The sequence below is a fragment of the Scomber scombrus genome, chromosome 19 (genome assembly GCF_963691925.1).
Source record: "Scomber scombrus chromosome 19, fScoSco1.1, whole genome shotgun sequence".
In the NCBI taxonomy this organism is placed as follows: Eukaryota; Metazoa; Chordata; class Actinopteri; order Scombriformes; family Scombridae; genus Scomber; species Scomber scombrus.
The window spans coordinates 8,559,238-8,615,973 of NC_084988.1; the positions used below are offsets into that span (position 1 = coordinate 8,559,238).

Below are 56,736 nucleotides of genomic sequence, written 5' to 3' on the forward strand. Positions count from 1 at the left end.
GGGGCTCATTCTCGCACCACTGATGGCACATAGTGGAGGCCACAGTAAAGATATTGCAGCATTTTGAAGAAGCAACCCATAATCTCCGTGAGGACGTTACATCTCAGTCATCAGTTATCCCGTGTGTGCAGGCTCTCAAAGCTTCCTTGGGTAACTTTATGGCAAATGAAACCGTACAAGATCTGCCAGAGGCTCGCAGGCTTGCAACATCCTTAGAGACACTGTTGGTTGAACGCTACAGCAAGTCTTTGATGAACCCACTGGCCCCTAGTTCAAGGCTATCCTCTTTGATCCCAGATTCAAGATGATGTCCAAGTCAATCTCAATAAGTCAGACTTTATAGGCTGAGGTCTGACGTTGTTTCTGAGGTGGATCATAAGTTGACTCGAGAACCTGCTGCTACGGCTGCTGCAGTTATTGAGCTATGCAAAGTATGTCAAAGAAATCTGAGACATCTGTGTTAACACTCTTCTCCTCCAGTAGTGTAATACATAACTACCTAGCAGACTGTAACACAGAGAGTCACTGTCCTCAGGTCCACTGGTCACCTTCTGTTCAAGTAAAGTGGTGACACATCCAGTACTGACGTACGTGGCTGTGAGTATTTGACCTGTCCTAGAACAACTGTTTCATCAGAGACACTATTTATCACAGCAGGAGATGTTGTGTCTCTTCATCGCTCCAGGCTGCTTCCTGCCCCTGTGCAGCAGCTGATTTTCACCAAATACAACTCAGCAGAGTTTGAGTAATTGCAAAAAGATCTGTTCTATTTGTACCCATATATTAGATGGGTGATTTTGGAGTTTGTCATTTACTTCATTTATCAAAGGAAGATTGTAATTTAGGAAAAACTCTGAAGGGTCTTTGAAAGAAGGGCGGGGTTGTGGGTGGTGTTTGTACAGTATGATGATGTGGAAATGTATTTCATAATAACTTATATGCCAATAATAAATCAATTTGATGCTTTGAAGGCACAACAATCGCATTGCCAATGAATATTAAGTTAGAAAATACATTTGCCTGATTTAATTTGACTTCTAGTATGAACCACACCCACTTTTATCCAAATACAGACACAGAGACAGATACTTTTGTTAGTTGAACAAATACAGATCATGATACTTCTGTACACCTTTAATATACATGCAGCTTTAAAAATTCAAAATGTTGTCATGGTTTGAGTTTAGTTCATTTGTTTTTCGCAGGCACAATATACCAAGATGTATAATAAATAATTGACAGGGATTGTGCTGGTGAGATCAAATACCTGCATGGGCTTGTGAATGTATTTCATCAAAGACAAAAGAAAATAATAGGACAGAAAAAAACAGGTTACAGGTTGTCATTTGTCATGTTGATTGCTTACTAATGATCAAAGGGGTCGGTCTTACCAGACCCTTTGAAAGACAGAATTGTGGCACTTCTTCTTCTTCTATGTGTACTAAATTTGTTGCTGTGTTTACTCTCTGTTGCATGAAATTCATCACTGCTCATGCTGAAATTGTCACTCAGATTGGCCATGTTAATGAGGGCAATTACACCGCAATTTGATCCTCAGACATAATAAAGTGTCATTCATGTCCAGTATACCATAAATATGACACAACTTGATTGCAGGGTCACCCTTCCCTGTCTCTTCATCACTAGCTCACTTAGACAATTTCCTTACTTCTATCTTCTCTCCTTTTTTTCTCCCCGAATAACACATTCATTCAGTGCACTTACAGCATATTCTTCCTCCTTACCTTCCTTTCTTTTCTCACTTACTCGCTCACATGCTTTGCTCACTCACTCATCCCCTTTACCTCACTCCCTGTTTCCCTCCCCCATTTTCTCCATCTGCTCTCCTTTCACTTGCTTCCCTCATCCATCCTTGTCACTATGTTGCTGGCTTCCTTTTGAACTCCTTTGCCTCAAACACTCTTGCCAGCTCCTGACTCCAGTCCTGCTTTTGTCCCTCTGTGATACTCGTCTACACTCGCTCCTTCTACTGATTCTACACTCTTCTGCTCACTTTGCTGTGTTTTTTCTCTTTCCTCTTCTCTCTTCCTTGCTCCATGCAGCTTTCTGACCCACCTCCTTCCTTTCCCCTGCCTGACATCTATTATCCTCCCTCTACCTCCATCTTTCTGTACACCCCCCTCCTCCCCTCCTTTGTATTTCTCAATGTCTCTCTGTCTCTCTCCTTCTTCCTGTTCACTCTGAGCGATGGCTCTATTGATTCTCACTGTGATGATATTGCCCAAGGACAACCATAGGGTAGAAAACCTCTTTAACTTAACCCGACTGTCTGTATGTGCAGTGTGTGTGTTCATCTGTATGTGTGTGTATGTGTGTGCAATCAGAGGCCAATTTAAGGACTCATCACTAATCACATGTCAGAGGCGAGCCTTTGGCCTGTGTGTGTTTATTTCTGTGTGTATGTTTCAAAGCTAAGCTGAGTCTGTGCAATTATAGCTGTATTAAACTGAAGCCACCAGGTGTTTTTGTGTGTTTTCATATGTTTGAGAAGAAGTTAAAAGAAACAAAAAGTTTTGTCCATTTTTTTTCTAATCTCATGAATCTCCAACTGGCTTCATGGCCAGACATAAGAAGCTATCAGTCTGTGTTTGTGATAATTCCCCCTACTCTCCAAGCTCTTGGAAAGCCTCCTACACCATTGGCTTGCACAACAGGTGGATGACTGCAGTCATAGATGCAGATGCTTCTCTAGTGGCCAGATTGTGAGTGCCAGCTTCCAGCAATCAGAATAACACATCCTAAATCACATGCACACACACACATCTACAGATACTCACAAGTCCTCTGGCATGATAAATATCCAGACACATGTGCTCATATGCACTCTCAGATCAGGAAAAGATACAAGATGGGGAATAAACAATAAAAAAGCAGAGTCTGCAGACTGACTTTTTCGCTCCCTTGGTGTACATTTATTTAAGTTCCCTGACATTTTGAGCTGCACAGCAAATATTTATTCAATTCGCTGAAAATGAACCTGCAGTGGTGGCTTTTGTAGAAATTCCACTCGGCGTGCAGCTATCCTGCATTAGTGCTGCAGGATCACTACAAGGAAGCAATTTGTTTTGGTTACAGTATTCCCTGAAAGTACAGCAGTGGTGCGGAAAGCATCTAAAATATGTCTTCCCTAGTTCATCTGTATTCATCCCCATGGGCTGCATTTAATTCAGTTATGTAATATTGAGCTGTAAAGTAACTGTCCATAAACCTCGAAACTCAATGAAAACATCCAGCAAATGTGCTGAATAAGCTAGAATGATTTTAGAACGTAACATTTAAAAAATGCTTCAGTATTAAATACACAGAAGGGAGTATTCACATAACTTGACCAGTCATGTTCAGTCCCCAAATATCTTGGAAGATCTTGAGCTTCCATCAAAAGTGAACCACTTGTTTATGGAGAGAAAATCATTCTGTCTTTAATCCACCAGCTATAATTTTACCAGGAAATATTGTAGCTGTAGCGAGCACACATGCTGTTTCTTCAGTGCCATTGTGTATTTTTCATTTTCTTTCAAACCTAGAGGGTTTAAATCGCAGACTTGACCACTGAGAGGATCACTGAGCAGCTCAACTGATGTAGCTTCACCTTAGTCGTTGATGTGAAGGAATGTAAGACAGCTGCTACATCACAATTAATTCAGCCACTTTCCCTGTGAGGAACAAAAAGTTTTGGACAAAACATTCATCATTCACTTTCTTTCTTTTTTTTTTTTTTTTAAACTAAATGCCTTAGGAGTTTTGATGTAAGAGACTATTATTCACCCTCTCTACCATTTCCCAGCTGGTTTGGGAACCAGAGGCTACTACAGCCTCTAATACTAATCTCTTGTTTGTATTTAACAGTATCCCTTTTTCATGATGAATCATTATTAAGTATTTGTAACTCCATCAGCGTTGTGTGACCCTCTCATATATTCTATGCCTCAGGTGCTGTCAATATTGTACAACAAATTGAAAAATTCCTGATGTTCAGCCATTTTTATCAAATGCTGTATTATTACATGTAATATAGTAGGATGTTTCAGTATGAACATTTGCTTGTATGTTGTTGCTCAAAGCTAAATGTGCGTGACCCAAGCCATGTTTAATTTGTAACACCTCCAGAGATACGGTGTACAATAATTGCTCTGAACCACAGGCGGTTTGGCTATTTTTCCAGGATAAGATAACATAGTGTAAAGTCTAATGGAGTTCCTGTGGAGACCAGAGAGTGATTGGGCTACAGAAAGAGAGAGAGAAAGAGGAAGAGAGAGCAAAAATGAAAGGGAAGGGCGGAGAATGTGTGTGATGAAGGGAAAACCCTCAATCTTTACCTTATTCACGCTGTGGCTGCCACGAGCCCACACACAGCAAGCATACACACTCCTCTCCTAGGCTATGCAACACAAACACAAAGTCTCACACATACAAAAGCATGCATGCATCAATGTGCACACGTATACACTCTCACTGTACTAAGCCAATAATACAAAGTGAGAGCATGCATAAATTCTTGTCAGTGGTAGCAGCTTGTCCCGTGAAGGTCAGAGCACTGTTTCTCAGTATGCCTGCCGTTTGACAGATCCCTGCTTCCTCCATCTACATCTGTGCACAACCTGCTTCTTTCTCCTGTTCTTCTTCTTCTTGCTGATACGTCTTCCTTCATCTTCTTGTTCTTTGTTATTTCATTTCCTTACTACCATAGCCTTTCATTCATTCATCTTCCCTCACTTAAAGTTTTCTGCCTTGGTTCCTCTTCCATACTGTTCCCCCTACTTTTTTAAGCGCCTTTGAAATGAAACCTATCCATTTTCTTTTTTTTTTCTTCTTCTGGCTCAGTGATTCTCCCTTCTGTCTCTTCTCTTCTTTCTTTATGGGTTGTCTTTGATCCAGACCCAACTTCTACTCACTGTCTTGTCTCCCTCATTGTTGACAGGATCTGTGATTCTCTGTCTTCTTCTGTTACTTTCTCACTCTCTGTCACACTCCTTTTCTTTTTGGCCGACGGGCAGCAAGGCATGTCAGGAAAGCCAGGGCTTATCTCTAATGATGAAACAGATGAAACAGAGAGTACACAAACATGTTTGAGTCGCACATTCAAATGGTCTCCTTCCACTAATCCTATCATCACTACTGTCCCCAATCTCTCCTCCTCCTCTCTCTCTTTACACTATATCTCTGTATTTTGCAAGTGTACGCATGTGTGTGTGATCTGAGAATGCACTGTGTCTGTCTATCAGACGCTGAGCTAATTGAGGTCATTGGTGGCACACATACTGAAGCAGGGAGGGAAAAAAAAGCCCAAAGCCTTGAACCTTCTTTCTGCACACACCCTCCCCTCTCTCTCTCACACACACAGAAAGGCACACTCATATAATTTGTGACCAAAAAGAGGCGTTTAATCCTCGGATTTCAGTGCATATGTGTTTACTGAGCAGTGTGTGGCTGTTTTTGTAAATGTATATAAATGCGATAGCATATTCCTTTGAGGTATGGTCTAGAAATGAAAATAAATCAGAGGATGGTTGCATCACCTTTTAACCTAGGGGTATTTCTGTCCTTCTGCTGGTGTCAATAACCAGTCACACACAGACACACACATAGACACACATATACAGATCCAGCAAGACCTCTCCACCCCTCCCAGTGCTCGAGGCGCAGCTGATGGTGACTGATAACTCACTGAGGTGGAGGACTGTCAGTGTTCATTTGAAAACCTATGCTTCTGTTCAATCCAAAGAAGTTACAGAGATCTCCCTGGACAATCCTAAATGAAGCTTCCTGTTGGAAAACGCACATCAAGAGATGTAGTGTTACTGGAAGCAAGAAAAACAAATGATTTCGGATCCCTTCGCTTGGAGCAACGGAACATATTTTGAGTCTAACATTAAGGCAATAGAATGAGAAGGAAACATGACATATGGTGCCAGTCCCACGTCACCCCATTAACTTGTTTACCTTCTTGTTTACCCAAGCTTGGCTTCCAGATACTTGGCCTAGACAAACATCCTGAGATCAATTTTGAAGGAAATGTTTTTTTTCCCCTTGCACTTGTGGAACTATAAGAAACAGAAATTTGAAAATGAATATTAGATGAATATTAAAGCAATAGTGTCCCTTCTTTGTCCTTTTTTAATTGAATCTCTTTTCTTCTATGGTTCTTTCATTTGTATGCATTCAAATATATCTAATCTTCTAATATTTGTGGTGATGTGATAACCTCAATGGTCCTTAACTGAGAAACATGGCAGTCTCTGGGATAATTAAAAAGTGCTGTATGTTAATATTATGACCATTAGTTTTAAGAATTTCAGTTTAGTTTCTAAGAAATTATATTTTGATCATGGATACATTCATGCTTTAAATACTATGATACTCATGAGCCAAAATACACTGAGAATCCCCAAATAAACTGATTTAAACTGCTGAATGTATTATCAGATTTCTTCAAAGCATACTCTTTAGCTTCAGCTTGCTGTGAAGCAACAGAATTTTAGTCTCTGATGTTTCTCGACGAATTGCCCCTGGGAGTCTTATTTGACCTCTCTCCTTATATATTTCTGTATATCGTGTACTTTTTAAATCAAAGGACCACCAAAATGGACCATCTTACCCAAAAATAACATCTGCTGGCTCATGGTTCAAAGAAGGTGGGGAGCACACACATTGTTGGAGGTCAAAAACTGAAATCATTTATTACCGTAAGTGCAATTATTTATAAAAACAAGTCAATGATGTGTGAGAAATCGGTAATGTAGGTGAGTGCACGGGTGAGTGGAGAGAAGTATGAAGATGTTGGGTGCTAGAAGAAATGAAAACAACAATAAACAAACACAGGAGAGTATGTGGGAGCTGAGTGGGAGAAGCAGACTGTGCTGACCAGCTTGAAAGTCCAACTCAAATCACATTGATTCATCCCTCTATGCAGTCAAAAATAATGGCAACATCTTTTATAAAAAAAATATTGTTAGTACATTTGTATCATTAGATTGAAGAATGGGGAAATATCAGAATGCTTCTTTTAAGCTGGCTGGATGTTAAGTAAAGTGATAAGAGCAGACAGTGTGTTGCTAACAGTGATTTTGAAGAGCAATGACTAAACCAGCATGTAATGTGTCAGAAGTGACATTTTCATGTAGCCTATATGATGATGCATTAGTGATGTTAGTGACATTAGCAGTGCACTTTTCCCTGGTGAATGTTTGTCTGGCAGCTTGTTCAGTAAGGTGCAGGAACACTTAAGAAGGAGACTTTTGCAGGAAAGCTAATGTGGGTGGTACCAGGATGCTATCAGGCTCACTGTGACCGACTGCTCTGCCTATGACCAATTTAATTGCTGTGTTGAGTTAAGGACTCCAGATTTGTAACCGAATGACGGAATGATTTTTCATCAAAATAATGTAAAACTTGAAGGCACCATTACGAAGTCAAAAATGTAAAATATAAATTATAAAGGAGAACACATGACAAATGATTTACAGAGCAGATATGTTTGCTGTAGTAGATAAAAAAGGCAATTTCATTTCAGTTGGACTTTAAAGGCTTTCAAAACAAGCAGCCGAGTTGAACCTCCTCTCGCCAATGACCTCAACCCTGCTGGATATGTTCCAAGCAGAGGAGAGAAGAAAGCACGCAGAGTAGAAAGACAGGAACGGTAATCAGAACCACATGTTATCAAGTGACTGAAATGTCATACATAGGTCATGTGTCAACATTGAACTATCTCCATAACAACTGTGCTAAAACCCATTAACTGAGGCTGTAAGATGTGGCTAAAAGCACCAAAAAAATTCCAGTGAATGGATGATTTGTTTTGTCCTAAAAAAATAATCAAACCTTTTATATTCTCTAACACAGTTTCTATCTTTTTACTGATGACTTCTACCAGGAGAGTTTCATGTGCATCCAAGCCTTAAAAGTGACCCAATACTGCCAGTTACTTAAGACCTGTGTGTGCCAGAATTCACTCCTTCCACTTCACAACTCTGTTATAGTCATGCCAGTAAATACAATCTCACATTTTTTGGAAAAAGATACTTGTGTAGTAGTGATGCATCACCTTAAGGTGCTACCACATCATTTCTTATGTATAAGACAATATAAATCATTGATTAACTGTCAGTCTGCAGAGCACAAAATGCATGGGGGGCACAGGGTCACAGGGTATGAACTTGCCAAGGGCTCAGAGGAGAAATGATATTGTAAACTGCTGTTGCCACCGGTGCATGGCACTACCCCACACAATGATAACCATTCATCATACACGCAGAGCATTAATTATAACCATTCATAATTAACCTCTAAACTGACAAGTAATGAATATTGATCTCACAGGAGGAACAATAGTCAATGCTTTCCATTCATGACCAGAACAAATACATCACGCTTATTTCTGAGATCAATACTCTGACTCATTTTTACTGTGATCTAAAGTGTATCTATACGCACAAATCAAGGTTAGCATTTGGAAAACAGGTGGAAGATTATATTGTCAGTGGCCTAAAATGCCTCATATCATTACCAACTCTATGACATGCTTCTGTGCGCATCAATAAAGCCATAATCAATTTCCAGGCATCAGGCCAGTTGGAAGATGTTTGTGGTGTATTTTAACTATCACAGTGAGGGACAGAATAATGGCCTGCTCTGGGTGTGTTTGTTTCACATAGTAAACAGAGACATTTATTGATCCACTGGTGTGAACTCACTCAGTCACACAGACAGGAAAAAATACTGATCCTAATAGATTAAAGTTGCATCTAATGAGAAACATGATTCCAACCCAGTGAATCCAATTTGGGAATCTCCTTGACTTTGGGAAAGAAAAGTTTGTAATATAAATAGAACAGGCTTAAGATACATGTGTAGAGGTGCATGTTAAAACTGAGGATGAGATTGAGTTGTATGCATCTTAAAGTTCTTCATATTTCATTCATGACTATTCCTCCGTGCCGGACTGATTCACAGCTGGAATTAAAGGGAATCAATAATCCTGCCATGGAAAATCTAACATCAAAGACAGACATTTCTGTAACTGTAAGGAATATAAAGTAGATATCTGGCTGACATGTGCTTTTAACTCTTTTACAGCAATCCAATTAATTTCTGCAGTTCAGAAATAGTTACAACCACTTTGAGACGCGTTTATTAACCACCGGCATAAATTCCAATATTAAACTTTCATATCAGATGATCCTCATTGCTCCATAAAGTTGTGTGTTGCTTATTGCTGCTGTTTTTTGTTCACAGAGGAGCAAGATGTAATTTATGTCGTGTTACCATATGCAGGGAAAGAAAGGTTTAGCCTCAGTTCAGCAAACAGGAAAGTTGGTTCAGACCTCGTTACACCTCAGATAATAATCCTCCCAGAATAATGACACTTTGAGCCTTAGATGGATTTGCACAGTAAATAAGGCGAAAGATTTACAAGTGTCCTGTAAACTACTTTTACACAAGAATCTGATAGTCCTGAAATACTATAAAAGAGAGAACTCTAAATCATCTAAAAGCCACATAATTTCCTTACAGCCATTGCTGCTCTTCTCTGCCGCACTCCATTAGTATATGAGGACCTCTTCTCTCTCTCCTCTCCTCTCCTCTCCTCTCCTATATCATCTCATCTCTATATGTGCATGTAGTACAGCTCATACGCAAATTGTCATGCAAGATCTCTTTCAAGTCATTCAGTCTCTTAAGGGCCTTGAAATGTTCTAAAATCCGCACTGGTATCACTGAGCTACATTATGTGTTCAATAGTGCTTTAAAAATACTATATTTATACAAAATTGTTGAAACTCACTGTGAAGTTAAATATTCTTTTTTGTTTTTGGCTTACTAAAGAAAATGAGAGTGCAATTGAGCAGATCACACCATACTTTAAGCAGAACAGAAAAGACAGTTCTGTGTTCTTACCCCTTTAAAAGAAACATTCACATCACTTACGGCTCCTTTCATAGGCTGGTTATGCAGATTGGTAAACATCTAAGCCCCTTTTCATTTTTTTTCCATTTCAAGTTATTGCTATTCATTAAATATCAGAAAGGGATTGGGAATTGAATACATCACTCCATAGATGAAAAATATGATTTCACTAAATGATTATATTCAGCTGTATATTAGAGTAAGAAAGCAGATGTTCCATAAACAAAGGGAATAATGAGAACTTGGACCCGCTGAGGAAACCATTTGATTGGTTATGAGTTTGAATTCTCCATCACTGAAAACAGCACTAATAGCTTGTTGTTTGTAAGACTGAGTTCAAACAAGTCTGTCCTCACATAATTCTATTGGTGTGAAGCAAACACAGCCAACTAGGTCTCTGCCCTTTTCTAACTAACTTTAGGGTAAACTCTCTTCAGAACTTTCCAAACTAAACAAAACAAAAAAATGTTATGTCTCCTCACAGACAATGGCCTTGATTAGTACAATGTGCACAAGCTGGCCAGTACAGCTTGTTATCATTTTTTCCAAAGTTTTCATCATTTTGTTTGTTCCCTAATTTACTTTTGATGAGCTGAGAAATATTGAAGAAGATGAAAAAAGGAGATGGAGAGCAGACTTAAGTAGAAACAGAAAAATTGTTACCTGTGTAAAAAAATAAAAGTCAAAACCTGTCCTCAAGCACATCGCAGAATACAACCACAGTAATATTGAGGAATGCACACATCAGTACATTTCAACATAGCAAAGCAGGCATAATATTATTTACCTGCATGACCATATATCAGTGCAGGTGCAGGTACTGAATATAGAATTGGCCCCTGAAAATGGTCAGGAAAGGATTTCTTTTACAGCAACGAAGAGCTGAGATAAAGCACACCCCCAACCTCCCTGAACACCTCTGCACATATACAGTCCATATCACCACTGCTGACATATGTGCATATATGCAGGCACATAATGAATGTCAATACACAGAAATACATGCACATGTACGCAACCAAACTTGTATTTATCCTAATGAAATGCAAGGATGCACATGTCCATACAGTATATGGACACACACACACACATACAAACACACACACACACAGGGCTATACAGGGTAAGCAGCTGATGACCCTCGGCTAACTCTTCTTATCAGTCTAAGCCGGTCCTGGCTTAAGGATAAGCAAACCACTGGAACTGACACTTTGGATAGATTTAGGAAAAAATTGTAATATAGAATTTCAACAAGCCATAAATGATGAACTCTGCTATTTCACAATGCATTGTAGTTACCTCTTAAACACACAGTGTTAGAAATTTGTGATTCCAAGTCTGCGGATTGGCTGTGTATGCATGGTTCATGATATACAAATATATTGTGAATTGCACCCGCAGGGCTATGAAGAGTGTTTTCCCTCACAATGACACTTTTTATTACAACATGCTGAAAAGGAAGTAGTCAAGTGCCTCTTTCTCCCCTGAGGTTTTAAATCTCACATTCATGTATTAAATTTGCCAAAGACAGATCAGTCAGTGGATTGAATCAAAGGAGTAAAAACTGTCCTCGAATTTCTCAGCCACTTAAATCCCACATGAGCAGAACTCGCCAAAGCATCGCAGTCATTTCAGCAGTCAGTGGTGAACTCACAAATCCCTTTTCTTCTGACTCTCACAGCTTAGGGCTGCAGAGCGAGCGGAGTGGCGGGCTACGTCACGAGTCTTTGAGGTATTCAAACACACACATACATGACTGGACAGATGAAACAGCCTCTCCACTTGCAGGTAGGGCTGTGTGTATTCACAAGTGTTTGTGTGTGTGTGTCCATACAAGCATATGTGTATGCATGTACATGCAAGCATATGTGCATTTCCTGTGTTTGCATGTGTGTATTTATATGTGTATATACATTCATTGGAGTGTGCTTCTGTGTGAGAGACTCCAGCGCCATTTCCTGGTGCCTGGCTCAGTGCTGATAAGGATGCGATCCTCTCAAGACTTAAATACACTGCAAATTGAAGAGACAATTAGTGCTCTGTTGTTTTACAATCAATAAAGTTGCTGCTGCACAGCTAAAACAGAGGACACTATTGAATTAGTATGATGATAGGTTACTTGTTGTCACTGTGGTCTTATAACACTGTTGTAACAGGTGTGCCAAGTAACAATTGAGCTGTTTATTAACCGAATAGTTTATTTTGCTGCCATTCATTAATTTATGTGGTTCAAACTGGCAGCATGAGGCTTGATTTATCCACTGCTTGCTTGAATATCTAACATTAATCTCCCGTGTTGGACAGTCCCCCCGGTCTCATTAATTGTCAACACTGGCCACCTCTCCACACACTTTTATAACAGAGGAGCACCAAGTATCACCCGAGCTGCTTTCCGTGGTTCTGAAAAAACAACAGGGCCCATTTGTCATCGTAGTTGCACCGTATCAGATACCAATCCATCTCCTCTCCCTAAAATACCAGATTGCTCTCTCAATTTATTCAGCTCCAGTAAGGGCCCCACCCTCCCTTCCTTCCTTCCTTCCTTCCTTCCTTCACTTTCCTCCCCTCTACCTTTCCTCCATTCATTTCACCACTATCCCTCAGGCCAAGAGCAAACTGTGAATTACAAAAGTCCTTGAGAATCCCTTATTCAGACGATTCCATGTCAGCTCGGCAGCCCTTCTGCGTCCTCTCGTGATCCCTGCCCGTCCATCTATTACTCCCCCTCAAGACATCTCTCCCCCTCTGCTCTTTCTCTTCCTCCCCACCAGCTCGTCTGATGCTAAATCATCTCCAACAGTTATCTCAGCCTGCAGGAGGAAGGGAGGGGGAAAAAAAGAGAATAATTTCTACAAAAACAAAAAAATATGTCAGGTGCACACCAGGGACAGTCATGCAAATGTCAAATTCGTCAGCTTTTCTTTTTTTCTTTAAAAAAAAAAAAAATCTTGCTATTGATTTTGCACCAGCTCAGTTTTTATATGAGAGTTACCTGTTGGGTAAGACAGTGATGAGAACTATATAAATCTGAACTCGAAAACAAAATAGTATTGAGTGAGGTCAGTAAAAAGAGTTTTTCTCACAGGTGTAAAAGTGCATGAATAACCTGCATTAGTGAGCAATTGGGGCTCCAAAATTACAGATTTACAATATTTGACAAGGCGGCTAATTGATTAAGACATCAGTGGTGATGAGTTCAAATTCCCAGCCACTACTGTTCATTGAGCTAATTCGTTAAGGGTAATTTTAATATTACATTTCCCAGCACAGGATTATTATTAAATATGAACTCTGATGCCTCATCCTAGAACACATTAAGCATCAACATGTAATAACGTTTGAGCCAACTGTGGAGTGCTTGTGCTCGGTCTGCATAAGCCATTACATCAACAGAATGAGAAGAGAGGAAGGAAGATGGCAGCTGAGTCAAGTACAGAGAAAAAGGGAAAATGAAGAATCAGAGCTAATATTTATTTTAATCCTGTCTTGACCCACTGGGTTTTCACTCATTCCTCATCTCTGCAGTGGTTTGACAGACATGCCTCTGCAATTATATAAAGGTGTAGTGAAATGTGTCATCTGTCTTTCCTGGTGGACCGGTGTCAAACGCACTCTCATATGAGATGCTGTTTGTGTGACAAACGGCCCCGGGGTGTGGTAGAGTGGATGGGGGGCAGAGGGAGGGATGCAGGCCATTTTAATATAAGGATGATGGAGACACTGCTCTGGTTTTCCACTGAAGGGCCCGGAGCCAGATTACTTGCTCAGAGCCCCCCTCTCAAGAGGCAGAAAGTATACAGAACTAAACAGAATGAGAACAAAACAGAAGCAGGTGCAACTGTTCTTACAGAAATGACTGATGAGATGCAAGATCAGGATTTCCTTTGGAAAAATGACTCAGGTCTGTCCCGAAATTACAGTATAGCAACTCCTTTGCTATATTGTTTGGTATTTGCCTTGGGCCCGGTCTATTTCACGTAAGACCTGGCTGGTAACTGTGTGTGTGTGTGTGAGTGTGAGAGAGTGTGTGTGTGTGTGTGTGTGTGTGTGTGTGTGTGTGTGTGTGTGTGTGTGTGTGTGTGTGTGTGTGTGTGTGTGTGTGTGTGTGTGTGTGTGTGTGTGTGTGTGTGTGTGTGTGTGTGTGTGTTTCTAATCTCTATTTATCCAGGGAAGGTTTGCTCAGCACTCAGGCTCTTTTTGAAGTAACACTCTGCTCCACAGTTATATAGCGATTTTAAAACATTAATATGGGGATGTTTTCAAGAACCAATAGAGTTATAAATTGTCACCTGCTGCACAGTTTAAATGAAACAAAGGGGGATTAACTGTTTCAGGACATTTTAATAGTAGTTGTTGTTTTGGGACAAGAAAGCATTTACTTTTTAATTTTTGCTGCCTTGGTACTCCCAGCTTGTCTTCTGATCTCAAGTGGTGATTTTCCGTATTCAAATAAATTCAAAATGTGACATTATGCTATCACTACAGTCACTTCAGGACAGGCCTGAGGGGAGTATGTTTTATTGGCTGGAACTGAGTGACAAAGCCAGTTTGATCTTAAAGCGTGTGGTGGAAAAAGTCATTAGGATTAAAGGCCCAATCAGATGATAATCATCTGATCGTAGGGGACAAAATAGAGTCTTGTTTGCCTGTTACAGTTGAAGCTACTCAAATAAAACAGGAAGGAGGAGGAAAAATCGTTCATACTTACTGTATACTGCACATACTGCACATACTGCAAGCACGCACACACTGAGGCACACACACGGAAACAGCATAAGAGGGCAGGTGTACTAGATGCCATGCTATGGCTGACTGACTAGCTGACTGGCAAGGTCACGCAGATTTTGGATGAGTATACTGGGCATCACTGAACCCAACACTGACAGGGGAATGCACATGCACGCTTGCAAACACATACACATATGCCTGTGGGGATCTCACCCTCTATCGCTTGTGCACACTCATAGACACATGCTGTCACTTCTAGGCACCAATAAGCAAACACACACACAGAAATACACACACACAAATGCACAAGGGCAAAGAAGTCTCCATGATTAAATTGGTTTATTTAAGAGGGGAAAGCAGGGTGTGCAGTCAAGGAGCAAAGGCAGATAGGGGGTAAATACATTTAAATGCATTTCTATGGTTGAGCATACATATGGAATGGGAGGGGACAAGTTAGATAAAAGCCAGTAAATGCAAGTTTTAAAGAATAGAAGCAGGATAACAGAGGCAGAGGAACTTATAGCAAGGCGCCATAAGAAAACCTTGATAAGAAGATGGGTAATGAAATAAATAGTTGCAAGTAAGGGCATAAATAGCTGCATGCATGCACAAAGAAATGCATATATTTCATATACTGTATGAGTGCATGCTACCACACTAAAGCGCATTAGCATCTACACACTACTAGACACACACATGCATGCACACAAACATGCTTACACAGTGACAGTGAGAGACAAGCCGGTGGTTAAGACTGGAGCAGTTCCCAACTGCCTATTTGACAGGCAGCTAAACCGCATTAGCAGAAACAATGGAGCACTCAATCTCTTCTACGTTCCCTGGAGAGTCCCAGAGAGGGGTACAGGGTGAGAGGAAGGAGATTTAGCCTAATATACAGTACGAAGGGAGGCTTGGGCTTTGGCATGACCCTGTTTCTACACAGCTGTCTGTCAGCTGGTAATTGAGGAATAGCAAGGTGCCTGAGTCAGTGGATAAGTAATGATCTTCTTGGGTCATTGACCCCCGTCCATTATAGTTAATCTAATCTGAAAAATAAATAATGAAATTCACCTATAAGGCAATCCTGGAGTGGACCAGCACTTGTGCCAATGTGTCAGCACTCATACTAAGAAGTGTCGATTGCCTCCTTTTAACGCAGCAAAAGCCAGTTGATTCATAAGGACCGGGCACAGCTGTTTTAAGTGCCTGACTGACCAAAGAATCACTGTCTGCCTGCAAGCCAACCTGCCAACTTGTGTGTCCGTCAGTCTTCCTGCCTGTCTTTGAATCAGTATTACAATAATTGATTTTCTTTGGCTACTAAAGGGCTGCAGAATAAACTAAAAACACAACATTGACATATCATTTCACAAACTTGATAAGGTTAACTTGTCAACAAACAGCTGCCTATTTACACATCCAGAAAACTCATAGCAATGTTAACAAGCATATGGAGTCAAGTATCTGGCAACCTGACTAATGTTGTTCAATGTTTACTCTCCTTTTGTGGTCTCCACCAACTACATCACTGAGGGAGGTATCTGGCTTTTTAGATGATAAATGCTCCACTATGTTCACTTTGAGTGTTTATCAGAGCTTATTTGCTGGAAACAGCTGCCTGCTGTGACTGAAAATTAGAGAAGTAAGAGTGAACCAAACAGTAAAGTTGAGGCAATAAAATGAAAACAATCAACTGAAAGAGAGTTAAAGGTGCAATGTGTAGAATTTAGTGGCATCTAGCAGAATGGACTTGGCAGGAATGGAATATAATATTCATAAGTATGTTTTAATTAGTGTATAATCCCATGAAAATAAGTACTAGCTGATATATCGATATTGGATTTTTAAATTTTTTTTTATCTTTTACTATATCGTTATTGGCATTCGCCCCCAAAATCCAGTATTGGCTGGGCTCTATTTTACAGTATGTCTAGGGTTAGGGTTAGTTTATATTTGTTTTTATTAATATAAATAAGAAATCGTTTCAGTTGTTTACTGTAACATTTACAGTAAGATAATGTTAATGTAGTTTGCAATAGCAACATAAAAATACAGTATATCACTGCAGGTCTAGCTGCAGTATCAAAATATAACTATTGCATTATAATAATTTTTCTGTAATTATCTGTTAAAATACTGACGAATACAGCTGCCAGCAGTTTACTGTAATTTTACCGGGAAATTTGTTATAGTGTATGATCCACATATGGCCCAACTTCAACTCAGTCCAGGACTGCAGAGCCTCTCATCAAAATGATGTACGAGTCATGACGTCTCCCCCTCTCTCTATATCTCTCCATCTTTCTCTCTCTCTCTCTCTGTCTCACTGCCCAACACATTCCCATCTCCTATATTAGATAATGCACAGCCCACCATGTAAAGAGCAATAGATTATTCTATTCCTGGTGACAACAGAGGAGAAAGGGGGAGGGGTGGAGGATTATAAAGAGTAGAATGATGAGGAGGCTAATTTAAGCAGTTTGAAGATGCTGGAGCGAGGGGTAAGTGGAAAGGAGGGAGTTAAGGCTTAATGGAAATAAGTGTGTGTGGTAAGGTGCCAACTGTCGAGGAGTTCTGAAATATGTTTATAGATGAGAGTTTCAGAACATGTATTTTGGGAAACAAAATGCCCCTTTTGCTAATCCACTCTGCTACCTATGTAAATCTCTTCTCAGCATTAATGAACTATTATGACAAACACCAAGAGTATATTTACTGTGTTGACAGAGGCTGTGCTCCTCAGTCCCAGAAGGCCAGAGTGAGTTATACATCACTTTCTTTTTCATTCTTCTCCCCCTGCCTCTGTTTCTAGTTGTAACTCTCTTTTTCTCCCGCTTAGCCATATGGGGAATGACACACGTATCTCTCATCCTCTCCCACAGAGTGGCGGGGCTGTGCGGCACTGTTAACGTTCTGTGCAGTATATGGTTAGCAGAGCTTGTGGTGATGTATTGAGTGTAATGGCCAACAGCATTTGTTGAGATTAATTGATACTAATGGCTAACACAGTTAGTGGTGAGTGATGGCTGCTACGCCGCAGACAAACTGGAGGATTAGACACAAATCAAGTTGCGACTCGGCTCCCACTGCAGCAACATGCTCCGTCTGCTCTGTCATCTACAGTGCAGTCGGGAACAAAAAAGATCTGTGTGGGACCATAAAGCAGCACTTTGGCCACTCGGTAGATGTGAGCTTCACTGGAGGGGCTTGTTCCAAACTGTGACGTTCAGTTTGACAACCTAGTGGCTAACAATGACTTAACAATAACTTTCAAGAAAAGTTAGCTGTTGGAAAAAAAAAATAACAGAAATATATGATACCTAAAAACGATTCTTTTTGTAAGATTTGAAAAAGAAATCAGTCCTTTCACCAAAAAGAAGATGTGCAATTGTTGACATCCATAACTGTCCAAAAACCCAACAGGTGGCAGGCAGCTCTGATATCAACATTATGACAAGAAGAGATGTGAGTGATGGATGTCCATATTACAAAAGAAATGAGGATGTAACTGTAATCCATCTTAATCATGTCTATGCAAATTCCAAACAAGAGATGCATGATAACACCACGCATAGAGCTATAGCTGCAAAATAGTTCTCACCAGCTTAATTAAGAAGCCCACCCTTAGGTGGAGGGAACAGGAACTATCAGCGACAGTACATTTGTGGGGAAGGATTTTTCTGAGATGTACTCGCTTAGACTTTGACTTTAATATGTGATAATTCCTTACATTCTCAAATATAGAAATGTCAGCAAAAACCATGGTGAAACTCCCCTAATATACAAGCTTCTCTTTTATTCAACAGAACCTCCACATAATTTGACAACTCAATAATACTTTGTCAACTAAGTGTTGTGTTAAATGACCACCAAACCCACTAAAGCCCAACTGAGACAGGCTTTTGTGGGGAAAAAAGAATCAGAGCCTGCGAGTTGAATTGATTTCCTTGTTTCAAATAATAATGAGAAACACTAAACCAGAGGGCATGTCGAGAATCAGCAGTTGAAGGAACAAAGGTAAATAGGCCGGCTGTTTAAAGAAAGAAATCCGATATTGTACTTGCTTGCATTTGCAGACTGAATGATGTTATGTGTATTTCAGAGTGAAATTATGTTTTTTTCTTAACAAATAAACTATGTGGCATTTTGAGAGAAGCCTCATTAGTTACAGTAACATCACTGCTGCACAGTAGCGTAAACTGATCCTCCTCTCCTCTGCATCTGCCTCCTGTTAATCACAAAATCTGACTTAACAACTATTTGAAAAGTACCCATCATTCCTCTCAGCCACATGACTCATCCAGTGTGACTGCCGCTCCATCACAGTGGGCCGGTCCTAAAAAGGTCCCCTTCTTCCTCCAATCACTCTATCATTGCACCTCTTCACCTTCCTGCTCATAATTCATTCACCCCCCCCCCCCCCCCCCCCCCCCCCCCCCCCCCCTCCCCCTCCGATTCTGAACTGGACCACTAGTCTTGCTTCTCATCTCTTTCAATTTCCTGACTGACAGCTCCGACAGCATGAAGGGTAGAAGAAGAGTTACTCTGCCGTGCTTCCTCTCTCCCTTCTGCTTCGCTGTGCTTTAAACTTCCCCCTGTGTTCAAATGCCCATGCACCCCCACAGACACACACACACACACTTTCCCTCCCCAGGAGAGCTAAAATCCCATCATCCCTCCATGTCAGCATCGCTGTTGCAATCCTCACCCCATTAGCATAATATTCCCATTCCCTTGCCGCCTCACTCCTCCTGTATCAGACAAACTGCTCTGGGAATCAGAGTGGGATATGCCCTGCTCAAAGCGACTTTACTTCTTCTCTGACTCTGTCTCTCTCTCTATTCGTTTTGCTAACCCACTCTCATACTGTACATACATGACATGTCTGTCTAGAGAGATACAGCATATGAAAGAGATACAGAGTAATGGTGGGAGAGATGAAGTGCAACACTGTCTGTCTACATGGCTGACTAACTCAAACCACTTACCCCAATGATCTATAATGTGGTTATATCTTACCACTTTTAGCCTAAATGTGATACTGGCCTGTCAAAATGTTCATTTTCTTTCTTATTTATTCTCATCTATTTTACTGACACTCAACACTCCTTGCATAAATGCATGAATAATCTCAAGACACAAGACACTTAACTTTAATAAAAGCACTGCCAAATTGCCATCTGCAGTGACCAGAAAAAGACAGAAATAATCATCCATGCTGGACTTTCAGCTTGGGTAGGTGTAAGGGCTGGAGGGCAGACAAGTATCCACTGCTTGAAGATTGTGTGTTTGAGCTTTGTATTTGCCTAAACTCGACTAAGTGCCTGCAGCACTTCACCTTAGCAACTAACTTTTTAAAAAAGAGTCAAAAAGAGAATAAGTATTGATTTAGAACAGCTTGTAGTCTTTGTTAAGACATAACAAAGCTACACTGAATGAATGTGGATCCACAGTATAAGCCATAATTGATTATCTTCAGTGCAAGGCATTCACTTTGAAGCAGCGGCATATAGGGCTTGTATTAACAAGATTCCTTAAAAACAGCTGGCTGCAACTTTTTGTTTTCCACAGGTTTTTTTCTATCAGTATTCTCGTTTCTCTCCTTATTCTGTTTCTTCTCAGTGCAGCTGGTTAGAGAAAAAAGGTAGTCAATGTTAGATTGTTAGTTTGATAGGCAGGGTAAGGTAATACTGATACCACTGAAGTGAAAAATTGCAGGTACTTCAAATAAATTGTACTGACCTGAAAATATGGATAGGTGCATTCAGATGAATATTGCCTTACCTGTCTGGATTTTGTTTGTTTGTTTGTTTCTATGTCAATATAAGGAAAGAAAATAGACCTGAACATATCAGATTACATGCTATTGACTGTTTAGGTATTCATAACACATACCTGCCTGAATCACAAGGGAAAAAAAGAGACTTGGTCAGATATATCACCTGTGTCAGTCCCACTGTAAACAATTAATTTGATACGATCAGATGAGCAACCGGACACAACAGCACAGGGCAGAACATGACAGAAGGATGTGGGCCAAACATGATGTTATAGTCTGTGACCTTGTGGAACTGTGTGATGCGTCTCAGTCTGTGTCTGTCTTCCTCTCAGACTGATTGCTATGCTGCTGCCGCCTCACTGGACTAATGTGAGTGATGGAGGACTTACTTAACTCCATCCACGAAGGACAGGAGGAAGGATACAATATGTCCTACAATACCTTGAATGTCAACTGCCGGCTATTGCTGTGCTTTATCGCCCCCAGTTGGTGATATGGGGAAAAGAGAAAAGCAATATAAGTACAACGGGAAATTGTATAATTGTTTTTATAATAGGTTTCTCTCTGTGCTCATCTAGTATGCATTAATGCTTATTCATTACTTTCCTAATGACTGCACCACATACTGTTTGACCATTATAGCGTGTAGCAGTGCTTCATAACCTCTATGGCATGTGACACCTTAAAACAAAGCCATATCTACTTGTTGCAATCTCTTGTTCCTAAATATATATAATGTGCATGGCCAGTTTGTCTGAAAGTGGTTTGCCCCTGTTTTATGTGAATACATTTTCAGAGCTAAAAGGGTCAAACAATCCAGTCATTCAAAAGAAAACGGAAAACTTTTTTTTTTTTTTTATTAAGCCTAAATTTGTGTTTCAGAAATAGCTTTTTTATGCTTCCCCCTCCTGTTAATCATCTTGTGACCCCTCATACTTATCCTGTGACCCCCTAGGAGCAACTGCCATATGGTACAACATCACCAATCACAAGCAGAATGCGGACATACAAGATTATCTATAAAGGTTGAGCAGAGTGCAAAAAGGTCAATAAATTAATTGCCTTGGCTGTGTCTTTATGCAATAGCAGGTTCATTAGTATGTATGTCTGCATGCATGAGAGTGTAATCACTAAGAGGGAGAAGTATAAAGAGCATGACTGATAGGGGCAGGGTGGGTAGCAGTACGTGTATTTACTGTAGGATTGATATTTGTTCTCTCTTGTTTTGTGTTTTTTTTACCAATTGGTAAAAAATAAATTTCTCAGATATGTTCAGACAGTGGTGGGGATTAAATTTACCGCTACACTTGCATTTATGCTACATTATACTTGTACTCTACAGCATTTCAAGGGCAAAATGTGTACTTTTTACTGCACCACATTAATCTAATTGCTACAGTTTATTGTTACTAGATGTAGATTAAGATTGTATCAATTAATTTCATAACAGTATCTAAAGTAGTTCAAATTATTTGTACCATCTCCACTTTGACTCCATGTTTGAACAGCATTTTAATGCAGTTCACCAGAACAATAATGTATGTATGTATAAGCACTCTTACTTTTGATACCACTGTAATGTGAATTTTGACTTGACTTCTTTTGCTTGTTATATAGTTAATTTTACATTATAGTATTCATGCTTTTACTCAAGTTATAAGCCTACTTCTTCCATCACTGCATTCAGAATTGCCTGCAATGCCATTTCAGAGAACCAATAGAGGCAATTCGTTGATGCACATGCATGGCATTTAATTTACGAAAATGTAGTGCGGCCAGTAGATGGCAGCAGATTATCTCAAATAGTTTTCCTCAGCTCCTCACTCAACAATCTACTTAACCAGGCAGGGCACATCGTATCGTTTGATGCAAAAGAAAAAAGGTGGGCAGTGCACACCGACTTTTTGAATAGACAATAAATAGTGGATGTGTGTGTTTTCTCCCGTTAAAGGCAGCTATCTGATTGGCTGAAACGTTTAGGGTATTTTTTCCACTGAACTTCCCTCTATAAAACCTATGATGAAGTGAAAGCTTCAGTCTCATGAAGTGCGCAACAGAGCCCAATTGATGGAATTACTGAACTGGAAGAGTCAACTTTAACACTGGATTAATTTGTGTGCGGGAATATAAATCAGAAAGTCAGAGTTGGTGTTTTATCATTCCACATTTATTTCATTTTTAACATTTTTATACAGCTTTACTTTTGAGTTTATAACGGTCTCTGAACCCGGGACAGATCTGGTCTTTACGCACAGTTTGCGCCATGGCGAACCCATGTCTCCAATTGACCGCCTGTCTCCTCAGCTGCCTCGGCTGGCTGTGCATCGTGATCGCGACAGCCACCAATGACTGGGTGTATATGTGTAAATACGGGGTGAACACCTGCAAAAAGATGGATGAGCTGGAAGCCAAGGGTCCCTGGGCGGACTGTGTCCTTTCCACAGGACAATACCACTGCATAGTGCTAACGCAGATTATGGACCTGCCAGGTAAACATTGTTCTGTGTAGCCTATATCACAATATGACAGTAGTTGGATGTGTTTAGTATTACATTTTGATTAATTTATTGTGTTGTCTTAATTGGTTCTTTGATATGATACCAACTTTATTACACCTTTTCTCTTTTCATATCTTAACCGTTCCTTTACAATGTAAAATTAGACCTTATTCCTCATTAATTAGATATAGATAGATAGATTCATTGTTTGATTTATAAATATACTTATTAGTTCTATGTTGTTATTTATTCCCACTGATTGTGAAGTATTACCCACAAACCTTTTTTTATTGATAGCCTAATCATGTGTGTTTCATATGTTTCTAGCCCACATCCAGGTAACTCGTGCCTTGATGGTCACAGCTTCGATCCTGGGTCTCCCAGCAGTTGGGATACTCCTCATGTCCATGCCCTGCATCAACCTGGGCAGCGAACCACAGAGCTCCAAGAACAAACGCACCATCCTGGGAGGAGTCCTTATACTCATAATTGGTAAGAGACTGTATTTAATTCCCAACAATTTTAGAGGAAAAAGGCTGAATGCCATGGTCAGACAAAATGAAAATCAGAGCAGGTCAAATTGTTTTGCGCTCACATGCACACACCAACCTCCATGACTCTGACCTCTTTTAACCCCACCTCAAATGCTCACGAGGTGCTCAGAGCAGAGGATGTGGAATACGACTGTCTTCCTGCCTGGGGTGGACACATATGCACACACACACACACACACACACACACACACACACACACTTATATGTTTCTGTTCCATTGAACCCTTCCCCCCCAGATCTCATCACATTCCTCTCCTCCACCTACTCTCATCCACACCCTGCCTTTGTCCTGAACCACATGGAAACACACTCCCTGAAATGCCCAATTTATTGTGCTTATAAATATTTGACTGGTGCTGCTGTGTTTCCAGCACATGTGTTCCTCAAATGAAATTTCAGTACCTGTGACCATAAGTTGACTTTTCCATTTACCATGTTTTTCTATATGGAAACTATTTCACGTGCATCAACAAACATCATCCAATGATCATTGCTTTCATACAAAATAGTTAAAGCCCTGTTTTTGTTAGTAGATTTTATATTTTGTTATTGGGGATATTTTACCATCAGGGAGGATTTGTTTGAGTGTTTGCGTGCTTGTTGGACGGCTGAGTAAAATTCCACTTGCCATATTGTCTATCGCTGCGTCCATACTGCCATAGTAAACATCCCAGTAACAAGTAGTTTGAGTCCAACTTTAATGATTTTTGTTCACTGTGTCCTCTGAAGTACCAGTCAGCAAGCTTTCAAGCCACACATTCTGGTTTCAGTTTTTACCTATGGTGTAGTATTTTCAAATTTCATTGGTGCTTAAATGATTTCACACTTATGTTCTGTGTTAGTTTCTGGTGCATTCTGGCAAAAACCCAACATATACTAGATGTGTCCCTGTCAGCTGTACAATATTTGTATAGGTCTTTGAGGAGGTTAAGCTAAGCTGCTCTTCTGTAGTTCAAGGCAGAGCTTATACTGTATAACAACATTAAGTCTCCCTTCTCACTAATATTATTCTACCCATTCTTTTGTCCAGTCTGTCCTTCCCGCGTACCCTGTATGTGAGTGAAATATATAAAGATGACAAACCTGCAACAGTGTTATTTTTTAAATGCTTTTTAGTGCTCCGTTACTATAAATTCTCAAAGATCTTGCAGCATTAATATAAAATAGATGTATTAAAGCACTAGTTAATTAAAGTGCTAAATCTTTTTTTTTTTTACTGCACTAAATGCATTTACTCATAGTTTCAGACCTTGTGGGTCTTTACAGGAAGTGTCTGCAGTGTGTGTTTGTGCTGTAAATTGACGACAGCAAATAGCCATTGGTCTCCCTAATCATGTGTGTGTTCATTCAGAATTTGTGCAGCTGCACAATGTTGCATCCCTGGTTAAATTACATTTTAATGTGTTACTCTCTTTTTGTAACCCCTGAGTGTGATAATTATAAGGTAGGTGTTTTGCACCATTTTGCCACCCCATTTTTGACCTAATGTAATTATGACATTCAAAACCACACAGGAGCACCATTTTGCATCCCATGTTTTATTATGTACTTTGCCACTCTGACTTAGTGTTGTGTGGTGATACAAGATGCACGTGTGTTTATGATAACCAGCAGCACCGCTTTGCCCTCCTAATTTAATTATACTTTGAATTTGTGTGTTTTTTCGATGTAACTTGTTTTTGTATGTGTGTATATGTTGCTTTCAGTGTTGCTTTATATTCCCACTTTAACTGTATTTCTGTCTGTCTTCTCACAGCAATGTGTAGTATGGTGTCTACAGTGTGGTTTCCCACCGGGGCCCACCATCTGTATGGCCTGATGTCGTTTGGCTTCTCCCTCTACATTGGCTGGGTTGGCACCATCTTCACCCTATTGGGTGGGTGTATTCTCACCTGTTGCTCCTCAGAGCCTTCTTCCTCATCCCGCTCCTACCACGACAACAAGCGCTTCTACAGCTCCAAACCGGGAGGTGACAGTCTGGCAGCCACTACTTCTGCCAATCACGCAAAGAGTGCCCATGTCTGACATGGAACAGATTCTGAATCCCAAGTGGATGTGTAGTGGACTGTATGTATATAGGGAGAGATACACACAAGCACACATACTCACAAACATATATGTTCACATACAACTACAGTTACATGAAACCTTTAATGGAAGAGGCAGAGACAGATGTGCGCAATCATCCATGTTGGTTTATGTGCAGGAAAATACACACATTCTTGAATGAGAAAACAAACAGTTCACACATCCAAACACACAAAGGCTGTTTTTGTTGGAGCTCCTTTTTATCCAATGGATTGTTTTTATATCGCAGAGCTCATCTTCCAGCCTACTCATGTTGGGTGTGGTATGGACTCACCCCGTTTTTACATACAGTACAGCTCCTGAGTAACTGCCTGCACTGCAGCCTGAGGTCCTAATCACCACAGGCTTGTGGACTGAGATATTGATCTTTTATATTACTTATATTTTTCTATGCAAATGCTCATAGAGATTACGAGTGCCTTTGTTAAAAAATGTTTTTTTAAAATCATATGAAATAATGATTTGTTATTTTAATAAGAGCAGGGTATGAAAGTGTTACATTTGGAAATGAAAATGGGTTCACTAACATTGTTTGTGTACATTGATTTTTTTCTTTGACTGTATTGTATAACCCTCCAGTGCATTTGCCTCTTGAGTGATAGATTTGATTATAGAACGTAGCCACTGCAGGATGGGGACATACATTTCACAGGAAAGCTCTAGCCAGCAGTGTTATAGACTGTATTAACACCAAATGGTGCACTCTATCATTTGTGGCAGAAAGTTATATCTTGTGGCATGGGTGCGCTCCTCTGGAGTCATGGTATGTGCACTGACTTGGCAAAACGAATGAATTATACAAAAACATTTCTCTGTGACTAATATGCTTCTATCTTAAGTTTGAATTACAAATGAGTGATTAAAGAAAAGCAGTTAATCATGTAACTGTGGAATTATACATTTCCATTTAACATCTTCACATGGAATAATTCTTAAACAGATCTGTAGCTTAGTGTGTACAAAAAAATCAGTGTTATGTAGATTAGCTTGTCTTTAAGGAAAGTGAGGACTTGAATGCTCAATATCTAAAAAAATGCTCTGAACACAGACAATCTGATACAATATTATCCAACCAGATGGAATCTGATATTTTCCACTCAGATCCTTGTGGAAGCAATGTTAGCTATGATTATTTATTGTTTTACTGATTTGCTTTGTTTGATTTTCTATAATAAAGAAAAAATGATTAAAACTGCCCTTTGCCTTGAGTTGTGACTCCTGACCGTCACATTTAGTTGATAAGGCGTTTTCATCCCACTGTACTATATATGACGTGTGTGTCAGTGTATGATTTACGGTACCGTAATCACATATGTCATGCTGGGAAAAACACTTTTCTATTAAAGACTGGTTTATTTGAATGCACCTGTACCTATTCATTTATAAACTCATATGTTTATACTCCAAAACTTCCCCAGTTTACTTTTATTTGAAACATTGCGCTTCAACATCAGTTTGGTATGTAAATACTGAATCATCACAGCAACTAGTGTACCGAAATAATTCTGATCAACACACAATCATTTTCCGTACAACATACAGCATTAACAGGTCATCAATAGTCTATTTTCATCAGCTGCCGAAACAGCGCTGTTTATAGGAGGTTATAGTTCATAAGTATGGATGCTCACGTCATTATGTTTAGAGTTCTAGTTATTGTTTTAGTTATCGTTCTTAGTGTGAATGGCCTTTTACAAACCTATCATCATATGCAGATCCAACCTCTCCGGTGTAAAGGATACCACTTTTAAAAATACTGTGTTAAATGTCTTATGTCTTATCATGTCTTATACACCGTTTTTTTATGGTTATGTGTGAAAACATAAATTGTTACTAGTGTATCATATCTGTCATGTGACTCAGTGACCTTGAGCTAGAAAGTGTTCAGAACAGAAACACATAAACATACACACAGTATCCACCGAGAAAGATAATGATGTTCATTGTGTGTCTGTCTGTGTGCTCCAATGTGTCCATATGAACGTCACCAAGTCATATCATAGATAATACATGATACTTTAGAAACAATTTGTGCTATTTCATTGTCCACAGCTTATCTTCAAACAGGCATGCAGATATACAATCATTTGGCCTAAATTATCTCCACTCAGCTACTGTTTTCCCTTTTACCATTCCGTCACTTTACAGTATGCATATTTCCTGGCACGCCTGTGTGTGCAGGTGTTTGTCTGTGTGTGATCATGTATTTGTGTGTTCCCTGAAATGTGATGCTTTTCCAGGCATGAGGCCATCCCGTCCACAGGAGGCCAGTGGACAACCAAGCTGTCCTCCAATGCTCAAAGAGGAAGTGTTATACTATGCTATGCCAAAATATTACTGTCTTAATAATGATATAAAATAAGAGGAAGTGTGAACAGAGGATGAAACTTTGAATTTCTGTTTTTGGATATTCTCATGAACTTGCTTCATTACTTTGAGATATTCAATCCTTTCCACCAAATAGTTTTATTTCAGTATTTAATTTTCTGTTCTCGTATATCCACTCTCCATTAACCTGACTTGTCTATTTCTATTGTAGTTGAAATTTCCAATTCATTTCCCAGAATATCATTTAGTGACACACCCAGCAGAACAACCATAAACTTCTCCCCTTCCGCTGTGTATTTCTGTGGGGGTGGTGATGTTAATGTTACAGTGCATACAGAGTTTTCCAGTTGAGAGTGAGTCAAAACACAACATATTCCTATGGCTGATTTGTGTTTAGGCTTTTTGAAGCTACATTGCTTGTGCACAAATAGGTATTTCTGTCTTTTATCTGATAGATTTTCCACAGTCTGATTGTTGATGTTGCTGAAGAATGAAACGTGTTCTCTGATTCTTAGTGAGACACTAAAACTACTATTAATAATTAGTATGTATTTTTAAATCACTGAAATAGGTTTAATATTTCCAAATTGCAGTTCCTTTGTAGCCTGTCTGTGCTGCATATATTTCGAAGTGATGTCATACAGTATCATCTACAATATGTTTCATCATCAACAATGTTTTGTCAAGGTTAATAACAATAATGAACAAAAGCAATGCATGGATCTGCAGAGTTTTTTGTTTGAAGGATGGTGACAAAATAGTTTGAGTTAGAAGTGTGGTGGCAGTACTTGCAGGGCTTTTGGCAAATTCTGACTTGGCAAGGTAATGACTGACACATCATAAATGAGCTAATTGAGAGAGCCACTCAGGCTGGCCACTTGCAGTATTGCAGGGAAGAAAACAAATCTTCCCCCTAGACCACCATTGTAAAAGAAACATCTACCTTTTGACAGAGTACCTCAAACTGTAAATAAGGTAAATTATTACTCTTTGTATTGTGATTTTTTTAATGCAGGAAAAGTTTATATTTGTGAAACTTTGCTAGAAGAGTTGTTTTAAAATTTGTGGTGTCATTCCAATGTAAAATCTATGGGCAGTGAAGGAATCCATGGGTGGGGCCAGTGGGAGAAATACCACTCTGTAATACATGGAAGCAAACCCAGAAGCTTGAAAATGTTTTTGGCTCATGTGACAGGCGAGCTATTTCAATAGGCGTCATCTTTGAGACCAGTATCCAGTTCCTATTATACATCCATGGGACACATGCCACACTAGTCAGTAACAATACCTCTCCAGGCTTGTAGGCCTAGCAAGCTAGCTACAGGTTGAGCAACTGAGCAAGGTTGATGCAAGACAGCTAATAGGTCATGGTAACTTCCTGTTATCCTGTTCTCTGCTCTCTCTCTAAGGTCAGCACAATTTAGATGGATGGCTGTGGGTCAATAGCGTAAATTGGCAAATCAAAATTCAGCAGAGGTGAACTCGACATGAAAGATTGACTTTGTCCCTTCAAGCAGCGCTATTGATTCCAAAGAGATGCATTTATTTGGCTCTAACATTTTGCTGGTTGGTGTGACCTTTAAGGAGCTTTAGGAGGCTTCAAGGAGTTTAAGAAAAGATTTTGGATACCAGCTTTAGCTCATCAGCCCAAAATGTACCTGAAATCGTTTTCATTTGGGAAACTAAGCCCCTCATTAGCTGGTAAAATATTGAAAACATCTGGGTCATGTTTCTTCTTGTCCATCATATTACAACGATGAATAATGGCACAGCATAATGTGCATGTCACTCTGTGATTGAATGTAAATTAACTGGTGAATGTCATTGAAGGTAATGTGTAGAAAGTCAGACAGAGAGGGGAACTTCCAAAAAATGAACAAAGCCTCTTTTTGGTATTTGCAATAAATAACTTTCATTGTTGCATGGAAGCAATATCAACAACTCAGCAAAAACAGTGCACCCAGGACCAAAATAACTACACATATGGAAGAAACCATTAAAAAATTAACATAAAAACAACAACATTATACAGCTTTGTGCCAAAATATACAGAAGAGAAAAGGAATATCTAGTTGTTGCGAGAGAAGCCAATCTCAACAAGTCCGACACACACTGACTGGACACTTGGCCACTGCAAACACAGAGCACAGGAAGAACATGGCGCCTTCTCCGAGACAAAATAAACAAATAGTAGCTGATTTTAAAAGTAATAGTGGCAATATTTCATTATGCTTGTAGTTTACCCTTTATAGAATTGTATTAAAATAGTTTCTGCATGTTTTCTGTACTACTCTTACTCCTAAACCTTCTACTGTCCTATTGACGTCTAGAGCAACCATTTCAAAATCCTTCAAAGGAAAGGATTAAGGATTATAAAGGAACTGTATCACTCTAGAGAGACTACGGTCGTTAAAAATATATTTTTAGCAGTTTCTCCCAGGCCTTCTTGTGATTGAACAAAAACACAGAAAGTGAAGGCCGATAACTCCACCCAGCTCTCTTGTGCACACCTACCCGAGGAGGGCCTGTGGATGGGAAACAGCTGTAGAAAAATACTTTTGTTTTCGTTCCCTCCTCCCTTCAGTGTTGTACTTTTTAACTGCGTCGTGTCCACGCTGGATGAACGCGTCTGCTGTAGTCGTCGGAGTCTAGGCTAACAATACTTTCAATTCTTTCATTTAAATACTTGGATTTTAAAAATGATCATTGCACTGTTCACTGTGAAAAACGAAAACAAAATCAAGTCTTCTTGTGATAAACCGAGTAGCTTATTAGCAGACGCCCCCAAGAAAAAAACGTTAGCTCTGTTGTATCTTAAGTGTTCACTTTGAAGAAACTACTGTCTCCTGTACGTGAAAAGTAAACAAACATCGTGGACTTTGGCTTGCAGAGGTTGTGATTGAGAGGAGGGATATACAGAAAGTAGATATACTGTAAGTCGTTGAGGGAGGATCTGAGAGGAATCACCCCCATAACAGTGTGTTGCTACATGTTCTACTCCCCTTTCCAACGGAGCCCTGGTTCCCATACCTGGGTGGGGAGATTACTGATTGAAATATCAGAGAGAATATGTGAAAAATATAATTGAATCCAGCAAATAATCTCCTTTTAGCTCATAAAGTGTATTCCTAATTTAACATAATATTGAGTTATAAAGTATAAGAAAGGTTTAGCTTTGAATCTGAATAGAAATGATAGCGGTTTGCTCAGTTCACTGGTAAGGTTTTTTGTACAATGTTGTTTTTGAAGCTGAGTTTTCTTGTAATACACCTGTTTAATCCACTTGGAGCTCAGAGATTCCCAGATATAAGAGCTAAGTCTGCGTTTGGTTTGGTTTAGTGTTCTATTATGTCTCGTTGCGATCAGTCACCACATGCAAGTACAACATTTACAGTCTGGGCCTCGTGCATGAGAGCATGCTACACATGCACCAGACGTTCACATTGAGGCGAAGGCGTAGACCACAAACACACATCAGTCATACACACATACTGAACATGCACTCAAACACTCTTATGCATACACTCAGAGCAGATAGTATAGTAAGTTGACTGTACAGTCCAGTGTCTGAGGCAGGGCAACGCCTGAATTCGCCTTTGTGTTTTGGTTGATCTATGAACGCAAAGCGGTTGGATTCGTTTGGCTGAGTCGGGAGGTGATTTAGGCGGGTAAGGTATTTTGCCTGAATTTTAGAACAATGGGTTTATATATTAGATGTGTGTGAGATACAGCGTGCAAATGGCTTAGGATGTGCTCTGTTTTTTCTAACCTTTTCCTTAGACAAAGTGCTGGTATTAGACAATTCAGCACATCAGATTACCATCAATGCCAACAATTTTTAAAATAACTTTCTGCAACATCCATGCATATTGTAGCACGTAAGAAAAAGGCAACTTTTATTGTTGGGATCTGGGCCGTAGCCAGGATTTTTAGAAATAGTGAGACTAAGTCCCTTAGACACCAAAGCAATATCCAGATTTCTTCTTCTTTTTTAACCTTTTTTTTCTTTCTCTATATGAAGGTCAAAATGCTGTGACAAAGCCTTCTCCACACCAACAAATACATAATTTGGGTCAGGAAATACTGAATCCTTTGTTGATGTTTTTTTGTTGGCCTAAAGATGGTCAAATTTAGATACATTGAATATAAAAGTACTGGAATCATCTTGTAAAGGACCCAACATGGGTAAGTTTAAACTACCCCAGGTCTAATAAACTGCCAAATTCCCAGAAATCTGTCCTTATCTTTAGCTACAGCCATGGTTGGTCTGTGATGAACACTCCAGTCTATGCATGAAAGTTGGAAATGCTTTTCCGGCACACAGCAGAATCGTCCAATATCAGCATCATTTCTAGAGATACCATGCATTTTTTGGTGGGATGGTATCAGAGGGCCTACTCCTACAGGAAGGAAGCTTTTTTTGTGACTGTGACTGGATGTGACGGGAGCAGAGGTAGGGTGGGGGTTTTAGCGTGGCATCCTTAGATTTAGTGCATTAGACAAATAAGGCTTCCCTGGAAGGGACTGATGCAGCAACAGGGGGCACGAGGAAAAGGTACAAGGAGGACAATCAGGGCATACAGCAGCAGCTATTGTAGAAGTGCCCCCACCCTCAACATAAGGACGCAATAGTATGCTATTTGGTGTATGCCAGAATCCCTTACAGTGCCATGAGTTCGTACATTCTTAATATGCAATCAAACCCTTAACCTAGGCAGCATTAGCTTACATGTCCTACACATTGAGCTATACAGGATCATGATTTGATTTGATTGGTTTTCACAATACCTCTTCAGGCATGCAGTGACAGTGTAGGTAGCATGTAAAGAGTGGGACTTCAACACTAGCTACATGCATTAAAAACAGTGAAGAGGGAAGGACCACAAGGGAGGTTCACTCAGACTGGTTTGGACCTGGGTCGGAGCAGAACCCCAGGGAGAGGAGTAAATGCTTTAGTGACAAATCAAAAGAGCGATAGCAGACACCCTGAGGTGAAACAGGAGTTAATGGATGTTCAGGCCTTGAACAGATTGCTGTCTCAAATCCTGACTGAAAACCAATCCTGGTTCTATCACTTGTGACTTAAAGTGAGAACTCCCTGCTGGCATGGCCCCATGGATATCATGAGGAAAGTGAGGTGGCAAATAGATAAAGGAAGAGTTGGGCTGGAAGAGCAAACAAGTGGTGGAAGTAGAGGATGAAAAAATGTAGAGAGGAGAAAGAAACAACTGAAGGGAGGGGGAAATGAGAGAAATGGAAGAGGAGGGATTTGATTTCAGTTTGCTTAGTTTTCAAACAACCTTACTTCTGAATAAGTTTATATAAGAATAAAGTAATGGGAAAATCTATGCCCTGAACTGAGTGAACTGAAAAATAAATTCCCTCCCATCCTTGGTTAACATGCAAGAGCTGCATCAATAAAGAGACAAGCACATAAAAGAAAATATGACATTCATCACAGTAAACCATGCAGGTTGTCAATTTGAATTCAACCTCTCTCTCTCTCTCTCTCTCTCTCTCTCTCTCTCTCTCTCTCTCTCTCTCTCTCTCTCTCTCTCTCTCTCTCTCTCTGTCTCTGTCGCTCTCCATTACAACCTCTACTCTCTCCTCTCTTTAGGTACACCGATGAGCCAACGAGCTTGTGTTATATTGCACTGTGAGCAGCTTTGTTGCGGGTGGATGTCTTTGAGCTTCATGCTGGGGCAAAGAGTGGGAGGAACAGAAAAACGAAACAAATACCTACACGTACACAAAACAACCTGAAGAACACATTTTATATCTACACACAGACATGAGAATCAATGTAAAAGGTGGAGTTTGATTGCACGTACACCCTCACGCGTACACAGGCAAAATTAAAGTAGAAAACAGACATAATCCAAACACACATACAGTAGATGAAGGCACTATTGCAAGCAAAGTCCAAGTACTATTTGTGACAGCAAACATCAACACCCTTTTCCCATTCCACTCTTAAATCCCTTGGGCTAGATGTTTGGGGTTAGAGGAAGTTAGTTTTAAGACTAAGTTTTCTTTTGTGTTTTTTATGAGCATCTGTAGCTGTTTTCCTGTGTGTTGAGATTAAAACAAGAAGAGAAAGTCAGACCTGGGCATAGGAAATAACTTGGGTTTATCATGTCATTTTACTTTTCCTGTCTGACTGTACTGAAACAGGAAGATTCATCCCTCCCTCACTCATCACCGTCTCCTCTCCCATATCCTGTAAATTCTAAGGTATAAACAGCTGGATGATTGCTACACAATTTTGCATGGTTCACAAGTCTGTGAACTGCATCAAATTTTATCTCTTGCGAAGTATGCACTCTCCTATCTTACGTCTCTTTGTGTGGGATGTGGATTCCAGTAAGTGAATAACAAGTAACTGTGACAAGACACTCATGACCTTGATGTCCACTGCTGTGTTAGTGGGGGAGTCAGGCGGGGCAGAAAAAGGTGAAAGTAAAGCCGTTCCACTGCCAAGAAACAATCTAGCCCAAGGGTTAGACACACAAACAACTACCCACACACATGCAGGCATGCACACGCACACACACACAATCATTCATGCACTCATACTACTGTTCCCCTCCCTTTCCCCAGGCAGCAGACAAGGCAGTACATTCAGGGTAACACAGAGTCAGTCCCTTCAGAAATCCATTGGATCCTCCTCTGCGAGGCCATGATTGGCAACGGTCCTGCCTCCCCCTTTGGATGGCGTCCCGTCACTTTCTGGTTTTGCTTCTGGTGCTGGGGTCAGTCCCGATCCCCCCTCCGGCGCACCCCAGGGGTCACTGGTAGGTGGGTAGAAATCGTCATCGAAGCCGCAGAAGCCTTCGTCCACGCCTTGATCATAGCGCTGGTAGGTGGAGGCGTGCACCTCGTTCTCTCTGGCCGTGATCTCCAGTGTACTATTCCACATGCCGTAGCCGAAGTAAATCAGCACACCTAAGGGACCACACAAAATCAAAAGCACAGAGAAAGAGAGTAAACTTTCTATCAATTTAAAAACAATTCATCCCACTCTGAGTGAGTCAGAATAACGAAGAAATCCTACTCATACAGTAAAAATAAACACACAGATGTCTACGTGTCTATGTATCAACACAAAATGTGATGCTGGACACTAGCCAGTATTAATTCTGCCTCAACATAGCAGCAAAACATTTAAAATACTTTAATGGCAAGATTTATTATATATTCAAGCACACACACACACACACACACACACACACACACACACACACACACACACACACACACACACACACACACACACACACACACACACACACACACACAGATAGATGAAACTGAGGGAGGAAATAAAAGTGAAATGAGACTTCCTTGTACTTCCATAATAAAAAAACAACAGGGTGGCCCAGTCGATTTAACTGGAAAACGAATCATTTCTAGGGAATGAAATGCATCCCTTCGTTATTTAAAGTCAGCTCAGTTAAGATATTGCAACTAAAACATTTGTCCCGAATGATAGAAATTAATTTTGTCTTAAAATAAGAACATTAAAAAAACACAAAAACCTAATGAAAAACCTAACTATTGTTCTGTAAGATGGTAGCTTACCAACGATGCACCAGATTGAAAATCGTATCCAGGTAATGGCAGACAGTTTAAGCATGAGGTAGATGTTGACCAGCATGGCTGAAGCAGGTACAAAGGGTACACAGGGTGCCATGTAGGGCAGCCTCTTAGGGTTTTCTGGCTGCTGCAGGATGATGATGACGAGCAAGGCGATGAAGATAATGAAAAGGATTAATAGCAGCAACGCCCACCAGCTACCTTCACCAATACTGCTTGCTCCTGGAAGAAGAGGTATTGGGGGAAAAAAGAAGAAATAAAGAATGAATTAATGAATTTATAGTTACACTATGTTGTAAATTCTTGTCTGAATTTGTTAATGTGTTCTCACCAAAAATGATAAAAGAGCAGAAAGCAAACATGGAGATGAAAAGGAGCAGCACACACACAGTGACAGTTTTCCCTGTTGCTGGAGTCGGCCTGTCCATCTTTCCTGGGAGGCCCAGTCGAATCCTTAAGGTGTAGTAGCGTGGCCCAATCAGCTTCTTCAACCGGCGGGACATCCCACTCTCTGACTCTTCAGCTTCGATGCCAGTGGTCATGTCCACTGTGCCATAGTTTGGGTGGCTGGCAGTGTAGACGGTTTTATCTGGTTTGCCAATCAGCATCTCGTTGTCACCCAACGACGGCAGGTTTTTGGCTCCACAGGTGTTTGTGGGCAGACCTCCGTACTCATCGGCTTCACTGGTTGGTGAGCAGGCTTCTTTCTCACACTCAGCCAGAACACCCTCTTTCCTCTTGTTGTTCTGCTCCTCAGAGAGGAAGTTCACAAAGCCGTGGATGTCACCCTCAGGTTGGTAACGTAACAGGAGCACACACAGACTCACCTGCAAGAAGAATTTGTTAGGAATTAGTTTATTTACTTTAGAGCAGAAAGGCTTATGCCACAGAATATAAGAAAAGTGTAGTGGTATTGCATATAGCTCTCAAACATACTTTTTGTTTAGTACTCACTGAAACCCACAAGAATTTTACACAATTCTTTCTTTTCGTTTTACGTAGTCACTACACGTATTAAGCATTGGAGTAGTTAATGACCTTTTATTCAGCTGTCAGTATCAGTGGGTCATTGATGTATAAGCTGCTGGGTTATCAGCTGCTAAATATCCAATATTACAGAAATGCAACCTGACAGACTAATTACCTAGCTGATACTGTCATGTCAACATCACTTGCTGCAGCTTTCTCCATCCCCCTAATCCATATAGCTTTTGGTGTTCTTGACTTTGCTACAGTAAGACACTGTCTATGTATGTTTAAAGCTATCTCTTAATTCTGTATAATTCATGTATTGGAGGAATTTGTCTTCCTAACAGAGTCCCTGTGGCTGGATAAAATGTAAAAGTGCCCTCTAAGAGCAGAGGCTTTCTCATCAAATCTGAATCTGTAACTGTTTGCAAAAAATAGGTCAATTCCAGTCTATATGTTATATTTTAACCATCATTATCCACCACTCACCAGGGTATAGGCCAGCAGGGTTCCTATAGACATCATCTCAATGAGATCTCTGAGGCTGACCAGGAGCGACAGCAGGGCAGCTAAAAAGCCTGACACCACACAGGCAACAGCAGGGGTCTCTGTGTAGGAGGACACATTGGCCAGGAACCTACACATGCACAAAGATGAGTAGATTGAGACACAGTGTCACACATTATCCAGATGGATATGAAAAATGAACAATTAATACCAGTGGGGACTGACTTAAACAGCAGGCCATCCCCAGCCATGGCATAGATGACCCTGGGCATGGGGAACAGGGACCCCAGGAGGGAGACGGTGAGTCCAGCTATGGAGCCAACTGCCACGATATACTTTGCAAACATACAGCCGTGCACGGCAAACATTTCCATAAGTGGGGCGTCTGCATCAATCTCATTGTACGGTACCATCAGGGTCAGGATCACAGAAACCTGGTAAGAATGCAAACAGAGTTGGTTGACAATAAAGAGTTTTATGTTAAAAATAGCAACTTTGAAAAGAAAAATGGTAACCTGCCATAAAATAGACACAATACGAATAGCATATGAACATGCTCTATGAAATAGTTACTTGTTTTCATTTTCAAAGTTGAACTGTTAAAAACATTTTTTGCTGCATTATTTAAAGCCACTATGTTTAGAATAGTTCCCATGTTGGCCCTCTCCAGTGGCAATATCACAAAAGACACTGTGGTAGGCACCAATGCAAACTAATACCTACCAGTTTTCAAAGAAACCACCTGATTTTTCTACAAATTAAAACTCATAATAATCTAACCAATATAGGCATATTAACATACTACTAATATTCAGTTTTATATACTGACACAACCTAATCTTTAATCAAAATTCTATATTACCCTTGCATTAAAACTACATACACTGTATTATTCTACCCCACTGTTGAGCTAGTCTCACAACCTAACTTAGTGACAGTTAGCATGTTCAGCATACTGCACATCACATCCAAAACGTTCATTAGTCATGTTTGTTTCTCACTGTGTGTGTGTGTGTGTGTGCGTGTGTGTGTGTGCGTGTGTGTGTGTGAGCCTATTTTTGATCCTCTGCATCTGATGTGTGAAATCATGCAGCGCCATCTGTCACAGATACTGTGCTGAAAAACAGATGGATTTGCATGAACAGATTACAGGAGGATAGAGGAGTAATAAAAAGACTAAACCTCACGGACAGAAAGACAAAGGGATAATTTTACCCATAGTTGCCTGGTGCCCTTTAACCGGCTGTGTGTGAACTGGACTACAGGGGACTATTCTAATCTAGAGGGAATCCCACAACCAATCCTGCTTAAACATCTGTGTTTGAGAGAGCATCTCATAGCAACGCCCACTTTAGCTCACTGTTAGCTTGTACTCACTTTGCACATTTGTGTGACTCCCCACTGTGATTCAGTGTTACTAAAAATCTTTATTAAACATAATCCACCCCCACATTTAGTAAATCTGCTATAATGCCCACTTAAGAGCACTGGTGTGAGAAACCTAACTACAATATTGGGGGACAATTTTAAACAAAGCTAGAGTCACACTCTCTCACTGGGTGCACTATAAAACCAATGTCACCATAATTAAAGGGATTTTGAATGTTAAACATCAGCAGCTAGAAGATCCGAACACAGTGAGATGGATCAAAGGTGGAGTCAGATTGAGAGAGGGTGAGGAAAAAGATGTTGGAGCACAAGAGAGAAGGTGGTATGGAGGAATGGATGTAATGAGAAGACAGACGGATAGAGAGAGAGAAGTATATTCAAAAATAAGTAGTTGGGTTTTGAAGTTGATGCAATCTTTGCCTCAGGCAATGCCTAAAAATTCTCATTCCTGATAGGCCGCTGTTACACTGTACCCATAGCAACAGCCATCCAGCACGAACGTGTCAAAGTAAGAAGTATGGTAGGTTGTGCGAGCAGAATACGTAAAGATCAGAGCTGAGATATACACCCACACAGCTGGAATGCAGAGAGAGGCATCTTTATGTTTGATCTTTCCATCTCACTGTCAGACACTTTCTCACACTTTTCGATAAAATTTCTGTCTGTCTGTTTTCACAACTACGTCGATAAGAACTGAAAGATATGCCTCAGTTTCAGGGCGTGAAGATGAAGAAGTCTAAATATTAAAACAGATACAGTTTTTTGTCGTCTCAAAGCATAAATTAAAAATAAGTATCACAGTGGTGGCCAGCTGGAAATCGCTGTTCTCGATGCATTAGAAACTCACAAATTAAAAAATCATATTAGCTTTAAAAAATGTGTTCACTGCAGCAGTGCCGGACTTGCACCACTTGTAACCACTCAAATGCTAATGAGGAAAAATTATAATTGAATTTAGCTGGAGAAAAAAAATTAAGCATATGATGTTTGTGCATACAGTGAGTAAGTGTCTTGTGTGTGTTATGGTCTCCAGGGTAACTCACAGAGACGTAAGCAGTGAGACAGGTGATGAGCGAGGCAGTGATGGCATAGGGGATGGAGGTGTTTGGACTCTTGGCCTCTTCCCCTGTTGTAGCAATGATGTCAAATCCAATAAAGGCGTAGAAACAGGTGGCTGCACCCTGCATCACCTGGAACAGAAAAAAGCATGAAAAATGATGGTCTAAATAAAAGAAACAACCAGATGAGTTTGTAACTTTGTGTGTGTGTTCGCATGTGCATGTGTGTGCATACCCCAGACCAGCCAAAGGGCAGGAACCTCCCCTCATCCCAGTTCTCCCCGTTGACGAAGAACAGCCCGGCGATCATCATGAACACCCACACTATGAGGTTGATGACGTTCAACACGTTGTTGAAGCCCACAGAGTTCTTCACCCCCAAAGCCACTATCACTGTCACTATCAGTGCTATCAGCAGCGCCAGCAGGTCTGGGTACGACTGCTCCCCTTTACCTAAAGGGTTAACACACACATGCAGGTGAGGTGATCCATGATGAAAGTCATCCAATCACTTTGATGGTAATGGGTGAAAAATACCTTCTATACATCAGTAGAAATATGGACCATGCTTAAAACCTACTTTATTTGTCATTGTACTATTGACTTGTTAAAATGTAGGTCCTATTTTATTTCAGTATATTTGATTGTTTTTATTACATTTTTATCTTTTTGTGTGTGTGCATTAGTCTCAAATAGTTTTTACTGTTTCGGTTGCTCTGTCTTATCAGCTTGTCAATCATCTATAAAGCACTTTGAATTGCACTAATTAATACAAAAGGTGCAACACAAAAAGTGTAAATGATTGATTATGGATATATCTATTATGTTTACAGCTTTGCTAAACTAATTTTGGATTTTGGGTAATTGATTCATTGATTAGTATATGCAAATATGATAAAGGCCCCTCATTATCTCTGAAAGCCCAGGCTATTGTGGTGCTATAACAGGGAAAATCAGCAATTCTTCACATTTGACAAGCTGTGGCCATCAAATGTTTGTAGTTTCAATGCAAAAAGAAGTAATTGCCACTGATTCAGCACTCTGTGAGCACTTTAATTAAGAACAAAACCTTAATCAATTTAAATAATGCTTGTGCTATTACTCAGCACAGTACAGTATATGCCAAAGAGTTAGTAGTGGCCATAAATCCAACATCTATTAAGAGTCTTGGATGATTAGGGTTCTTGAATATTTTATAGCAATAGCTTTAGCAATAATTTCTTGAAGAAAATGGCTTTCAAAGAATGGAACTTTGTTGTCAACCAAAGTGTTGGAAACACATTTATATTCAGCACGTCAACAAAACAATTTTTGGTTGATCTCGCAGCACAGTAAACAACTTCCAGATGAATTATTACCATTTAGCCAAGCTCAGCAATGCACACAGGCACCCAGTCTTTATCAACACACACAGGCTGGCACATTCTTATACACAGAAAGTAAATACATAATGAGACATATTTTGAGCTAAATTCCACTCTATCCCAGGATAGAGAGGAGAAACTGCCTCTTTTTTTTCTTCAGCAGGAAGAGGAAACATTAACTTTCTATTATGGTGTGTCCAGCTGGCCATGCTGCTTGTCATGTGACCACTAGGACTTGCTTGTCAGTGGCCAACAGGAAGGGACTGATAGGGCGTTGTCACCCAGATAGTCACAGCTGGCACACACATCAGCTATAGTATTACACCGGATTATAAGGCATTCCCCTCATGCTAGTGTTTTTGACCTGGAAAGCTGTGTTGCATGAATCATTTCTTTCTGTATTGACAAAACTTCCAAGGTGAGCAGTAACATATCATTCGGGAGCTTCCTGGAAAAATATCTGGTGTGGGTTGGACCATTTCCCAGATGGTTTTATTTTCAGTATTGTTTCTTTCTTATTTCTCTGGAAAGATGTGCGGCCATTTAAATACAATACCCCATTTTGCTAATGTCAGACAGAATATGTTCCGTGACATAATGCCTCTTTTACATGTTGAGAATGTTACTGATGACAATCCAAGACAATCTTACTACAATAACATTGAATGATACCAAAGGAACAGTTGTAATGTAGCTCTCATTCAACCCATGAGAACTCCGGTTCAAGCCACTACAGTAAAGACTTCCTGTATTTGATGTTAAACTGGGCTGAGGATGAGGAGGGAAATTAATATTTCATCTACAGAGATCACTTAAGTGAAGTTCGAAAGTTGATTTTCTGTTCAGTTTTAAAGCAATCCTTGTTCGACAATAGGCAGAGACGAAGATGGTGTTTCTGATAGCTGATAAGTTTCATATATTTTTAAAAGGGGAAAAAAAAGTATAACAGTAACTTTAAGTTTCTATTGATAACATAGGTTCCCTAAACCATCCCCACTGTATCAGGGACATCCAGAAATACACGCAAATCTCAAACTGTACTAATTTTAATCTAAATCCTGCAAATAACTTTTGGAATAACAGCCTTTCAAACAAGGCACCAGCCATATCCTAATTTTCTTTAAATCTTCAGTTTGTATTTGTAGTGAAGCTACACCCACATCCTTCTCTCACTTACCAAAACCTTTGAGCGTTCCGATATGTGTAATCATAAAGTTACTGATGCTGTGATTAGCCAGCGAGTCCGCCATGCTGCTGAGAGCTGACGCCCCTGCCGCTGTGCCAATCAGATACTCCAGAATCAAATTCCAGCCAATGAAGAATGCTACACATTCGCCCACAGTCACGTAGCTGTATGTGTAGGCCGAACCTGTGGTCTTAGGCACGCGCACGCCAAACTCTGCGTAACACACTCCTGCGGGATAATCAGTATAAACATACACACACATATCAGTGATTTGACAGCATTAACATCCAAGTGAAAGGTTGACTTGAAGGTATTGATAGAAGCATTACGGTAGTATTAATATAGCCCTTGAGTGCTTTTTATATTATAGATTTGTCCCCTATAATGTCTTTGCCCTTGTAATAATTGCATGGTTATTAAAAGGCTCTCCATATAATAATTCATAGGAGTTTAACAGTGATAAGAATGACAGTAAGCTTTATACCGTGGCCTATTATATGTTACAGTTAGCCTAGTGTGTGTGTGAGTAAGATATACTATTAGAGTGTTTAAGAGGAAAAAAATAGCAACTACATGAATGTGTGTATGTGCATTTGGTCCTTTCTCACCTGACAGTATGGAGGCCACAGCGGCGATAATGAAGGACACAATGACCCCTGGACCAGCCATCTCCTTGGCAACCAGCCCAGAGACCACGTACATCCCTGTTCCGACACAGCTGCCCACACCCAGTGACACCAGGTCCACCGTAGACAGCACACGGGCCAGTCTGGTGCCGTGTGCGCCGGTCCCTGACGTGGCCGAATCCAACATCGACTCCACAGGTTTGGTCCTCAGGACACGGGTGGCAAAGGTGTTCCATGTCGAGCGCCACTGTACCCTGCGAGGGTCCAGCTTCCTTACTAGACTGCTCATATTGAGAGCTTAAGGTCAAAGGTTAGAGTCAAAAGGAAGAAAATTCACAAGGAAGAGTGGGAAGTTCTCTTTTTGATACTTTTCCTTTTTTGCAATTTCACTGTTTTCTTGTGCAAACAATGGATTAACACTCTGGAGGAAAGTTATTCCTTATCCAAATGATGGAAGATTCAGAAGATTTTGTTTTGCCGCTTGTGCGTCCGTTTCTCTTGTCCTGGTTTAGTAGAATGTCATCTTAGTTTTTCCCCACATGATGAGAGAGAAAACTACCTGAAAAACAAAAAAGCATGATTATTGCAGCATTCCTCAGCACATTGCCTTCTGTTATTCTTTTGACACAATGCTTATTTTTGAGTACACACGCAAAGACAAAGGAGCCCAGTGGTGAATGTATTACATGCTTGTCCGCAAATGAAGCGTACCTGAATGAGGAAGCAGCTAATTAGCAATCCTCTCCCCGTAGTCCTGTTGCTATAGTAGCCAAGCTCATTAGTGAAGGCAACTGACGCTAAATCAGTTTCTTATGTTTGTAGATGGAGAGAGAGCGATATGCGTAATCATATGTACATGCTTATATAATTAAACCTCTACCAGATTGTTTGTGTAAAGTGTCTTTGGGCCTCTCTTGATTTCATTGTGCTGATGTGTGCACTGCCACATCCTGCTTGTATTTAACATTTCCCATGTTGGGGAAGATGACCCCTAAAATAACCTTTAACTGGCCCTGCTGATGCTGCCTATACACTTATCAGCTGCTAGTACAGACAAATCTATTTAACAGCTTGTCAGCTCAATAATGTGATTAATTGATTGACTCATATTACAGGTGCATGCATGTAAAATCAGCTATACTGTATCACTCTACTTACAGTACTGTAGTACATCTTAGAAATCATTGCTATTCATTTATAGTTAGTATATTCATTTTATGCCACTTTATACCTTTACTCGGTTATGTTTTAGAGGGAAATATTGAGATTAAGTAAAAGTTAAATTACAGGCTGGAAATTAAAAACACATAATTATGTGGTAATTTGTCCACTACTAAAACAAACTTGTAATTAATTAGTGTAAAATGTAACTGATTGGGGCATTTTTCATGAATTAAAAAACATTTTTGATGCTTTGAAAACATTAATTTGAGTATTTTTAGAAGTATAGCAGCAGAGAAATAGGCCAGTAATGTGTTTCCTCAACATGAAATTATAGTAAATCAACAAATTGTAAAAGCCCTGTTTAAAAAGACAAAACAAAACTGTGTGCAGAGTATATTGGTGAACAGAAAAAATATATATATACATATATATACATAGCCATACAAATCTATGCAATCACTCAAAACCATTATTATCTTTTTGTGCAGAATAATTAACAATAATGTATTCTGCCATATTCCAGATGCTTTATTATACTTTTTATAACAGCTTTTCAATGGTGTTTCTGGTGACATATGAGGAGTTGCCATTGAAAATAGAGCTATTATGGTCATCAATTGTAGCACAGTCCATCTCTCTCTCCCTGAACTGCATTGAACTAACATTCACCATTCTACTGAACAAACACACACTCATACACAGCACACCCACATTGCCTCTCAACTATAATACGAACCACTCAAATGATAACTGCAATTACCCAGCTGTTTAACCAGAGAAGGCCCGGGCTGCTATTGTTACTGCACTTAGTGGCTGTACGAGCATGTGCATTGATAGAAAATTCTCAAAAGGTGATTTTATTTGTGTGTGATGTTGAGTCTCGGGTGGGGACAGGCTCTAACCCTGACACAAGGCTGACTCACAGGTATCCTGATTATACTGTAATTAAATTCAATTTCCAAATAGACTTATGGAAGAATAACTGTGACAGAACAGTGAACAGTGGTCCAAGTAAATGGCAAGTGCCCCCTGCAGGGATGTAATACAGTGGTTAAAATTGTCCAAAGTCACACACAGTATGAATATCAAGCTTCATTAAACTCAAAGGTGTGGCTGGGAGAATTTGAATTTGAATTAATTATTACTATATATACTATATAAATATAACTTTAGGGTTTTTTCTTGCAATGTTGATAGAATGGGAAGGGTGGAACTATACCATCCATACACACTAGAGTCAAGTTTGACTTCAATGAAAGCAAACATTCAGCCATATTGTGGATTTTACAATCTCCAGATCAAGGGAGACTGAACTTGACATGGCCTACACAATATGCAAGCTTTGCAATATAAAGGTTAAGTACGTTGGGAATACTACAAATCCGAGTGCTCACATCATATGCAGAGACATCACAGAGAGAATAATGTTAGCAAAGTCCAGCAGATAAGAGCTTCCAGCCAACTCTGACCACACAAAGAAAATATCCTCAGTCTAAAACCTAGTTCAGTGATGACCTGCCCCCACACAGCGCTGTGGATTATGATAGGTTTCCATGGAGGGGAGAGGAGAGTTTCCACTGCTGGTAATGTAGGACAGCATGGCACAACCTGACTCCAGTGCATGTCTCAAGACCAGCAACACCAACTCCTGTTTCCATATTTCTCCATTTCATTAGTACTCCTTACTCTTATTATCATACAGACATTAGACTGTTACATATTTCCAAATTACTGTAGTGAATCTTTTCAAATTAAAGAAGCTTGCACTTTTCCCTGCTTGATTTTCATCAATAACAGCAAGTTGTTTCAAATTGGAAATTAGTAGGTGGAAAACTTAAGTAAACTAAAGTTTGATTGTCAGCTGGTTACCAGATTACAGTAAAATGAGGAGCTGTTAAAAAATCTTGAATCCCAACATGATGCATCTCTTCGGACCTTGCCTGTAAGTAATAATAATATCATCCTTAAACCAGAAACTGAATATATATATAAATGACTTTTCACCCTATTGTTGAATCACATCAGTGACAAATAAGGATACACACTAGCATGCACAATTTAAGACTCAAAGACATAAATACACGCACTGATCAACACTTTCTCCAATGAGCATTAGTGTGTTTGTGTGTGTGTGTGTTTGTGAGGACAGGAGAGGATGAACAGATTAGTAGAAATGGATGAGGAGGATGAGCAGACTGAAAAACAGCGAATCTGTTTTTCATTAGAGCACCAAGCTTTGATCCTCCTGCTTGTCATAGCAGAGAAGGTTATGTGCAGCTTTATCAATACCCATGTGTGTGTGCGTGTGTGTGTCTGTGGAATTAACAGACAGACCTTAACTATTTTAATTCGAGACACTGATATCTATGCACGAATCCAATCACACTCAACAAAACTTTACCAAGTGGCAGCTTGGGATCAAGAGGTTCTGTTTGAGATGTGAGCTGTGTTTATGGACAATGTGATCACACACACACACACACACACACACACACACACACACACACACACACACACACACACACACACACACACACACACACACACACACACACAAAAACACACACACACATGCCTTTCATCATTTCATATCACAAATCAAATCATCTAAGCAACTTGTTTTCCAAAAACATCTGTTACATTTTAATATTCTCTGGCTAGTTTCATTGACCACCACCTGCCCTATGTTGCACGCTATTTGAACAGACGTAGATCAACAAAACAGAGGTGCACAAAGCACTGTGGCAGCAGGTGTTCCATCTGCTCCGAGCTGGAAAGCTGACTTGAGTTTACTAAAAGTCCTACTTAGGATAAAGGTTAGTCAAGGCAGGTCATCATTTACATGTACATTAACTATCAATGACATTACAGTTATCATCTTCCCTATAATAATAACTATATTTATATAGCACTTTTTGAAAATACTACAAGGATTAATCATGCCAGTGTAATTGTATGTGTTTTAAATGTGGAATAAAAGAGGATAAAATACTGAGGTTGTTTCACTGATGGTCACTGAAGTCTCAGTCTACTTTTTGTTTTTTCTTGTTAGCAGGATTTCTCCAAAGGCTGTTAGCAGGCTTTTATATGAAAGTTAGTGGGAAAGTCAGGACATGTGTCAAGGAACAAATTGGTGCAAAAGGAATATTCAGTTATTGCTATTTGTTGAGAAATAGTTACAGCAAAACCATTTTTTAGGGTTTTTATCACTGCAGTTTGTTTGACAGGATTTCCAGACTATGCTACCCATTGTGGGCTAAGACGAAGCACTGGCTAAAACAGGGAGTGCCAGCTCAGTGACACAGAATTGGCGAAACAAAAGCTACTCTTTTGTCTCTTTGTGCATTGTCACTCAAAAGTGTGTGTTGTCTGGAAAAGTGATCCCCTAAATCACCTAAACTCACAACTGGTTTATCTTACATTTCTGTCTGCGTTCTTATTAGAAGGGAAGTGTTAGTCAGTACAGGTGAAAGAGCCAGGCAAGCTGTTTCTCTCTGAATTCACTCTTTATGCTAAGCTACAATAATCACCCCCAGGCACAGATCTTATCTAATGCTCAGCTAGAAAGAAAATTGGCATATTTCCCAAACAGTCTGACTATTACTTAAATATTTGCCCTTGCTGCAGCTGAAAAAATGTACTTCAGCTGCTTGAAACTGATGCACAATAATCAGTAGGAGCATATGATTGACAGATCACTCCAAATAAAATCAGGCTATCAGGCTTATTTCACAGGCATCAATTTATTACATTACACAGTGAGTGCAGTGACAGGTGGCACTTCTCTAATGGCAACATCTGCATGCTGCACTCCAGCGACTCTGTGAACAAGACAGAGACAGACACAGTGCTGTTCTCCTGCTCCTTTACCGAGCACAAACTAAAGTGCCTGTGGCGTTGTTAGCTACTGAATTATTTAATGGAGTGAGGGTGCATGCAGTAAATTTTATATTTATTCAAACATCTAGCCCTGGAATTACTCATATTTTCTTTGTCATTTCATTACAAAGGGAAGAGCCATTGGAAGTATAAGTGTTATGTGAACAAAACAGCATGAACAGAAAACTAATCCATGAGGCAAAGCAGTGTGTATGAGAAAGATTTGTTTACATCAGAGGTGTTTCACACAGACAAGCAGTTTAATAGAATTTCAAACAAGACCTTTCTTTAATATTATAGGGCCAAACAAAAACCTATTATCTGCTCTGCCAGAGTGCTGCTGTTTAAAGATCAATAGTTGAATACCTGTTGTTGTAATCATCATCGCCACCTTTAGCATCTTAGCGTTAGTGTATTTCCTCTCCAGATAAGCAAGCTGTCAGAACATCCATCCTTGTATCTAATCATCCGTGACTAAGCCTGTCTCTGTGTCCTCCCCTGCCTGCGTCTAAATTACTGGATGAATAACCTGATTGAGCTTTCATTGCCTTTACAGTAAGAGCTGCATTGGTTTAATAAAGCTAAGAGCCCCTCTGATTCACTCGAAGCCAACCTGGCAACCGGCCTTGCGTGACCCTGACCCCAACAAAAAAACCAAACTTGGCAAGCGGCCCTGGCCCCGTTCTGATGGCTTACAGACAGAACAGGAAGAAGCTAAGTCATCATTAGTAGAACACCTGAGTCAGGGAAAACTCTATCACTTTGTGTATTTTGCCTTCGTCTCTTTCTATAAATCTCACTGTCTCTCTCTCACTAATGCTGCCCCAATCTTGCTGTAAGGGTGCTTCTGGAAGTCTGCCTGTCTGTTCACCACTTTGGTCCAGACTGAAATATGTTGACAACTATTGGATAGATTGGCACAAAATTTTGTACAGTCATTAATGGTTCCCTTAAAGTGAATCCTACTGATTACTGTGAGGTTCACATTTTGGTTTTGAGTGGAATATCTCAGCAAAGGTTTTAGGGATTTCCATGAAATGTGTGCCACTTAATGGTCCTTCAACTTTACTTTAACTGTACTACCAGACTGTAAACATTATGCCATAGATAGATAGATAAATAGACAGACAGACGGACGGACGGACGGACAGACAGGCAGACAGACAGTGCGAAAAAACTGCTCATGTGAAAAATCAAAATGAATGTGCATAATTCATGTATGTGGGCACGGCTCTACTCCAGTGCCTCTCTGTGTTAAGATTTATGAGGCCAGCCTCATTGGAGTGTTACACAGCAGTATTCAGAGCATAGTCTACAGTCTAATCTCTAAAACACCATTATGCATCCCTATCGATCGATATGACACATAGGATATCCATGCTCTTTTAATCACAGCTACCTTATATTAAATGTGGTGTTACATAAAACAAAGTAGATTTTTAATACTGTGTTCTCTTATGTCAAAACCTGACAGTGTAATGACTATGTGCAACTTTAAATAAACAAGATTCATGACCACAGATCTTCAAATGTCTCTTCTTTCCAAAGTCAAATTAAAGATACAAAAATTATCCATTAAAAGACTTGATACAGTTGAGGAGTCTTACAGATATCAGCAGTAATTGGTGGGTTATAAAGAGGTGATGTGGAGTCCTACTTTCAATTTTCTCTGCTTGACTGACTTTGGAGACTGTCTGGCTGACTTGATGCCTTGGCTGACTGGCCACAGTATCCATATCTGACAAGCCAAATGAATCTGATTTCTCATTTAACACAAAAGAGAAATCGCCGCCTGCCAGGTTGATTTCCCTCCCTGACTCATCAGACACTTTCCCTGTCAATCTAAACTGTACAGTTTAAACAAGAACTGTGATGTTCCTTTTTTTTGTCAATAAGAAAGCTGCCCAACAGGCTCGATAAGTTTGAGATAGATTTTTTGTTTGATTTAATAATGTCATACTATCTACAGTGGGGGGAATAAGTATTGAGTACTCTTTGCTTTTACCCATCATGATATGTCTCTTGTGTGAAACCTTGGTAACAAAAACATTTTTATAGCCCCTCAAAATGTACTAACCCAGCTGATATTAACTTGCACAGATAGGAGGTAGAATTACTTTCTAACTATTCATGGATTTCAGCTGGTTCCTTGCCTTTCCTTGGCTTGGTGTACTGCTTTTTCTTATTGTGTTAAATACTTTTTCCTGCTTCATTCCACTTTATTACACATAACTTTAATGTTTTGATAAGTAAGACAGTGATAAACGATGATACACAGATGCTTCATTCAATCACCCGCCAAGTATTTTTTGAAAGAGCCTGCCCTTTCCCAAACAGTTTCCAAGGCCAACTTCTTAGAATAATAAATGCCTCATTTCTTAGTTTAATGATACCATAGCCATTGCTTCACAGTTCCCTTGTTTTTTATTTCAGGGTGGCTGCATCGTGCCATTATCATTCAACAAGGTCGAGAAATGTCTTGTGTATCTCCATCTGTCTGAAGTTAACATTGGATTAGTGGTCATAGGTAAAACAGAGCATTAAATTAGCACGTACAGTATATGCTAAGCCATGCACATACTGTAAACAGATAAATTGCATGTTGGTGACCTGGGGTAACTGTCTGCATATCATTCAGTTAACTGTCATTCTTATCTATTTAGTGTAATGTCTCAGGCACAGACACTGTTGAAACCGGTAATGGACAAATATAAAGATGTACAGTAACATCATTATCCCTCTGCTTCATTTAGATGGCTGACCAACCAATTTGCTCATTTACTGACTCATATGTTGGCTTCCTGATAGATCTGATAAGGGATAAGAAATGAGTAAACAGAATAAGAAATGCTGCCTGTTTGAGGTGTGTCGTCTCAATCTGTCGAAACTTTCCAAAGTGGAAAGTGTTGGCACCGTTTCTGAGGTACAAACAAATTGCTCTGCATGACTGACCTGTCAGCCAGCCCAGTTCATTCACAATTTGGCCTGCCGCATCCCCATCTATCTTTGCTCTAATGCAGCACAATGGGAGCCTAAAGCTTAAAGAGCACTGGATCTGGACTGCAAGATAAATAAAAAACAACAGTGTCATTCCCTCTGGCTCCCTGGCTAACCAGCCATATCGATGAAATCTCTGTCTGTGCAGCCTTAAGTGCAACAGACAACAGGGCCATTTCACACACTTAGAGACTTACACCAGTTGTAAACTAATTTGATATCTGACAGTAAACCTCAACTAAAGACGTTTAAGATTTAAATCTGGCCATAGAACTCATTCTGGTAGCACACTTTAGGCATATGCGGCAGACTAATTCTTCGACAAAGATCACTAAACACCATGAAATGTTGGAAACACTCAGAGATAATGGAAAAGGAAAATATTGCCAGTGGTTGCCAAAAAACATTTTCCCCCCACAGTATTGTATGTATCGATCCTTGCTAGTCTCTATCCCTTCTGCGGGCATCGTGGTCCTTCTGTAGTGTCTGAGAAAGCTTTCTATGTAGTATCACTTCACTAAAACATATATTTCCATGACCTTTTATAATAGAGAGATCAAGGAAAATGCATTTGTCATAGACCATCAGATCCACATGTGCTATAGTATCCATCTTTTTGCCATAACATCCTCTAACCTCTTCATTTCCACTCAACTTTCTCTATATTCAATATAGTTGTCTGTTAGTTTATATTGCTTGTTTTTTTATTGCTGCATGTTCAGACAGTTCGCTGACAGTTGATGGCCCTTCATCGATTACTTCTCCCCGTTACCCTTCCTACATTCTCAATTGTGTTTCCTCCCCTTCACTCTCTGCCAGACTTTGTTTCCGTTTTGCTTTTTCTCCATATCCTCTCAGATTTCGGCCTTGGAGTGCTTCACCATGGCAACGAAGTAGATAATCTCCCTGAACTGCAATGGCCACCAACAAGTCTATTGGTCCAACAAATCACCAAACCAGAAGCTCACTGCGCTCTTTTCCTTTTCTCCTGGAGTTTGATGAAACGTTTCTTCATGGATTCATGTGTGAAAAATGAAATCAGATGAAAGCAGATATATTATAAAACTGTGATATTCAATTAAAATGTAAACTGACACGTACAAATGAAGCAATATCTTCTCATTAAGGCAGTACAAAGGCAGTTTTATGTGAGTTTAGATCATGTTTTATTCACTTACTTGAAGTCTAGAAGTCAAGATAACAATTATATGTACAGTGTATTTGTAATGATGTTGTATAGGGATTAACAATGTGTACTTTGTGTGTATTAACAGGTCTTAATATATATTAGTACATTAGTAAAAGGGTGACATCTTGGCAGCCTTGTTTTGTGAACCTCAAACAAACTACTGTACTGGAATTCTTAAATTGGTGGTTTTTAAAACACTGTGGTGGAGCACAGAGCAATTCCAGACTGAAGCATTACGTACCAGTTATAGTACACAACAATAGTTTTATGAGCTTGAAACTGTAGATCAAGTTTTGCAATCCACAGTATAAAAAAAGAGTAAAAAAGGATGGCGATATAGTTTGGTCTTTTTTGTTGGTTTAATGACCATTTATGTGTTTCTAAAGTCTGTTTTTGTAGAGGTTTGTTGCCACACATTTCAGCTGGCAATTGTAGTAATATTACTTTATAATTATTATACTCAATAGGACTTCATTTTGTTCCATGACTGTGCACTGCTACATTTTACTGGAGCAGATGAAGCAGCAAATAGCGGGTTAGTTTTCCACTTCCTCTTGTTGCTGTCTTTTTGAGGGCGACTCTTAACTGAGGACAGCACTTAAATGAAGGTAGGGAGGACTATTATGTGACAAAGCCTTAGAGACATGCAATGATTTCTTCACAATCAGTCCTACAGATTTTTTGCTACATTTATGCAATTAGAAAATGTTTTGCTGCGCTCGTCAATGCAGCAAGAGTCCGTCTGCTACTTAAATGATTTAAACAATGTGAGCCTGTGTCTTGCGAAAACTACAGCAAACCCTCAATAGAAGGTTAATACAAAAGTGAGTGCAGTCTTTTCATAGAAGGCAATAGAACAAACAAATTGCAGGTATTATCCTATTATCCATTATAATCTTCTGCTCTTTAGAGACATCATTTTCTGTGGCTTAAACAGCTTAAAATGCGACAGCTTTTAGCTTTGCCAGTCTCTTACTATCAATATGATAAAAGGAAAATTGCCCCATCTCATTTCAAGAGTGCTTAAGTTAAAAGAGAACAATGTGAAACGCAGAACAGACCCTGTATGCAAAACTACAGTTATACCTGTAGGGAAGCTACTGCAAGCCACAAATTTATAACAGAGATCTGATTACATTGTAATGATAATAATCAAGGCTACCCAACTCCCACACACTGACCCTCCAGTCTCTTTCTCTCCCTCTCTTTTCTCTCTTGACAGCCTGTGTAAAACCTGAGGGCTGTGTGTGTGTGGGGGGGGGGGGCAACAGAAACAAAGAAAAGGATGCAACGAGTGTCTGTGTGTATGAGGTTCTGATTATATTAGCCTTTATGCGCAGGCAAGTTCACTGACGTCAGTGCTGAGCAGCATCTGATGGAGAAAGGGTGGTGGGGGCCACTCAGCCATTGATATAAAGGGTTACGTGTGTGTGTGTGTGTGTGTGTGTGTGTGTGTGTGTGTGTGTGTGTGTGTGTGTGTGTGTGTGTGTGTGTGTGTGTGTGTGTGTGCGTTTCTGCTGCATGAGTCACAGCAATTTTTTAGAGTAAGAATATACTAATGACAACGCAATACTGTAAGTCAAACAATTTATTGTCCATAAAGAAGTCTTCCAAACTGACACATAATGATCATCATCTCTCAGAGAAACATCCACTCTCTCTGGCGTCTGTCTTGTATCTATTACACGTACACACATCAGCATCCATTATTCTAAATAAAGATGAGAGGCTAGTAGTCTTTCATAAACCCTGCAGTATTTTGAGCTTTCTTTTTATTATTTACTATAATATACTGACTGAAATTTAAAACTACATCATATAATTGACATTTGTCTGTATGGGTTTATGACAATTATTCACATCACATAATGAAGTAGTGCATTGGCTGCTACATGTCATTATAATCTGTGAGGTACTATTTTGTATTGCAAGTTTTAGAAAGGAAGATTTATAAATAGAACATGTGTTAGGAACGGTTTAACAACCCATTATATTCCTAGCACAGGTGTAAATAATGTTAATAATGGCTGAATTCAATTTAACTGCTTTAGTTTCAGAGACACTGATTATCAGGGAGTCATGTTAAAAGTTAGACTTGTGCTGCAATGACAAGTCGAAATAACACCTGTGAAAAAGGCCTATCACCAAATATATCGCCTCCTCACAGTGAAAATATTCAGCAGATGTAAAAAAACAAAAAAACAAAACAAAAAAACCCAAAAAACCCAAAAAACCTCAACGCTCTGACGACAAGGCAGTCATAACAGCCGTACACACTGTTACAAGTGAAGTGCCCTTAAGCAAGTTTGTGCACCTCAAGCTGTTCCAGTGGTGTGACCCTACATGTGACCCTGTCCTCTGTTGTGAGACCTGGAGGAGCTTTGTGTATGTGTGTGTCTGTGTGAGTCTGGGTGTGTGTGTGTGAGGAATATGCAGACAGACAAACTGCAGTTTCTAAATTCGCCAGTTATGTAATCATCTGATGGTACTTCTCACTGTTGTTATTTTCACTCTCCTCTTCATTATCACGTTCCTCTTCTTTCTCTTTACATAACGGCATCTCTTATTTTAGCAACAACTGATTCTGACTTAACTCTAGATTCTGCTCATTATATCTCGATTAAAAACTATTTGGTATTCTGGTATTTGGGGGAGGTTTAAATTTAACTTTGTGTAAATGCTTCCCTTGCGTATTTTTGAAAACTGTCTTTTCACAAAGTAATTTACAATAATAATATTGTCAAACGGTAATGCGGAAAACCTTCCCTATGTTTTTGCTGGCTGGTTATTTCCAGGATATTGCTTAGGTTAAAAATTATTTTAAAATTGTATGACCCATCATTAAAATGTGTTTACATATGACTTACCAAGCAAGGAGCTGAATAGTCATACTGTGCCTCATAAAAGTATCGCTTTTGTGCTATCAGTAATCCTTTGATAATTTCATCACATTCATCATGTGTATGGTGTAAATACAACCTCCATCTAAAAGTGAGCGAATTAAAACTAAAATCGATTTTCTTTATAACTGTGCAGCTATCTCTTGAGTTAAGTAATAGGCACCTGTTGAGTACTGACAGGGCCATCAAGCTCCAATGTATTAGCAAGTGATCTGCTGATGACTATTTTCAGCACCACGGACAGCACGTCATCATAACCAAGTATGAGGGATGAGGGGAAAAAAGAATTAAGTAGGGGAAAAAGACCTTATGGCAGATAGAGGGAGAGACAGAGGGGGGAAAAAGAGAGGGAGAGAGAGAGATATCTGACCATGTCATTGGGGATTAGCCCAGTTCCACAGCTTGAGGCTTTCAGTGTCTGAGTGCTCTTGTCCTCACATAGACACATACACATGCATCCAGTAGCACAGCATGAGCAGCCCCACTGTTTGTTTGCATGCATGATAGATAGATAGATAGATAGATAGATAGATAGATAGATAGATAGATAGATAGATAGATAGATAGATAGATAGATAGATAGATAGATAGATAGATTTTTCTTTACAGAGCAGAATGTGTGCCATATCAAAGAACTGGACAAGCTATGATAAAAAAAACTAAAAAAAAAACATCAGATCAGATTCAGCTTTTGATTGTACAGCAAAAAGCTTTTTGTAGCCTATATGCTCCTTTTTGAGTAGCGAGGTTTAACTATTACAAATAAACTCTATATCTTTACACTAGCATTGACAAAGCTCTCTTTTCATCTCGCCTGTCCTGAGCATAAAGACAATAATTATAATTATGGCATCTTTGTTTGTCTCTTCTCCCTTCGACACAACTAAACACAGTCTAAGCAATGACCACGTATGCTCTCACCTGCAAAAACACTTCATAAAACGTCCCACCCTGCTTCAGTCTTGTCCCAGCCGCCCCTCTGTCTCCTCCTGTACTCTCGACCCTCCTGCTGCAGCCCTAGTCCGGTGGGAGAATCGACACCCGCCCTAAACTCTCTCTCTTTCCCTCTTTCTCACGCACAGACGCACAACGTTAAGGTGAAGTGTACATACAGGAAGGGACCGTATCCCGACATTTCCGTTCACTCCGCGAAGTCACCAAACATCACCTTTAGGAGGACGCACGATTTCCGACGCGTTATGCGCCATCGCTCATGAAAAAAAACTGCACAAAGGAAGACAACAAAAGGAGGAGGAGTGAGAGGGGAATAGCTCAGGGTGATGGGTAGAGAGGGGTGATCTAGTTACGTGATAACGAGAATGAGAGGAAGAGAAAAGTGTAGAAAAAGCACTCACTTGTGTGCGCGACCGGATTAAAGGATGCCCATGTCTGATGCTGCAGTCGATCACCAGCATCAGCAGCAGCATCTCCGGGCTGGAGACAGTGCGGGAGGGAGGGAGGGAGGAAGGGATGAAGGGAGGGAGAGGCTGGTGATGTAAAAAGCTTTAAATCATTCAGGAGCCCGCTGCACGACATGTGACCGCCGACACTATGTATTTTTCATCCGGTGTGTTTCCCGTTCACCCTCGACAGGCCAGGACAGACCAGGCTGACCGGACGTACTTGTTCCAGCCCACCCAGTGATTTACACCGCTCCAATCCTGACACAAGAATGATCACCTTAATATGCCTGCAGTACCTGCAGTCTGTTGTGTAACTGTGCAGAACACCTTTTTAGATATAGGTCTATAGAACCTACTTATTTTTTTTAATTTATTGTAAATCATATTTGATAGGATATTCATTTTATTCAAGTTTTTTTTTCTTTGCAATTTGATACTCTCATCATCCATGAATTATGGGCCATATGGGGATATATATTTTATTATTATGTAATGCAGTCCAAGAACCACAGCTTTAATCAAGAATTGATTTGGTCAAAAACAAGAATATTTTATTTATTCATCTATATAGACGTGTATATATACATATATATTTATATATATATATATA

The 56,736-nt window shown here is 39.8% G+C and overlaps 2 protein-coding genes across 2 annotated transcripts; one reads left to right on the forward strand and one right to left on the reverse strand.

Moving 5' to 3' along the window:
- Window positions 1–22,488: 22,488 nt before the first annotated feature.
- Window positions 22,489–26,707, forward strand: cldn11a (claudin 11a). The gene is made up of 3 exons (XM_062440478.1): window positions 22,489–22,920; window positions 23,257–23,421; window positions 25,240–26,707. Exons 1-3 carry the CDS (start codon window positions 22,695–22,697, stop codon window positions 25,506–25,508), a joined length of 660 nt encoding a protein of 219 aa, XP_062296462.1. The 5' UTR covers window positions 22,489–22,694; the 3' UTR covers window positions 25,509–26,707.
- A 7,838-nt stretch (window positions 26,708–34,545) lies between these two features.
- On the reverse strand, window positions 34,546–42,883 carry slc7a14a (solute carrier family 7 member 14a). Its single transcript, XM_062440258.1, has 9 exons — window positions 42,577–42,883; window positions 41,960–42,196; window positions 39,654–39,871; window positions 39,404–39,550; window positions 37,197–37,405; window positions 36,954–37,101; window positions 35,827–36,322; window positions 35,481–35,717; window positions 34,546–34,844 (listed from the first exon to the last, which is right to left on the reverse strand). The coding sequence occupies exons 1-9, from the start codon at window positions 42,881–42,883 to the stop codon at window positions 34,546–34,548; spliced, it is 2,298 nt and encodes a 765-aa protein (XP_062296242.1).
- Between the last annotated feature and the right edge of the window lie 13,853 nt (window positions 42,884–56,736).

What these genes read in the sequence shown, in the direction of transcription:
- cldn11a (XM_062440478.1), top strand. Translation starts at nt 22,695, where the DNA reads ATGGCGAACCCATGTCTCCAATTGACCGCCTGTCTCCTCAGCTGCCTC. An exon ending in GCAGATTATGGACCTGCCAG is followed by an intron (nt 22,921 to 23,256) that starts GTAAACATTGTT and finishes ATATGTTTCTAG; the next exon opens with CCCACATCCAGGTAACTCGT. An exon ending in AGTCCTTATACTCATAATTG is followed by an intron (nt 23,422 to 25,239) that starts GTAAGAGACTGT and finishes GTCTTCTCACAG; the next exon opens with CAATGTGTAGTATGGTGTCT.
- slc7a14a (XM_062440258.1), bottom strand. Translation starts at nt 42,883, where the DNA reads ATGAGCAGTCTAGTAAGGAAGCTGGACCCTCGCAGGGTACAGTGGCGC. An exon ending in GTCTCACTGCTTACGTCTCT is followed by an intron (nt 37,406 to 39,403) that starts GTGAGTTACCCT and finishes CATTCTTACCAG; the next exon opens with GTTTCTGTGATCCTGACCCT. An exon ending in TTCAATCTGGTGCATCGTTG is followed by an intron (nt 34,845 to 35,480) that starts GTAAGCTACCAT and finishes GTGGTCCCTTAG; the next exon opens with GTGTGCTGATTTACTTCGGC.